Genomic DNA, 72,089 nt, shown 5'->3' with positions numbered 1-72,089 from the left:
ATGGTCAGAAGTAATAAATAAGTGTGGCACTTTCTTATTGAAAGAAACCGTGTATGGTCAGAAGTAATAAATAAGTGTGGCACTTTCTTATTGAAACCGTGTATGGTCAGAAGTAATAAATAAGTGTGGCATTTTCTTATCGAAACCGTGTATGGTCAGAAGTAATAAATAAGTGTGGCATTTTCTTATCGAAACCGTGTATGGTCAGAAGTAATAAATAAGTGTGGCACTTTCTTATTGAAAGAAACCGTGTATGGTCAGAAGTAATAAATAAGTGTGGCACTTTCTTATTGAAAGAAACCGTGTATGGTCAGAAGTAATAAATAAGTGTGGCACTTTCTTATTGAAACCGTGTATGGTCAGAAGTAATAAATAAGTGTGGCATTTTCTTATCGAAACCGTGTATGGTCAGAAGTAATAAATAAGTGTGGCACTTTCTTATTGAAAGAAACCGTGTATGGTCAGAAGTAATAAATAAGTGTGGCACTTTCTTATTGAAAGAAACCGTGTATGGTCAGAAGTAATAAATAAGTGTGGCATTTTCTTATCGAAACCGTGTATGGTCAGAAGTAATAAATAAGTGTGGCACTTTCTTATCGAAACCGTGTATGGTCAGAAGTAATAAATAAGTGTGGCATTTTCTTATTGAAAGAAACCGTGTATGGTCAGAAGTAATAAATAAGTGTGGCACTTTCTTATTGAAAGAAATCGTGTATGGTCAGAAGTAATAAATAAGTGTGGCATTTTCTTATCGAAACCGTGTATGGTCAGAAGTAATAAATAAGTGTGGCACTTTCTTATTGAAAGAAACCGTGTATGGTCAGAAGTAATAAATAAGTGTGGCACTTTCTTATGGAAATCGTGTATGGTCAGAAGTAATAAATAAGTGTGGCATTTTCTTACCGAAACCGTGTATGGTCAGAAGTAATAAATAAGTGTGGCTCTTTCTTATTGAAAGAAACCGTGTATGGTCAGAAGTAATAAATAAGTGTGGCACTTTGTTATGGAAATCGTGTATGGTCAGAAGTAATAAATAAGTGTGGCACTTTCTTATTGAAAGAAACCGTGTATGGTCAGAAGTAATAAATAAGTGTGGCACTTTCTTATGGAAATCGTGTATGGTCAGAAGTAATAAATAAGTGTGGCATTTTCTTATCGAAACCGTGTATGGTCAGAAGTAATAAATAAGTGTGGCATTTTCTTATCGAAACCGTGTATGGTCAGAAGTAATAAATAAGTGTGGCTCTTTCTTATTGAAAGAAACCGTGTATGGTCAGAAGTAATAAATAAGTGTGGCACTTTCTTATGGAAATCGTGTATGGTCAGAAGTAATAAATAAGTGTGGCACTTTCTTATTGAAAGAAACCGTGTATGGTCAGAAGTAATAAATAAGTGTGGCACTTTCTTATGGAAATCGTGTATGGTCAGAAGTAATAAATAAGTGTGGCATTTTCTTATCGAAACCGTGTATGGTCAGAAGTAATAAATAAGTGTGGCTCTTTCTTATTGAAAGAAACCGTGTATGGTCAGAAGTAATAAATAAGTGTGGCACTTTGTTATGGAAATCGTGTATGGTCAGAAGTAATAAATAAGTGTGGCACTTTCTTATTGAAAGAAACCGTGTATGGTCAGAAGTAATAAATAAGTGTGGCACTTTCTTATGGAAATCGTGTAAGGTCAGAAGTAATAAATAAGTGTGGCATTTTCTTATCGAAACCGTGTATGGTCAGAAGTAATAAATAAGTGTGGCACTTTCTTATTGAAAGAAACCGTGTATGGTCAGAAGTAATAAATAAGTGTGGCACTTTCTTATGGAAATCGTGTATGGTCAGAAGTAATAAATAAGTGTGGCACTTTCTTATTGAAAGAAACCGTGTATGGTCAGAAGTAATAAATAAGTGTGGCACTTTCTTATGGAAATCGTGTATGGTCAGAAGTAATAAATAAGTGTGGCATTTTCTTATCGAAACCGTGTATGGTCAGAAGTAATAAATAAGTGTGGCTCTTTCTTATTGAAAGAAACCGTGTATGGTCAGAAGTAATAAATAAGTGTGGCACTTTCTTATGGAAATCGTGTATGGTCAGAAGTAATAAATAAGTGTGGCATTTTCTTAACGAAACCGTGTATGGTCAGAAGTAATAAATAAGTGTGGCACTTTCTTATTGAAAGAAACCGTGTATGGTCAGAAGTAATAAATAAGTGTGGCACTTTCTTATGGAAATCGTGTATGGTCAGAAGTAATAAATAAGTGTGGCACTTTCTTATTGAAAGAAACCGTGTATGGTCAGAAGAAATAAATAAGTGTGGCACTTTCTTATGGAAATCGTGTATGGTCAGAAGTAATAAATAAGTGTGGCATTTTCTTATCGAAACCGTGTATGGTCAGAAGTAATAAATAAGTGTGGCACTTTCTTATTGAAAGAAACCGTGTATGGTCAGAAGTAATAAATAAGTGTGGCACTTTCTTATGGAAATCGTGTATGGTCAGAAGTAATAAATAAGTGTGGCATTTTCTTAACAAAACCGTGTATGGTCAGAAGTAATAAATAAGTGTGGCACTTTCTTATTGAAAGAAACCGTGTATGGTCAGAAGTAATAAATAAGTGTGGCACTTTCTTATGGAAATCGTGTATGGTCAGAAGTAATAAATAAGTGTGGCATTTTCTTATCGAAACCGTGTATGGTCAGAAGTAATAAATAAGTGTGGCTCTTTCTTATTGAAAGAAACCGTGTATGGTCAGAAGTAATAAATAAGTGTGGCACTTTCTTATGGAAATCATGTATGGTCAGAAGTAATAAATAAGTGTGGCTTTTTCTTATTGAAAGAAACCGTGTATGGTCAGAAGTAATAAATAAGTGTGGCACTTTCTTATGGAAATCGTGTATGGTCAGAAGTAATAAATAAGTGTGGCATTTTCTTATCGAAACCGTGTATGGTCAGAAGTAATAAATAAGTGTGGCACTTTCTTATTGAAAGAAACCGTGTATGGTCAGAAGTAATAAATAAGTGTGGCACTTTCTTATGGAAATCGTGTATGGTCAGAAGTAATAAATAAGTGTGGCATTTTCTTATCGAAACCGTGTATGGTCAGAAGTAATAAATAAGTGTGGCTCTTTCTTTTGAATGAAACCGTGTATGGTCAGAAGTAATAAATAAGTGTGGCACTTTCTTATCGAAACCGTGTATGGTCAGAAGTAATAAATAAGTGTGGCATTTTCTTATCGAAACCGTGTATGGTCAGAAGTAATAAATAAGTGTGGCATTTTCTTATCGAAACCGTGTATGGTCAGAAGTAATAAATAAGTGTGGCACTTTCTTATTGAAAGAAACCGTGTATGGTCAGAAGTAATAAATAAGTGTGGCACTTTCTTATTGAAAGAAACCGTGTATGGTCAGAAGTAATAAATAAGTGTGGCATTTTCTTATTGAAAGAAACCGTGTATGGTCAGAAGTAATAAATAAGTGTGGCACTTTCTTATTGAAAGAAACCGTGTATGGTCAGAAGTAATAAATAAGTGTGGCACTTTCTTATCGAAAACGTGTATGGTCAGAAGTAATAAATAAGTGTGGCATTTTCTTATTGAAAGAAACCGTGTATGGTCAGAAGTAATAAATAAGTGTGGCTCTTTCTTATTGAAAGAAACCGTGTATGGTCAGAAGTAATAAATAAGTGTGGCACTTTCTTATTGAAAGAAACCGTGTATGGTCAGAAGTAATAAATAAGTGTGGCACTTTCTTATTGAAAGAAACCGTGTATGGTCAGAAGTAATAAATAAGTGTGGCACTTTCTTATCGAAACCGTGTATGGTCAGAAGTAATAAATAAGTGTGGCATTTTCTTATCGAAACCGTGTATGGTCAGAAGTAATAAATAAGTGTGGCATTTTCTTATCGAAACCGTGTATGGTCAGAAGTAATAAATAAGTGTGGCACTTTCTTATTGAAAGAAACCGTGTATGGTCAGAAGTAATAAATAAGTGTGGCACTTTCTTATTGAAAGAAACCGTGTATGGTCAGAAGTAATAAATAAGTGTGGCATTTTCTTATGGAAATCGTGTATGGTCAGAAGTAATAAATAAGTGTGGCACTTTCTTATTGAAAGAAACCGTGTATGGTCAGAAGTAATAAATAAGTGTGGCACTTTCTTATGGAAATCGTGTATGGTCAGAAGTAATAAATAAGTGTGGCACTTTCTTATGGAAATCGTGTATGGTCAGAAGTAATAAATAAATGTGGCATTTTCTTATCGAAACCGTGTATGGTCAGAAGTAATAAATAAGTGTGGCTCTTTCTTATTGAAAGAAACCGTGTATGGTCAGAAGTAATAAATAAGTGTGGCACTTTCTTATCGAAACCGTGTATGGTCAGAAGTAATAAATAAGTGTGGCACTTTCTTATTGAAAGAAACCGTGTATGGTCAGAAGTAATAAATAAGTGTGGCTCTTTCTTATTGAAAGAAACCGTGTATGGTCAGAAGTAATAAATAAGTGTGGCACTTTCTTATCGAAACCGTGTATGGTCAGAAGTAATAAATAAGTGTGGCACTTTCTTATTGAAAGAAACCGTGTATGGTCAGAAGTAATAAATAAGTGTGGCACTTTCTTATGGAAATCGTGTATGGTCAGAAGTAATAAATAAGTGTGGCATTTTCTTATCGAAACCGTGTATGGTCAGAAGTAATAAATAAGTATGGCACTTTCTTATTGAAAGAAACCGTGTATGGTCAGAAGTAATAAATAAGTGTGGCACTTTCTTATGGAAATCGTGTATGGTCAGAAGTAATAAATAAGTGTGGCATTTTCTTATCGAAACCGTGTATGGTCAGAAGTAATAAATAAGTGTGGCATTTTCTTATCGAAACCGTGTATGGTCAGAAGTAATAAATAAGTGTGGCACTTTCTTATTGAAAGAAACCGTGTATGGTCAGAAGTAATAAATAAGTGTGGCACTTTCTTATGGAAATCGTGTATGGTCAGAAGTAATAAATAAGTGTGGCATTTTCTTATCGAAACCGTGTATGGTCAGAAGTAATAAATAAGTGTGGCTCTTTCTTATTGAATGAAACCGTGTATGGTCAGAAGTAATAAATAAGTGTGGCACTTTCTTATCGAAACCGTGTATGGTCAGAAGTAATAAATAAGTGTGGCATTTTCTTATCGAAACCGTGTATGGTCAGAAGTAATAAATAAGTGTGGCATTTTCTTATCGAAACCGTGTATGGTCAGAAGTAATAAATAAGTGTGGCACTTTCTTATTGAAAGAAACCGTGTATGGTCAGAAGTAATAAATAAGTGTGGCACTTTCTTATTGAAAGAAACCGTGTATGGTCAGAAGTAATAAATAAGTGTGGCATTTTCTTATTGAAAGAAACCGTGTATGGTCAGAAGTAATAAATAAGTGTGGCACTTTCTTATTGAAAGAAACCGTGTATGGTCAGAAGTAATAAATAAGTGTGGCACTTTCTTATCGAAACCGTGTATGGTCAGAAGTAATAAATAAGTGTGGCATTTTCTTATTGAAAGAAACCGTGTATGGTCAGAAGTAATAAATAAGTGTGGCACTTTCTTATTGAAAGCAACCGTGTATGGTCAGAAGTAATAAATAAGTGTGGCTCTTTCTTATTGAAAGAAACCGTGTATGGTCAGAAGTAATAAATAAGTGTGGCACTTTCTTATTGAAAGAAACCGTGTATGGTCAGAAGTAATAAATAAGTGTGGCACTTTCTTATTGAAAGAAACCGTGTATGGTCAGAAGTAATAAATAAGTGTGGCACTTTCTTATCGAAACCGTGTATGGTCAGAAGTAATAAATAAGTGTGGCATTTTCTTATCGAAACCGTGTATGGTCAGAAGTAATAAATAAGTGTGGCATTTTCTTATCGAAACCGTGTATGGTCAGAAGTAATAAATAAGTGTGGCACTTTCTTATTGAAAGAAACCGTGTATGGTCAGAAGTAATAAATAAGTGTGGCACTTTCTTATTGAAAGAAACCGTGTATGGTCAGAAGTAATAAATAAGTGTGGCACTTTCTTATGGAAATCGTGTATGGTCAGAAGTAATAAATAAGTGTGGCATTTTCTTATCGAAACCGTGTATGGTCAGAAGTAATAAATAAGTATGGCACTTTCTTATTGAAAGAAACCGTGTATGGTCAGAAGTAATAAATAAGTGTGGCACTTTCTTATGGAAATCGTGTATGGTCAGAAGTAATAAATAAGTGTGGCATTTTCTTATCGAAACCGTGTATGGTCAGAAGTAATAAATAAGTGTGGCATTTTCTTATCGAAACCGTGTATGGTCAGAAGTAATAAATAAGTGTGGCACTTTCTTATTGAAAGAAACCGTGTATGGTCAGAAGTAATAAATAAGTGTGGCACTTTCTTATGGAAATCGTGTATGGTCAGAAGTAATAAATAAGTGTGGCATTTTCTTATCGAAACCGTGTATGGTCAGAAGTAATAAATAAGTGTGGCTCTTTCTTATTGAATGAAACCGTGTATGGTCAGAAGTAATAAATAAGTGTGGCACTTTCTTATCGAAACCGTGTATGGTCAGAAGTAATAAATAAGTGTGGCATTTTCTTATCGAAACCGTGTATGGTCAGAAGTAATAAATAAGTGTGGCATTTTCTTATCGAAACCGTGTATGGTCAGAAGTAATAAATAAGTGTGGCACTTTCTTATTGAAAGAAACCGTGTATGGTCAGAAGTAATAAATAAGTGTGGCACTTTCTTATTGAAAGAAACCGTGTATGGTCAGAAGTAATAAATAAGTGTGGCATTTTCTTATTGAAAGAAACCGTGTATGGTCAGAAGTAATAAATAAGTGTGGCACTTTCTTATTGAAAGAAACCGTGTATGGTCAGAAGTAATAAATAAGTGTGGCACTTTCTTATCGAAACCGTGTATGGTCAGAAGTAATAAATAAGTGTGGCATTTTCTTATTGAAAGAAACCGTGTATGGTCAGAAGTAATAAATAAGTGTGGCACTTTCTTATTGAAAGCAACCGTGTATGGTCAGAAGTAATAAATAAGTGTGGCTCTTTCTTATTGAAAGAAACCGTGTATGGTCAGAAGTAATAAATAAGTGTGGCACTTTCTTATTGAAAGAAACCGTGTATGGTCAGAAGTAATAAATAAGTGTGGCACTTTCTTATTGAAAGAAACCGTGTATGGTCAGAAGTAATAAATAAGTGTGGCACTTTCTTATCGAAACCGTGTATGGTCAGAAGTAATAAATAAGTGTGGCATTTTCTTATCGAAACCGTGTATGGTCAGAAGTAATAAATAAGTGTGGCATTTTCTTATCGAAACCGTGTATGGTCAGAAGTAATAAATAAGTGTGGCACTTTCTTATTGAAAGAAACCGTGTATGGTCAGAAGTAATAAATAAGTGTGGCACTTTCTTATTGAAAGAAACCGTGTATGGTCAGAAGTAATAAATAAGTGTGGCACTTTCTTATGGAAATCGTGTATGGTCAGAAGTAATAAATAAGTGTGGCATTTTCTTATCGAAACCGTGTATGGTCAGAAGTAATAAATAAGTATGGCACTTTCTTATTGAAAGAAACCGTGTATGGTCAGAAGTAATAAATAAGTGTGGCACTTTCTTATGGAAATCGTGTATGGTCAGAAGTAATAAATAAGTGTGGCATTTTCTTATCGAAACCGTGTATGGTCAGAAGTAATAAATAAGTGTGGCTCTTTCTTATTGAAAGAAACCGTGTATGGTCAGAAGTAATAAATAAGTGTGGCACTTTCTTATGGAAATCGTGTATGGTCAGAAGTAATATATAAGTGTGGCATTTTCTTATCGAAACCGTGTATGGTCAGAAGTAATAAATAATTGTGGCACTTTCTTATTGAAAGAAACCGTGTATGGTCAGAAGTAATAAATAAGTGTGGCACTTTCTTATGGAAATCGTGTATGGTCAGAAGTAATAAATAAGTGTGGCACTTTCTTATTGAAAGAAACCGTGTATGGTCAGAAGTAATAAATAAGTGTGGCACTTTCTTATGGAAATCGTGTATGGTCAGAAGTAATAAATAAGTGTGGCACTTTCTTATGGAAATCGTGTATGGTCAGAAGTAATAAATAAGTGTGGCATTTTCTTATCGAAACCGTGTATGGTCAGAAGTAATAAATAAGTGTGGCTCTTTCTTATTGAAAGAAACCGTGTATGGTCAGAAGTAATAAATAAGTGTGGCACTTTCTTATCGAAACCGTGTATGGTCAGAAGTAATAAATAAGTGTGGCACTTTCTTATTGAAAGAAACCGTGTATGGTCAGAAGTAATAAATAAGTGTGGCTCTTTCTTATTGAAAGAAACCGTGTATGGTCAGAAGTAATAAATAAGTGTGGCACTTTCTTATCGAAACCGTGTATGGTCAGAAGTAATAAATAAGTGTGGCACTTTCTTATTGAAAGAAACCGTGTATGGTCAGAAGTAATAAATAAGTGTGGCACTTTCTTATGGAAACCGTGTATGGTCAGAAGTAATAAATAAGTGTGGCACTTTCTTATTGAAAGAAACCGTGTATGGTCAGAAGTAATAAATAAGTGTGGCACTTTCTTATGGAAATCGAGTATGGTCAGAAGTAATAAATAAGTGTGGCATTTTCATATCGAAACCGTGTATGGTCAGAAGTAATAAATAAGTGTGGCTCTTTCTTATTGAAAGAAACCGTGTATGGTCAGAAGTAATAAATAAGTGTGGCACTTTCTTATGGAAATCGTGTATGGTCAGAAGTAATAAATAAGTGTGGCACTTTCTTATTGAAAGAAACCGTGTATGGTCAGAAGTAATAAATAAGTGTGGCACTTTCTTATTTAAATCGTGTATGGTCAGAAGTAATAAATAAGTGTGGCATTTTCTTATCGAAACCGTGTATGGTCAGAAGTAATAAATAAGTGTGGCACTTTCTTATGGAAATCATGTATGGTCAGAAGTAATAAATAAGTGTGGCACTTTCTTATTGAAAGAAACCGTGTATGGTCAGAAGTAATAAATAAGTGTGGCACTTTCTTATGGAAATCGTGTATGGTCAGAAGTAATAAATAAGTGTGGCATTTTCTTATCGAAACCGTGTATGGTCAGAAGTAATAAATAAGTGTGGCTCTTTCTTATTGAAAGAAACCGTGTATGGTCTGAAGTAATAAATAAGTGTGGCACTTTCTTATCGAAACCGTGTATGGTCAGAAGTAATAAATAAGTGTGGCACTTTCTTATTGAAAGAAACCGTGTATGGTCAGAAGTAATAAATAAGTGTGGCACTTTCTTATGGAAATCGTGTATGGTCAGAAGTAATAAATAAGTGTGGCATTTTCTTATCGAAACCGTGTATGGTCAGAAGTAATAAATAAGTGTGGCTCTTTCTTATTGAAAGAAACCGTGTATGGTCAGAAGTAATAAATAAGTGTGGCACTTTCTTATGGAAATCGTGTATGGTCAGAAGTAATAAATAAGTGTGGCACTTTCTTATTGAAAGAAACCGTGTATGGGTCAGAAGTAATAAATAAGTGTGGCACTTTCTTATGGAAATCGTGTATGGTCAGAAGTAATAAATAAGCGTGGCATTTTCTTATCGAAACCGTGTATGGTCAGAAGTAATAAATAAGTGTGGCTCTTTCTTATTGAAAGAAACCGTGTATGGTCAGAAGTAATAAATAAGTGTGGCACTTTCTTATGGAAATCGTGTATGGTCAGAAGTAATAAATAAGTGTGGCATTTTCTTATCGAAACCGTGTATGGTCAGAAGTAATAAATAAGTGTGGCTCTTTCTTATTGAAAGAAACCGTGTATGGTCAGAAGTAATAAATAAGTGTGGCACTTTCTTATGGAAATCGTGTATGGTCAGAAGTAATAAATAAGTGTGGCACTTTCTTATTGAAAGAAACCGTGTATGGGTCAGAAGTAATAAATAAGTGTGGCACTTTCTTATGGAAATCGTGTATGGTCAGAAGTAATAAATAAGCGTGGCATTTTCTTATCGAAACCGTGTATGGTCAGAAGTAATAAATAAGTGTGGCTCTTTCTTATTGAAAGAAACCGTGTATGGTCAGAAGTAATAAATAAGTGTGGCACTTTCTTATGGAAATCGTGTATGGTCAGAAGTAATAAATAAGTGTGGCACTTTCTTATTGAAAGAAACCGTGTATGGTCAGAAGTAATAAATAAGTGTGGCACTTTCTTATGGAAATCGTGTATGGTCAGAAGTAATAAATAAGTGTGGCATTTTCTTATCGAAACCGTGTATGGTCAGAAGTAATAAATAATTGTGGCACTTTCTTATTGAAAGAAACCGTGTATGGTCAGAAGTAATAAATAAGTGTGGCACTTTCTTATGGAAATCGTGTATGGTCAGAAGTAATAAATAAGTGTGGCACTTTCTTATTGAAAGAAACCGTGTATGGTCAGAAGTAATAAATAAGTGTGGCACTTTCTTATGGAAATCGTGTATGGTCAGAAGTAATAAATAAGTGTGGCACTTTCTTATTGAAAGAAACCGTGTATGGGTCAGAAGTAATAAATAAGTGTGGCACTTTCTTATGGAAATCGTGTATGGTCAGAAGTAATAAATAAGCGTGGCATTTTCTTATCGAAACCGTGTATGGTCAGAAGTAATAAATAAGTGGGGCTCTTTCTTATTGAAAGAAACCGTGTATGGTCAGAAGTAATAAATAAGTGTGGCACTTTCTTATGGAAATCGTGTATGGTCAGAAGTAATAAATAAGTGTGGCACTTTCTTATTGAAAGAAACCGTGTATGGTCAGAAGTAATAAATAAGTGTGGCACTTTCTTATGGAAATCGTGTATGGTCAGAAGTAATAAATAAGTGTGGCATTTTCTTATCGAAACCGTGTATGGTCAGAAGTAATAAATAATTGTGGCACTTTCTTATTGAAAGAAACCGTGTATGGTCAGAAGTAATAAATAAGTGTGGCACTTTCTTATGGAAATCGTGTATGGTCAGAAGTAATAAATAAGTGTGGCACTTTCTTATGGAAATCGTGTATGGTCAGAAGTAATAAATAAGTGTGGCATTTTCTTATCGAAACCGTGTATGGTCAGAAGTAATAAATAAGTGTGGCTCTTTCTTATTGAAAGAAACCGTGTATGGTCAGAAGTAATAAATAAGTGTGGCACTTTCTTATCGAAACCGTGTATGGTCAGAAGTAATAAATAAGTGTGGCACTTTCTTATTGAAAGAAACCGTGTATGGTCAGAAGTAATAAATAAGTGTGGCTCTTTCTTATTGAAAGAAACCGTGTATGGTCAGAAGTAATAAATAAGTGTGGCACTTTCTTATCGAAACCGTGTATGGTCAGAAGTAATAAATAAGTGTGGCACTTTCTTATGGAAATCGTGTATGGTCAGAAGTAATAAATAAGTGTGGCATTTTCTTATCGAAACCGTGTATGGTCAGAAGTAATAAATAAGTATGGCACTTTCTTATTGAAAGAAACCGTGTATGGTCAGAAGTAATAAATAAGTGTGGCACTTTCTTATGGAAATCGTGTATGGTCAGAAGTAATAAATAAGTGTGGCATTTTCTTATCGAAACCGTGTATGGTCAGAAGTAATAAATAAGTGTGGCATTTTCTTATCGAAACCGTGTATGGTCAGAAGTAATAAATAAGTGTGGCACTTTCTTATTGAAAGAAACCGTGTATGGTCAGAAGTAATAAATAAGTGTGGCACTTTCTTATGGAAATCGTGTATGGTCAGAAGTAATAAATAAGTGTGGCATTTTCTTATTGAAAGAAACCGTGTATGGTCAGAAGTAATAAATAAGTGTGGCACTTTCTTATTGAAAGAAACCGTGTATGGTCAGAAGTAATAAATAAGTGTGGCATTTTCTTATCGAAACCGTGTATGGTCAGAAGTAATAAATAAGTGTGGCACTTTCTTATTGAAAGAAACCGTGTATGGTCAGAAGTAATAAATAAGTGTGGCACTTTCTTATTGAAAGAAACCGTGTATGGTCAGAAGTAATAAATAAGTGTGGCATTTTCTTATTGAAAGAAACCGTGTATGGTCAGAAGTAATAAATAAGTGTGGCACTTTCTTATTGAAAGAAACCATGTATGGTTGAAGTAATAAATAAGTGTGGTACTTTCTTATCGAAACCGTGTATGGTCAGAAGTAATAAATAAGTGTGGCACTTTCTTATCGAAACCGTGTATGGTCAGAAGTAATAAATAAGTGTGGCACTTTCTTATTGAAAGAAACCGTGTATGGTCAGAAGTAATAAATAAGTGTGGCATTTTCTTATCGAAACCGTGTATGGTCAGAAGTAATAAATAAGTGTGGCACTTTCTTATTGAAAGAAACCGTGAATGGTCAGAAGTAATAAATAAGTGTGGCACTTTCTTATTGAAAGAAACCGTGTATGGTCAGAAGTAATAAATAAGTGTGGCACTTTCTTATTGAAACCGTGTATGGTCAGAAGTAATAAATAAGTGTGGCATTTTCTTATCGAAACCGTGTATGGTCAGAAGTAATAAATAAGTGTGGCACTTTCTTATTGAAAGAAACCGTGTATGGTCAGAAGTAATAAATAAGTGTGGCACTTTCTTATTGAAAGAAACCGTGTATGGTCAGAAGTAATAAATAAGTGTGGCATTTTCTTATCGAAACCAGGTATGGTCAGAAGTAATAAATAAGTGTGGCACTTTCTTATCGAAACCGTGTATGGTCAGAAGTAATAAATAAGTGTGGCATTTTCTTATTGAAAGAAACCGTGTATGGTCAGAAGTAATAAATAAGTGTGGCACTTTCTTATTGAAAGAAACCGTGTATGGTCAGAAGTAATAAATAAGTGTGGCACTTTCTTATCGAAACCGTGTATGGTCAGAAGTAATAAATAAGTGTGGCACTTTCTTATCGAAACCGTGTATGGTCAGAAGTAATAAATAAGTGTGGCTCTTTCTTATTGAAAGAAACCGTGTATGGTCAGAAGTCAATAAATAAGTGTGGCACTTTCTTATTGAAAGAAACCGTGTATGGTCAGAAGTAATAAATAAGTGTGGCACTTTCTTATGGAAATCGTGTATGGTCAGAAGTAATAAATAAGTGTGGCATTTTCTTATCGAAACCGTGTATGGTCAGAAGTAATAAATAAGTGTGGCACTTTCTTATTGAAAGAAACCGTGTATGATCAGAAGTAATAAATAAGTGTGGCACTTTCTTATGGAAATCGTGTATGGTCAGAAGTAATAAATAAGTGTGGCATTTTCTTATCGAAACCGTGTATGGTCAGAAGTAATAAATAAGTGTGGCTCTTTCTTATTGAAAGAAACCGTGTATGGTCAGAAGTAATAAATAAGTGTGGCACTTTGTTATGGAAATCGTGTATGGTCAGAAGTAATAAATAAGTGTGGCACTTTCTTATTGAAAGAAACCGTGTATGGTCAGAAGTAATAAATAAGTGTGGCACTTTCTTATGGAAATCGTGTATGGTCAGAAGTAATAAATAAGTGTGGCATTTTCTTATCGAAACCGTGTATGGTCAGAAGTAATAAATAAGTGTGGCACTTTCTTATTGAAAGAAACCGTGTATGGTCAGAAGTAATAAATAAGTGTGGCACTTTCTTATGGAAATCGTGTATGGTCAGAAGTAATAAATAAGTGTGGCATTTTCTTATCGAAACCGTGTATGGTCAGAAGTAATAAATAAGTGTGGCTCTTTCTTATTGAAAGAAACCGTGTATGGTCAGAAGTAATAAATAAGTGTGGCACTTTGTTATGGAAATCGTGTATGGTCAGAAGTAATAAATAAGTGTGGCACTTTCTTATTGAAAGAAACCGTGTATGGTCAGAAGTAATAAATAAGTGTGGCACTTTCTTATGGAAATCGTGTATGGTCAGAAGTAATAAATAAGTGTGGCATTTTCTTATCGAAACCGTGTATGGTCAGAAGTAATAAATAAGTGTGGCACTTTCTTATTGAAAGAAACCGTGTATGGTCAGAAGTAATAAATAAGTGTGGCACTTTCTTATGGAAATCGTGTATGGTCAGAAGTAATAAATAAGTGTGGCACTTTCTTATTGAAAGAAACCGTGTATGGTCAGAAGTAAAAAATAAGTGTGGCTCTTTCTTATTGAAAGAAACCGTGTATGGTCAGAAGTAAAAAATAAGTGTGGCACTTTCTTATCGAAACCGTGTATGGTCAGAAGTAATAAATAAGTGTGGCACTTTCTTATTGAAAGAAACCGTGTATGGTCAGAAGTAATAAATAAGTGTGGCACTTTCTTATGGAAATCGTGTATGGTCAGAAGTAATAAATAAGTGTGGCATTTTCTTAACGAAACCGTGTATGGTCAGAAGTAATAAATAAGTGTGGCACTTTCTTATTGAAAGAAACCGTGTATGGTCAGAAGTAATAAATAAGTGTGGCACTTTCTTATGGAAATCGTGTATGGTCAGAAGTAATAAATAAGTGTGGCACTTTCTTATTGAAAGAAACCGTGTATGGTCAGAAGTAATAAATAAGTGTGGCACTTTCTTATGGAAATCGTGTATGGTCAGAAGTAATAAATAAGTGTGGCATTTTCTTATCGAAACCGTGTATGGTCAGAAGTAATAAATAAGTATGGCACTTTCTTATTGAAAGAAACCGTGTATGGTCAGAAGTAATAAATAAGTGTGGCACTTTCTTATGGAAATCGTGTATGGTCAGAAGTAATAAATAAGTGTGGCATTTTCTTATCGAAACCGTGTATGGTCAGAAGTAATAAATAAGTGTGGCATTTTCTTATCGAAACCGTGTATGGTCAGAAGTAATAAATAAGTGTGGCACTTTCTTATTGAAAGAAACCGTGTATGGTCAGAAGTAATAAATAAGTGTGGCACTTTCTTATGGAAATCGTGTATGGTCAGAAGTAATAAATAAGTGTGGCATTTTCTTATCGAAACCGTGTATGGTCAGAAGTAATAAATAAGTGTGGCTCTTTCTTATTGAATGAAACCGTGTATGGTCAGAAGTAATAAATAAGTGTGGCACTTTCTTATCGAAACCGTGTATGGTCAGAAGTAATAAATAAGTGTGGCATTTTCTTATCGAAACCGTGTATGGTCAGAAGTAATAAATAAGTGTGGCATTTTCTTATCGAAACCGTGTATGGTCAGAAGTAATAAATAAGTGTGGCACTTTCTTATTGAAAGAAACCGTGTATGGTCAGAAGTAATAAATAAGTGTGGCACTTTCTTATTGAAAGAAACCGTGTATGGTCAGAAGTAATAAATAAGTGTGGCATTTTCTTATTGAAAGAAACCGTGTATGGTCAGAAGTAATAAATAAGTGTGGCACTTTCTTATTGAAAGAAACCGTGTATGGTCAGAAGTAATAAATAAGTGTGGCACTTTCTTATCGAAACCGTGTATGGTCAGAAGTAATAAATAAGTGTGGCATTTTCTTATTGAAAGAAACCGTGTATGGTCAGAAGTAATAAATAAGTGTGGCACTTTCTTATTGAAAGCAACCGTGTATGGTCAGAAGTAATAAATAAGTGTGGCTCTTTCTTATTGAAAGAAACCGTGTATGGTCAGAAGTAATAAATAAGTGTGGCACTTTCTTATTGAAAGAAACCGTGTATGGTCAGAAGTAATAAATAAGTGTGGCACTTTCTTATTGAAAGAAACCGTGTATGGTCAGAAGTAATAAATAAGTGTGGCACTTTCTTATCGAAACCGTGTATGGTCAGAAGTAATAAATAAGTGTGGCATTTTCTTATCGAAACCGTGTATGGTCAGAAGTAATAAATAAGTGTGGCATTTTCTTATCGAAACCGTGTATGGTCAGAAGTAATAAATAAGTGTGGCACTTTCTTATTGAAAGAAACCGTGTATGGTCAGAAGTAATAAATAAGTGTGGCACTTTCTTATTGAAAGAAACCGTGTATGGTCAGAAGTAATAAATAAGTGTGGCACTTTCTTATGGAAATCGTGTATGGTCAGAAGTAATAAATAAGTGTGGCATTTTCTTATCGAAACCGTGTATGGTCAGAAGTAATAAATAAGTATGGCACTTTCTTATTGAAAGAAACCGTGTATGGTCAGAAGTAATAAATAAGTGTGGCACTTTCTTATGGAAATCGTGTATGGTCAGAAGTAATAAATAAGTGTGGCATTTTCTTATCGAAACCGTGTATGGTCAGAAGTAATAAATAAGTGTGGCTCTTTCTTATTGAAAGAAACCGTGTATGGTCAGAAGTAATAAATAAGTGTGGCACTTTCTTATGGAAATCGTGTATGGTCAGAAGTAATAAATAAGTGTGGCATTTTCTTATCGAAACCGTGTATGGTCAGAAGTAATAAATAATTGTGGCACTTTCTTATTGAAAGAAACCGTGTATGGTCAGAAGTAATAAATAAGTGTGGCACTTTCTTATGGAAATCGTGTATGGTCAGAAGTAATAAATAAGTGTGGCACTTTCTTATTGAAAGAAACCGTGTATGGTCAGAAGTAATAAATAAGTGTGGCACTTTCTTATGGAAATCGTGTATGGTCAGAAGTAATAAATAAGTGTGGCACTTTCTTATGGAAATCGTGTATGGTCAGAAGTAATAAATAAGTGTGGCATTTTCTTATCGAAACCGTGTATGGTCAGAAGTAATAAATAAGTGTGGCTCTTTCTTATTGAAAGAAACCGTGTATGGTCAGAAGTAATAAATAAGTGTGGCACTTTCTTATCGAAACCGTGTATGGTCAGAAGTAATAAATAAGTGTGGCACTTTCTTATTGAAAGAAACCGTGTATGGTCAGAAGTAATAAATAAGTGTGGCTCTTTCTTATTGAAAGAAACCGTGTATGGTCAGAAGTAATAAATAAGTGTGGCACTTTCTTATCGAAACCGTGTATGGTCAGAAGTAATAAATAAGTGTGGCACTTTCTTATTGAAAGAAACCGTGTATGGTCAGAAGTAATAAATAAGTGTGGCACTTTCTTATGGAAACCGTGTATGGTCAGAAGTAATAAATAAGTGTGGCACTTTCTTATTGAAAGAAACCGTGTATGGTCAGAAGTAATAAATAAGTGTGGCACTTTCTTATGGAAATCGAGTATGGTCAGAAGTAATAAATAAGTGTGGCATTTTCATATCGAAACCGTGTATGGTCAGAAGTAATAAATAAGTGTGGCTCTTTCTTATTGAAAGAAACCGTGTATGGTCAGAAGTAATAAATAAGTGTGGCACTTTCTTATGGAAATCGTGTATGGTCAGAAGTAATAAATAAGTGTGGCACTTTCTTATTGAAAGAAACCGTGTATGGTCAGAAGTAATAAATAAGTGTGGCACTTTCTTATTTAAATCGTGTATGGTCAGAAGTAATAAATAAGTGTGGCATTTTCTTATCGAAACCGTGTATGGTCAGAAGTAATAAATAAGTGTGGCACTTTCTTATGGAAATCATGTATGGTCAGAAGTAATAAATAAGTGTGGCACTTTCTTATTGAAAGAAACCGTGTATGGTCAGAAGTAATAAATAAGTGTGGCACTTTCTTATGGAAATCGTGTATGGTCAGAAGTAATAAATAAGTGTGGCATTTTCTTATCGAAACCGTGTATGGTCAGAAGTAATAAATAAGTGTGGCTCTTTCTTATTGAAAGAAACCGTGTATGGTCAGAAGTAATAAATAAGTGTGGCACTTTCTTATCGAAACCGTGTATGGTCAGAAGTAATAAATAAGTGTGGCACTTTCTTATTGAAAGAAACCGTGTATGGTCAGAAGTAATAAATAAGTGTGGCACTTTCTTATGGAAATCGTGTATGGTCAGAAGTAATAAATAAGTGTGGCATTTTCTTATCGAAACCGTGTATGGTCAGAAGTAATAAATAAGTGTGGCTCTTTCTTATTGAAAGAAACCGTGTATGGTCAGAAGTAATAAATAAGTGTGGCACTTTCTTATGGAAATCGTGTATGGTCAGAAGTAATAAATAAGTGTGGCACTTTCTTATTGAAAGAAACCGTGTATGGGTCAGAAGTAATAAATAAGTGTGGCACTTTCTTATGGAAATCGTGTATGGTCAGAAGTAATAAATAAGCGTGGCATTTTCTTATCGAAACCGTGTATGGTCAGAAGTAATAAATAAGTGTGGCTCTTTCTTATTGAAAGAAACCGTGTATGGTCAGAAGTAATAAATAAGTGTGGCACTTTCTTATGGAAATCGTGTATGGTCAGAAGTAATAAATAAGTGTGGCATTTTCTTATCGAAACCGTGTATGGTCAGAAGTAATAAATAAGTGTGGCTCTTTCTTATTGAAAGAAACCGTGTATGGTCAGAAGTAATAAATAAGTGTGGCACTTTCTTATGGAAATCGTGTATGGTCAGAAGTAATAAATAAGTGTGGCACTTTCTTATTGAAAGAAACCGTGTATGGGTCAGAAGTAATAAATAAGTGTGGCACTTTCTTATGGAAATCGTGTATGGTCAGAAGTAATAAATAAGCGTGGCATTTTCTTATCGAAACCGTGTATGGTCAGAAGTAATAAATAAGTGTGGCTCTTTCTTATTGAAAGAAACCGTGTATGGTCAGAAGTAATAAATAAGTGTGGCACTTTCTTATGGAAATCGTGTATGGTCAGAAGTAATAAATAAGTGTGGCACTTTCTTATTGAAAGAAACCGTGTATGGTCAGAAGTAATAAATAAGTGTGGCACTTTCTTATGGAAATCGTGTATGGTCAGAAGTAATAAATAAGTGTGGCATTTTCTTATCGAAACCGTGTATGGTCAGAAGTAATAAATAATTGTGGCACTTTCTTATTGAAAGAAACCGTGTATGGTCAGAAGTAATAAATAAGTGTGGCACTTTCTTATGGAAATCGTGTATGGTCAGAAGTAATAAATAAGTGTGGCACTTTCTTATTGAAAGAAACCGTGTATGGTCAGAAGTAATAAATAAGTGTGGCACTTTCTTATGGAAATCGTGTATGGTCAGAAGTAATAAATAAGTGTGGCACTTTCTTATTGAAAGAAACCGTGTATGGGTCAGAAGTAATAAATAAGTGTGGCACTTTCTTATGGAAATCGTGTATGGTCAGAAGTAATAAATAAGCGTGGCATTTTCTTATCGAAACCGTGTATGGTCAGAAGTAATAAATAAGTGGGGCTCTTTCTTATTGAAAGAAACCGTGTATGGTCAGAAGTAATAAATAAGTGTGGCACTTTCTTATGGAAATCGTGTATGGTCAGAAGTAATAAATAAGTGTGGCACTTTCTTATTGAAAGAAACCGTGTATGGTCAGAAGTAATAAATAAGTGTGGCACTTTCTTATGGAAATCGTGTATGGTCAGAAGTAATAAATAAGTGTGGCATTTTCTTATCGAAACCGTGTATGGTCAGAAGTAATAAATAATTGTGGCACTTTCTTATTGAAAGAAACCGTGTATGGTCAGAAGTAATAAATAAGTGTGGCACTTTCTTATGGAAATCGTGTATGGTCAGAAGTAATAAATAAGTGTGGCACTTTCTTATGGAAATCGTGTATGGTCAGAAGTAATAAATAAGTGTGGCATTTTCTTATCGAAACCGTGTATGGTCAGAAGTAATAAATAAGTGTGGCTCTTTCTTATTGAAAGAAACCGTGTATGGTCAGAAGTAATAAATAAGTGTGGCACTTTCTTATCGAAACCGTGTATGGTCAGAAGTAATAAATAAGTGTGGCACTTTCTTATTGAAAGAAACCGTGTATGGTCAGAAGTAATAAATAAGTGTGGCTCTTTCTTATTGAAAGAAACCGTGTATGGTCAGAAGTAATAAATAAGTGTGGCACTTTCTTATCGAAACCGTGTATGGTCAGAAGTAATAAATAAGTGTGGCACTTTCTTATGGAAATCGTGTATGGTCAGAAGTAATAAATAAGTGTGGCATTTTCTTATCGAAACCGTGTATGGTCAGAAGTAATAAATAAGTATGGCACTTTCTTATTGAAAGAAACCGTGTATGGTCAGAAGTAATAAATAAGTGTGGCACTTTCTTATGGAAATCGTGTATGGTCAGAAGTAATAAATAAGTGTGGCATTTTCTTATCGAAACCGTGTATGGTCAGAAGTAATAAATAAGTGTGGCATTTTCTTATCGAAACCGTGTATGGTCAGAAGTAATAAATAAGTGTGGCACTTTCTTATTGAAAGAAACCGTGTATGGTCAGAAGTAATAAATAAGTGTGGCACTTTCTTATGGAAATCGTGTATGGTCAGAAGTAATAAATAAGTGTGGCATTTTCTTATTGAAAGAAACCGTGTATGGTCAGAAGTAATAAATAAGTGTGGCACTTTCTTATTGAAAGAAACCGTGTATGGTCAGAAGTAATAAATAAGTGTGGCATTTTCTTATCGAAACCGTGTATGGTCAGAAGTAATAAATAAGTGTGGCACTTTCTTATTGAAAGAAACCGTGTATGGTCAGAAGTAATAAATAAGTGTGGCACTTTCTTATTGAAAGAAACCGTGTATGGTCAGAAGTAATAAATAAGTGTGGCATTTTCTTATTGAAAGAAACCGTGTATGGTCAGAAGTAATAAATAAGTGTGGCACTTTCTTATTGAAAGAAACCATGTATGGTTGAAGTAATAAATAAGTGTGGTACTTTCTTATCGAAACCGTGTATGGTCAGAAGTAATAAATAAGTGTGGCACTTTCTTATCGAAACCGTGTATGGTCAGAAGTAATAAATAAGTGTGGCACTTTCTTATTGAAAGAAACCGTGTATGGTCAGAAGTAATAAATAAGTGTGGCATTTTCTTATCGAAACCGTGTATGGTCAGAAGTAATAAATAAGTGTGGCACTTTCTTATTGAAAGAAACCGTGAATGGTCAGAAGTAATAAATAAGTGTGGCACTTTCTTATTGAAAGAAACCGTGTATGGTCAGAAGTAATAAATAAGTGTGGCACTTTCTTATTGAAACCGTGTATGGTCAGAAGTAATAAATAAGTGTGGCATTTTCTTATCGAAACCGTGTATGGTCAGAAGTAATAAATAAGTGTGGCACTTTCTTATTGAAAGAAACCGTGTATGGTCAGAAGTAATAAATAAGTGTGGCACTTTCTTATTGAAAGAAACCGTGTATGGTCAGAAGTAATAAATAAGTGTGGCATTTTCTTATCGAAACCAGGTATGGTCAGAAGTAATAAATAAGTGTGGCACTTTCTTATCGAAACCGTGTATGGTCAGAAGTAATAAATAAGTGTGGCATTTTCTTATTGAAAGAAACCGTGTATGGTCAGAAGTAATAAATAAGTGTGGCACTTTCTTATTGAAAGAAACCGTGTATGGTCAGAAGTAATAAATAAGTGTGGCACTTTCTTATCGAAACCGTGTATGGTCAGAAGTAATAAATAAGTGTGGCACTTTCTTATCGAAACCGTGTATGGTCAGAAGTAATAAATAAGTGTGGCTCTTTCTTATTGAAAGAAACCGTGTATGGTCAGAAGTCAATAAATAAGTGTGGCACTTTCTTATTGAAAGAAACCGTGTATGGTCAGAAGTAATAAATAAGTGTGGCACTTTCTTATGGAAATCGTGTATGGTCAGAAGTAATAAATAAGTGTGGCATTTTCTTATCGAAACCGTGTATGGTCAGAAGTAATAAATAAGTGTGGCACTTTCTTATTGAAAGAAACCGTGTATGATCAGAAGTAATAAATAAGTGTGGCACTTTCTTATGGAAATCGTGTATGGTCAGAAGTAATAAATAAGTGTGGCATTTTCTTATCGAAACCGTGTATGGTCAGAAGTAATAAATAAGTGTGGCTCTTTCTTATTGAAAGAAACCGTGTATGGTCAGAAGTAATAAATAAGTGTGGCACTTTGTTATGGAAATCGTGTATGGTCAGAAGTAATAAATAAGTGTGGCACTTTCTTATTGAAAGAAACCGTGTATGGTCAGAAGTAATAAATAAGTGTGGCACTTTCTTATGGAAATCGTGTATGGTCAGAAGTAATAAATAAGTGTGGCATTTTCTTATCGAAACCGTGTATGGTCAGAAGTAATAAATAAGTGTGGCACTTTCTTATTGAAAGAAACCGTGTATGGTCAGAAGTAATAAATAAGTGTGGCACTTTCTTATGGAAATCGTGTATGGTCAGAAGTAATAAATAAGTGTGGCATTTTCTTATCGAAACCGTGTATGGTCAGAAGTAATAAATAAGTGTGGCTCTTTCTTATTGAAAGAAACCGTGTATGGTCAGAAGTAATAAATAAGTGTGGCACTTTGTTATGGAAATCGTGTATGGTCAGAAGTAATAAATAAGTGTGGCACTTTCTTATTGAAAGAAACCGTGTATGGTCAGAAGTAATAAATAAGTGTGGCACTTTCTTATGGAAATCGTGTATGGTCAGAAGTAATAAATAAGTGTGGCATTTTCTTATCGAAACCGTGTATGGTCAGAAGTAATAAATAAGTGTGGCACTTTCTTATTGAAAGAAACCGTGTATGGTCAGAAGTAATAAATAAGTGTGGCACTTTCTTATGGAAATCGTGTATGGTCAGAAGTAATAAATAAGTGTGGCACTTTCTTATTGAAAGAAACCGTGTATGGTCAGAAGTAATAAATAAGTGTGGCTCTTTCTTATTGAAAGAAACCGTGTATGGTCAGAAGTAAAAAATAAGTGTGGCACTTTCTTATCGAAACCGTGTATGGTCAGAAGTAATAAATAAGTGTGGCACTTTCTTATTGAAAGAAACCGTGTATGGTCAGAAGTAATAAATAAGTGTGGCACTTTCTTATGGAAATCGTGTATGGTCAGAAGTAATAAATAAGTGTGGCATTTTCTTAACGAAACCGTGTATGGTCAGAAGTAATAAATAAGTGTGGCACTTTCTTATTGAAAGAAACCGTGTATGGTCAGAAGTAATAAATAAGTGTGGCACTTTCTTATGGAAATCATGTATGGTCAGAAGTAATAAATAAGTGTGGCATTTTCTTATCGAAACCGTGTATGGTCAGAAGTAATAAATAAGTGTGGCTCTTTCTTATTGAAAGAAACCGTGTATGGTCAGAAGTAATAAATAAGTGTGGCACTTTCTTATGGAAATCGTGTATGGTCAGAAGTTATAAATAAGTGTGGCACTTTCTTATTGAAAGAAACCGTGTATGGTCAGAAGTAATAAATAAGTGTGGCACTTTCTTATGGAAATCGTGTATGGTCAGAAGTAATAAATAAGTGTGGCATTTTCTTATCGAAACCGTGTATGGTCAGAAGTAATAAATAAGTGTGGCACTTTCTTATTGAAAGAAACCGTGTATGGTCAGAAGTAATAAATAAGTGTGGCACTTTCTTATGGAAATCGTGTATGGTCAGAAGTAATAAATAAGTGTGGCATTTTCTTATCGAAACCGTGTATGGTCAGAAGTAATAAATAAGTGTGGCTCTTTCTTATTGAATGAAACCGTGTATGGTCAGAAGTAATAAATAAGTGTGGCACTTTCTTATCGAAACCGTGTATGGTCAGAAGTAATAAATAAGTGTGGCATTTTCTTATCGAAACCGTGTATGGTCAGAAGTAATAAATAAGTGTGGCATTTTCTTATCGAAACCGTGTATGGTCAGAAGTAATAAATAAGTGTGGCACTTTCTTATTGAAAGAAACCGTGTATGGTCAGAAGTAATAAATAAGTTTGGCACTTTCTTATTGAAAGAAACCGTGTATGGTCAGAAGTAATAAATAAGTGTGGCATTTTCTTATTGAAAGAAACCGTGTATGGTCAGAAGTAATAAATAAGTGTGGCACTTTCTTATTGAAAGAAACCGTGTATGGTCAGAAGTAATAAATAAGTGTGGCACTTTCTTATCGAAACCGTGTATGGTCAGAATTAATAAATAAGTGTGGCATTTTCTTATTGAAAGAAACCGTGTATGGTCAGAAGTAATAAATAAGTGTGGCACTTTCTTATTGAAAGAAACCGTGTATGGTCAGAAGTAATAAATAAGTGTGGCTCTTTCTTATTGAAAGAAACCGTGTATGGTCAGAAGTAATAAATAAGTGTGGCACTTTCTTATTGAAAGAAACCGTGTATGGTCAGAAGTAATAAATAAGTGTGGCATTTTCTTATTGAAAGAAACCGTGTATGGTCAGAAGTAATAAATAAGTGTGGCACTTTCTTATTGAAAGAAACCGTGTATGGTCAGAAGTAATAAATAAGTGTGGCACTTTCTTATCGAAACCGTGTATGGTCAGAAGTAATAAATAAGTGTGGCATTTTCTTATTGAAAGAAACCGTGTATGGTCAGAAGTAATAAATAAGTGTGGCACTTTCTTATTGAAAGAAACCGTGTATGGTCAGAAGTAATAAATAAGTGTGGCTCTTTCTTATTGAAAGAAACCGTGTATGGTCAGAAGTAATAAATAAGTGTGGCACTTTCTTATTGAAAGAAACCGTGTATGGTCAGAAGTAATAAATAAGTGTGGCACTTTCTTATTGAAAGAAACCGTGTATGGTCAGAAGTAATAAATAAGTGTGGCACTTTCTTATGGAAACCGTGTATGGTAAGAAGTAATAAATAAGTGTGGCATTTTCTTATTGAAAGAAACCGTGTATGGTCAGAAGTAATAAATAAGTGTGGCACTTTCTTATTGAAAGAAACCGTGTATGGTCAGAAGTAATAAATAAGTGTGGCATTTTCTTATCGAAACCGTGTATGGTCAGAAGTAATAAATAAGTGTGGCACTTTCTTATTGAAAGAAACCGTGTATGGTCAGAAGTAATAAATAAGTGTGGCACTTTCTTATTGAAAGAAACCGTGTATGGTCAGAAGTAATAAATAAGTGTGGCATCTTCTTATTGAAAGAAACCGTGTATGGTCAGAAGTAATAAATAAGTGTGGCACTTTCTTATTGAAAGAAACCGTGTATGGTCAGAAGTAATAAATAAGTGTGGTACTTTCTTATCGAAACCGTGTATGGTCAGAAGTAATAAATAAGTGTGGCACTTTCTTATCGAAACCGTGTATGGTCAGAAGTAATAAATAAGTGTGGCACTTTCTTATTGAAAGAAACCGTGTATGGTCAGAAGTAATAAATAAGTGTGGCATTTTCTTATCGAAACCGTGTATGGTCAGAAGTAATAAATAAGTGTGGCACTTTCTTATTGAAAGAAACCGTGAATGGTCAGAAGTAATAAATAAGTGTGGCACTTTCTTATTGAAAGAAACCGTGTATGGTCAGAAGTAATAAATAAGTGTGGCACTTTCTTATTGAAAGAAACCGTGTATGGTCAGAAGTAATAAATAAGTGTGGCATTTTCTTATCGAAACCAGGTATGGTCAGAAGTAATAAATAAGTGTGGCACTTTCTTATCGAAACCGTGTATGGTCAGAAGTAATAAATAAGTGTGGCATTTTCTTATTGAAAGAAACCGTGTATGGTCAGAAGTAATAAATAAGTGTGGCACTTTCTTATTGAAAGAAACCGTGTATGGTCAGAAGTAATAAATAAGTGTGGCACTTTCTTATCGAAACCGTGTATGGTCAGAAGTAATAAATAAGTGTGGCACTTTCTTATCGAAACCGTGTATGGTCAGAAGTAATAAATAAGTGTGGCTCTTTCTTATTGAAAGAAACCGTGTATGGTCAGAAGTCAATAAATAAGTGTGGCACTTTCTTATTGAAAGAAACCGTGTATGGTCAGAAGTAATAAATAAGTGTGGCACTTTCTTATTAAAAGAAACCGTGTATGGTCAGAAGTAATAAATAAGTGTGGCACTTTCTTATGGAAACCGTGTATGGTCAGAAGTAATAAATAAGTGTGGCATTTTCTGATTGAAAGAAACCGTGTATGGTCAGAAGTAATAAATAAGTGTGGCACTTTCTTATTGAAAGAAACCGTGTATGGTCAGAAGTAATAAATAAGTGTGGCATTTTCTTATCGAAACCGTGTATGGTCAGAAGTAATAAATAAGTGTGGCACTTTCTTATTGAAAGAAACCGTGTATGGTCAGAAGTAATAAATAAGTGTGGCACTTTCTTATTGAAAGAAACCGTGTATGGTCAGAAGTAATAAATAAGTGTGGCATCTTCTTATTGAAAGAAACCGTGTATGGTCAGAAGTAATAAATAAGTGTGGCACTTTCTTATTGAAAGAAACCGTGTATGGTCAGAAGTAATAAATAAGTGTGGTACTTTCTTATCGAAACCGTGTATGGTCAGAAGTAATAAATAAGTGTGGCACTTTCTTATCGAAACCGTGTATGGTCAGAAGTAATAAATAAGTGTGGCACTTTCTTATTGAAAGAAACCGTGTATGGTCAGAAGTAATAAATAAGTGTGGCATTTTCTTATCGAAACCGTGTATGGTCAGAAGTAATAAATAAGTGTGGCACTTTCTTATTGAAAGAAACCGTGAATGGTCAGAAGTAATAAATAAGTGTGGCACTTTCTTATTGAAAGAAACCGTGTATGGTCAGAAGTAATAAATAAGTGTGGCATTTTCTTATCGAAACCGTGTATGGTCAGAAGTAATAAATAAGTGTGGCACTTTCTTATTGAAAGAAACCGTGAATGGTCAGAAGTAATAAATAAGTGTGGCACTTTCTTATTGAAAGAAACCGTGTATGGTCAGAAGTAATAAATAAGTGTGGCACTTTCTTATTGAAAGAAACCGTGTATGGTCAGAAGTAATAAATAAGTGTGGCATTTTCTTATCGAAACCAGGTATGGTCAGAAGTAATAAATAAGTGTGGCACTTTCTTATCGAAACCGTGTATGGTCAGAAGTAATAAATAAGTGTGGCATTTTCTTATTGAAAGAAACCGTGTATGGTCAGAAGTAATAAATAAGTGTGGCACTTTCTTATTGAAAGAAACCGTGTATGGTCAGAAGTAATAAATAAGTGTGGCACTTTCTTATCGAAACCGTGTATGGTCAGAAGTAATAAATAAGTGTGGCACTTTCTTATCGAAACCGTGTATGGTCAGAAGTAATAAATAAGTGTGGCTCTTTCTTATTGAAAGAAACCGTGTATGGTCAGAAGTCAATAAATAAGTGTGGCACTTTCTTATTGAAAGAAACCGTGTATGGTCAGAAGTAATAAATAAGTGTGGCACTTTCTTATTAAAAGAAACCGTGTATGGTCAGAAGTAATAAATAAGTGTGGCACTTTCTTATGGAAACCGTGTATGGTCAGAAGTAATAAATAAGTGTGGCATTTTCTGATTGAAAGAAACCGTGTATGGTCAGAAGTAATAAATAAGTGTGGCACTTTCTTATTGAAAGAAACCGTGTATGGTCAGAAGTAATAAATAAGTGTGGCATTTTCTTATCGAAACCGTGTATGGTCAGAAGTAATAAATAAGTGTGGCACTTTCTTATTGAAAGAAACCGTGTATGGTCAGAAGTAATAAATAAGTGTGGCACTTTCTTATTGAAAGAAACCGTGTATGGTCAGAAGTAATAAATAAGTGTGGCATCTTCTTATTGAAAGAAACCGTGTATGGTCAGAAGTAATAAATAAGTGTGGCACTTTCTTATTGAAAGAAACCGTGTATGGTCAGAAGTAATAAATAAGTGTGGTACTTTCTTATCGAAACCGTGTATGGTCAGAAGTAATAAATAAGTGTGGCACTTTCTTATCGAAACCGTGTATGGTCAGAAGTAATAAATAAGTGTGGCACTTTCTTATTGAAAGAAACCGTGTATGGTCAGAAGTAATAAATAAGTGTGGCATTTTCTTATCGAAACCGTGTATGGTCAGAAGTAATAAATAAGTGTGGCACTTTCTTATTGAAAGAAACCGTGAATGGTCAGAAGTAATAAATAAGTGTGGCACTTTCTTATTGAAAGAAACCGTGTATGGTCAGAAGTAATAAATAAGTGTGGCACTTTCTTATTGAAAGAAACCGTGTATGGTCAGAAGTAATAAATAAGTGTGGCATTTTCTTATCGAAACCAGGTATGGTCAGAAGTAATAAATAAGTGTGGCACTTTCTTATCGAAACCGTGTATGGTCAGAAGTAATAAATAAGTGTGGCATTTTCTTATTGAAAGAAACCGTGTATGGTCAGAAGTAATAAATAAGTGTGGCACTTTCTTATTGAAAGAAACCGTGTATGGTCAGAAGTAATAAATAAGTGTGGCACTTTCTTATCGAAACCGTGTATGGTCAGAAGTAATAAATAAGTGTGGCACTTTCTTATCGAAACCGTGTATGGTCAGAAGTAATAAATAAGTGTGGCTCTTTCTTATTGAAAGAAACCGTGTATGGTCAGAAGTAATAAATAAGTGTGGCATTTTCTTATCGAAACCGTGTATGGTCAGAAGTAATAAATAAGTGTGGCATTTTCTTATCGAAACCGTGTATGGTCAGAAGTAATAAATAAGTGTGGCACTTTCTTATTGAAAGAAACCGTGTATGGTCAGAAGTAATAAATAAGTGTGGCACTTTCTTATTGAAAGAAACCGTGTATGGTCAGAAGTAATAAATAAGTGTGGCATTTTCTTATCGAAACCAGGTATGGTCAGAAGTAATAAATAAGTGTGGCACTTTCTTATCGAAACCGTGTATGGTCAGAAGTAATAAATAAGTGTGGCATTTTCTTATTGAAAGAAACCGTGTATGGTCAGAAGTAATAAATAAGTGTGGCACTTTCTTATCGAAACCGTGTATGGTCAGAAGTAATAAATAAGTGTGGCACTTTCTTATTGAAAGAAACCGTGTATGGTCAGAAGTAATAAATAAGTGTGGCATTTTCTTATCGAAACCGTGTATGGTCAGAAGTAATAAATAAGTGTGGCACTTTCTTATTGAAAGAAACCGTGAATGGTCAGAAGTAATAAATAAGTGTGGCACTTTCTTATTGAAAGAAACCGTGTATGGTCAGAAGTAATAAATAAGTGTGGCACTTTCTTATTGAAAGAAACCGTGTATGGTCAGAAGTAATAAATAAGTGTGGCATTTTCTTATCGAAACCAGGTATGGTCAGAAGTAATAAATAAGTGTGGCACTTTCTTATCGAAACCGTGTATGGTCAGAAGTAATAAATAAGTGTGGCATTTTCTTATTGAAAGAAACCGTGTATGGTCAGAAGTAATAAATAAGTGTGGCACTTTCTTATTGAAAGAAACCGTGTATGGTCAGAAGTAATAAATAAGTGTGGCACTTTCTTATCGAAACCGTGTATGGTCAGAAGTAATAAATAAGTGTGGCACTTTCTTATCGAAACCGTGTATGGTCAGAAGTAATAAATAAGTGTGGCTCTTTCTTATTGAAAGAAACCGTGTATGGTCAGAAGTCAATAAATAAGTGTGGCACTTTCTTATTGAAAGAAACCGTGTATGGTCAGAAGTAATAAATAAGTGTGGCACTTTCTTATTGAAAGAAACCGTGTATGGTCAGAAGTAATAAATAAGTGTGGCACTTTCTTATGGAAACCGTGTATGGTCAGAAGTAATAAATAAGTGTGGCATTTTCTTATTGAAAGAAACCGTGTATGGTCAGAAGTAATAAATAAGTGTGGCACTTTCTTATTGAAAGAAACCGTGTATGGTCAGAAGTAATAAATAAGTGTGGCATTTTCTTATCGAAACCGTGTATGGTCAGAAGTAATAAATAAGTGTGGCACTTTCTTATTGAAAGAAACCGTGTATGGTCAGAAGTAATAAATAAGTGTGGCACTTTCTTATTGAAAGAAACCGTGTATGGTCAGAAGTAATAAATAAGTGTGGCATCTTCTTATTGAAAGAAACCGTGTATGGTCAGAAGTAATAAATAAGTGTGGCACTTTCTTATTGAAAGAAACCGTGTATGGTCAGAAGTAATAAATAAGTGTGGTACTTTCTTATCGAAACCGTGTATGGTCAGAAGTAATAAATAAGTGTGGCACTTTCTTATCGAAACCGTGTATGGTCAGAAGTAATAAATAAGTGTGGCACTTTCTTATTGAAAGAAACCGTGTATGGTCAGAAGTAATAAATAAGTGTGGCATTTTCTTATCGAAACCGTGTATGGTCAGAAGTAATAAATAAGTGTGGCACTTTCTTATCGAAACCGTGTATGGTCAGAAGTAATAAATAAGTGTGGCACTTTCTTATCGAAACCGTGTATGGTCAGAAGTAATAAATAAGTGTGGCACTTTCTTATCGAAACCGTGTATGGTCAGAAGTAATAAATAAGTGTGGCACTTTCTTATTGAAAGAAACCGTGTATGGTCAGAAGTAATAAATAAGTGTGGCATTTTCTTATCGAAACCGTGTATGGTCAGAAGTAATAAATAAGTGTGGCACTTTCTTATCGAAACCGTGTATGGTCAGAAGTAATAAATAAGTGTGGCACTTTCTTATCGAAACCGTGTATGGTCAGAAGTAATAAATAAGTGTGGCTCTTTCTTATTGAAAGAAACCGTGTATGGTCAGAAGTAATAAATAAGTGTGGCATTTTCTTATCGAAACCGTGTATGGTCAGAAGTAATAAATAAGTGTGGCATTTTCTTATCGAAACCGTGTATGGTCAGAAGTAATAAATAAGTGTGGCACTTTCTTATTGAAAGAAACCGTGTATGGTCAGAAGTAATAAATAAGTGTGGCACTTTCTTATTGAAAGAAACCGTGTATGGTCAGAAGTAATAAATAAGTGTGGCATTTTCTTATCGAAACCAGGTATGGTCAGAAGTAATAAATAAGTGTGGCACTTTCTTATCGAAACCGTGTATGGTCAGAAGTAATAAATAAGTGTGGCATTTTCTTATTGAAAGAAACCGTGTATGGTCAGAAGTAATAAATAAGTGTGGCACTTTCTTATTGAAAGAAACCGTGTATGGTCAGAAGTAATAAATAAGTGTGGCACTTTCTTATCGAAACCGTGTATGGTCAGAAGTAATAAATAAGTGTGGCACTTTCTTATCGAAACCGTGTATGGTCAGAAGTAATAAATAAGTGTGGCTCTTTCTTATTGAAAGAAACCGTGTATGGTCAGAAGTAATAAATAAGTGTGGCATTTTCTTATCGAAACCGTGTATGGTCAGAAGTAATAAATAAGTGTGGCATTTTCTTATCGAAACCGTGTATGGTCAGAAGTAATAAATAAGTGTGGCACTTTCTTATTGAAAGAAACCGTGTATGGTCAGAAGTAATAAATAAGTGTGGCACTTTCTTATGGAAATCGTGTATGGTCAGAAGTAATAAATAAGTGTGGCATTTTCTTATCGAAACCGTGTATGGTCAGAAGTAATAAATAAGTGTGGCTCTTTCTTATTGAAAGAAACCGTGTATGGTCAGAAGTAATAAATAAGTGTGGCACTTTGTTATGGAAATCTTGTATGGTCAGAAGTAATAAATAAGTGTGGCACTTTCTTATTGAAAGAAACCGTGTATGGTCAGAAGTAATAAATAAGTGTGGCACTTTCTTATGGAAATCGTGTATGGTCAGAAGTAATAAATAAGTGTGGCATTTTCTTATCGAAACCGTGTATGGTCAGAAGTAATAAATAAGTGTGGCATTTTCTTATCGAAACCGTGTATGGTCAGAAGTAATAAATAAGTGTGGCTCTTTCTTATTGAAAGAAACCGTGTATGGTCAGAAGTAATAAATAAGTGTGGCACTTTCTTATGGAAATCGTGTATGGTCAGAAGTAATAAATAAGTGTGGCATTTTCTTATCGAAACCGTGTATGGTCAGAAGTAATAAATAATTGTGGCACTTTCTTATTGAAAGAAACCGTGTATGGTCAGAAGTAATAAATAAGTGTGGCACTTTCTTATGGAAATCGTGTATGGTCAGAAGTAATAAATAAGTGTGGCACTTTCTTATTGAAAGAAACCGTGTATGGTCAGAAGTAATAAATAAGTGTGGCACTTTCTTATGGAAATCGTGTATGGTCAGAAGTAATAAATAAGTGTGGCACTTTCTTATGGAAATCGTGTATGGTCAGAAGTAATAAATAAGTGTGGCATTTTCTTATCGAAACCGTGTATGGTCAGAAGTAATAAATAAGTGTGGCTCTTTCTTATTGAAAGAAACCGTGTATGGTCAGAAGTAATAAATAAGTGTGGCACTTTCTTATCGAAACCGTGTATGGTCAGAAGTAATAAATAAGTGTGGCACTTTCTTATTGAAAGAAACCGTGTATGGTCAGAAGTAATAAATAAGTGTGGCTCTTTCTTATTGAAAGAAACCGTGTATGGTCAGAAGTAATAAATAAGTGTGGCACTTTCTTATCGAAACCGTGTATGGTCAGAAGTAATAAATAAGTGTGGCACTTTCTTATTGAAAGAAACCGTGTATGGTCAGAAGTAATAAATAAGTGTGGCACTTTCTTATGGAAACCGTGTATGGTCAGAAGTAATAAATAAGTGTGGCACTTTCTTATTGAAAGAAACCGTGTATGGTCAGAAGTAATAAATAAGTGTGGCACTTTCTTATGGAAATCGAGTATGGTCAGAAGTAATAAATAAGTGTGGCATTTTCATATCGAAACCGTGTATGGTCAGAAGTAATAAATAAGTGTGGCTCTTTCTTATTGAAAGAAACCGTGTATGGTCAGAAGTAATAAATAAGTGTGGCACTTTCTTATGGAAATCGTGTATGGTCAGAAGTAATAAATAAGTGTGGCACTTTCTTATTGAAAGAAACCGTGTATGGTCAGAAGTAATAAATAAGTGTGGCACTTTCTTATTTAAATCGTGTATGGTCAGAAGTAATAAATAAGTGTGGCATTTTCTTATCGAAACCGTGTATGGTCAGAAGTAATAAATAAGTGTGGCACTTTCTTATGGAAATCATGTATGGTCAGAAGTAATAAATAAGTGTGGCACTTTCTTATTGAAAGAAACCGTGTATGGTCAGAAGTAATAAATAAGTGTGGCACTTTCTTATGGAAATCGTGTATGGTCAGAAGTAATAAATAAGTGTGGCATTTTCTTATCGAAACCGTGTATGGTCAGAAGTAATAAATAAGTGTGGCTCTTTCTTATTGAAAGAAACCGTGTATGGTCAGAAGTAATAAATAAGTGTGGCACTTTCTTATCGAAACCGTGTATGGTCAGAAGTAATAAATAAGTGTGGCACTTTCTTATTGAAAGAAACCGTGTATGGTCAGAAGTAATAAATAAGTGTGGCACTTTCTTATGGAAATCGTGTATGGTCAGAAGTAATAAATAAGTGTGGCATTTTCTTATCGAAACCGTGTATGGTCAGAAGTAATAAATAAGTGTGGCTCTTTCTTATTGAAAGAAACCGTGTATGGTCAGAAGTAATAAATAAGTGTGGCACTTTGTTATGGAAATCTTGTATGGTCAGAAGTAATAAATAAGTGTGGCACTTTCTTATTGAAAGAAACCGTGTATGGTCAGAAGTAATAAATAAGTGTGGCACTTTCTTATGGAAATCGTGTATGGTCAGAAGTAATAAATAAGTGTGGCATTTTCTTATCGAAACCGTGTATGGTCAGAAGTAATAAATAAGTGTGGCATTTTCTTATCGAAACCGTGTATGGTCAGAAGTAATAAATAAGTGTGGCTCTTTCTTATTGAAAGAAACCGTGTATGGTCAGAAGTAATAAATAAGTGTGGCACTTTCTTATGGAAATCGTGTATGGTCAGAAGTAATAAATAAGTGTGGCATTTTCTTATCGAAACCGTGTATGGTCAGAAGTAATAAATAATTGTGGCACTTTCTTATTGAAAGAAACCGTGTATGGTCAGAAGTAATAAATAAGTGTGGCACTTTCTTATGGAAATCGTGTATGGTCAGAAGTAATAAATAAGTGTGGCACTTTCTTATTGAAAGAAACCGTGTATGGTCAGAAGTAATAAATAAGTGTGGCACTTTCTTATGGAAATCGTGTATGGTCAGAAGTAATAAATAAGTGTGGCACTTTCTTATGGAAATCGTGTATGGTCAGAAGTAATAAATAAGTGTGGCATTTTCTTATCGAAACCGTGTATGGTCAGAAGTAATAAATAAGTGTGGCTCTTTCTTATTGAAAGAAACCGTGTATGGTCAGAAGTAATAAATAAGTGTGGCACTTTCTTATCGAAACCGTGTATGGTCAGAAGTAATAAATAAGTGTGGCACTTTCTTATTGAAAGAAACCGTGTATGGTCAGAAGTAATAAATAAGTGTGGCTCTTTCTTATTGAAAGAAACCGTGTATGGTCAGAAGTAATAAATAAGTGTGGCACTTTCTTATCGAAACCGTGTATGGTCAGAAGTAATAAATAAGTGTGGCACTTTCTTATTGAAAGAAACCGTGTATGGTCAGAAGTAATAAATAAGTGTGGCACTTTCTTATGGAAACCGTGTATGGTCAGAAGTAATAAATAAGTGTGGCACTTTCTTATTGAAAGAAACCGTGTATGGTCAGAAGTAATAAATAAGTGTGGCACTTTCTTATGGAAATCGAGTATGGTCAGAAGTAATAAATAAGTGTGGCATTTTCATATCGAAACCGTGTATGGTCAGAAGTAATAAATAAGTGTGGCTCTTTCTTATTGAAAGAAACCGTGTATGGTCAGAAGTAATAAATAAGTGTGGCACTTTCTTATGGAAATCGTGTATGGTCAGAAGTAATAAATAAGTGTGGCACTTTCTTATTGAAAGAAACCGTGTATGGTCAGAAGTAATAAATAAGTGTGGCACTTTCTTATTTAAATCGTGTATGGTCAGAAGTAATAAATAAGTGTGGCATTTTCTTATCGAAACCGTGTATGGTCAGAAGTAATAAATAAGTGTGGCACTTTCTTATGGAAATCATGTATGGTCAGAAGTAATAAATAAGTGTGGCACTTTCTTATTGAAAGAAACCGTGTATGGTCAGAAGTAATAAATAAGTGTGGCACTTTCTTATGGAAATCGTGTATGGTCAGAAGTAATAAATAAGTGTGGCATTTTCTTATCGAAACCGTGTATGGTCAGAAGTAATAAATAAGTGTGGCTCTTTCTTATTGAAAGAAACCGTGTATGGTCAGAAGTAATAAATAAGTGTGGCACTTTCTTATCGAAACCGTGTATGGTCAGAAGTAATAAATAAGTGTGGCACTTTCTTATTGAAAGAAACCGTGTATGGTCAGAAGTAATAAATAAGTGTGGCACTTTCTTATGGAAATCGTGTATGGTCAGAAGTAATAAATAAGTGTGGCATTTTCTTATCGAAACCGTGTATGGTCAGAAGTAATAAATAAGTGTGGCTCTTTCTTATTGAAAGAAACCGTGTATGGTCAGAAGTAATAAATAAGTGTGGCACTTTCTTATGGAAATCGTGTATGGTCAGAAGTAATAAATAAGTGTGGCACTTTCTTATTGAAAGAAACCGTGTATGGGTCAGAAGTAATAAATAAGTGTGGCACTTTCTTATGGAAATCGTGTATGGTCAGAAGTAATAAATAAGCGTGGCATTTTCTTATCGAAACCGTGTATGGTCAGAAGTAATAAATAAGTGTGGCTCTTTCTTATTGAAAGAAACCGTGTATGGTCAGAAGTAATAAATAAGTGTGGCACTTTCTTATGGAAATCGTGTATGGTCAGAAGTAATAAATAAGTGTGGCATTTTCTTATCGAAACCGTGTATGGTCAGAAGTAATAAATAAGTGTGGCTCTTTCTTATTGAAAGAAACCGTGTATGGTCAGAAGTAATAAATAAGTGTGGCACTTTCTTATGGAAATCGTGTATGGTCAGAAGTAATAAATAAGTGTGGCACTTTCTTATTGAAAGAAACCGTGTATGGGTCAGAAGTAATAAATAAGTGTGGCACTTTCTTATGGAAATCGTGTATGGTCAGAAGTAATAAATAAGCGTGGCATTTTCTTATCGAAACCGTGTATGGTCAGAAGTAATAAATAAGTGTGGCTCTTTCTTATTGAAAGAAACCGTGTATGGTCAGAAGTAATAAATAAGTGTGGCACTTTCTTATGGAAATCGTGTATGGTCAGAAGTAATAAATAAGTGTGGCACTTTCTTATTGAAAGAAACCGTGTATGGTAAGAAGTAATAAATAAGTGTGGCACTTTCTTATGGAAATCGTGTATGGTCAGAAGTAATAAATAAGTGTGGCATTTTCTTATCGAAACCGTGTATGGTCAGAAGTAATAAATAATTGTGGCACTTTCTTATTGAAAGAAACCGTGTATGGTCAGAAGTAATAAATAAGTGTGGCACTTTCTTATGGAAATCGTGTATGGTCAGAAGTAATAAATAAGTGTGGCACTTTCTTATTGAAAGAAACCGTGTATGGTCAGAAGTAATAAATAAGTGTGGCACTTTCTTATGGAAATCGTGTATGGTCAGAAGTAATAAATAAGTGTGGCACTTTCTTATTGAAAGAAACCGTGTATGGGTCAGAAGTAATAAATAAGTGTGGCACTTTCTTATGGAAATCGTGTATGGTCAGAAGTAATAAATAAGCGTGGCATTTTCTTATCGAAACCGTGTATGGTCAGAAGTAATAAATAAGTGGGGCTCTTTCTTATTGAAAGAAACCGTGTATGGTCAGAAGTAATAAATAAGTGTGGCACTTTCTTATGGAAATCGTGTATGGTCAGAAGTAATAAATAAGTGTGGCACTTTCTTATTGAAAGAAACCGTGTATGGTCAGAAGTAATAAATAAGTGTGGCACTTTCTTATGGAAATCGTGTATGGTCAGAAGTAATAAATAAGTGTGGCATTTTCTTATCGAAACCGTGTATGGTCAGAAGTAATAAATAATTGTGGCACTTTCTTATTGAAAGAAACCGTGTATGGTCAGAAGTAATAAATAAGTGTGGCACTTTCTTATGGAAATCGTGTATGGTCAGAAGTAATAAATAAGTGTGGCACTTTCTTATGGAAATCGTGTATGGTCAGAAGTAATAAATAAGTGTGGCATTTTCTTATCGAAACCGTGTATGGTCAGAAGTAATAAATAAGTGTGGCTCTTTCTTATTGAAAGAAACCGTGTATGGTCAGAAGTAATAAATAAGTGTGGCACTTTCTTATCGAAACCGTGTATGGTCAGAATTATAAATAAGTGTGGCACTTTCTTATTGAAAGAAACCGTGTATGGTCAGAAGTAATAAATAAGTGTGGCTCTTTCTTATTGAAAGAAACCGTGTATGGTCAGAAGTAATAAATAAGTGTGGCACTTTCTTATCGAAACCGTGTATGGTCAGAAGTAATAAATAAGTGTGGCACTTTCTTATGGAAATCGTGTATGGTCAGAAGTAATAAATAAGTGTGGCATTTTCTTATCGAAACCGTGTATGGTCAGAAGTAATAAATAAGTATGGCACTTTCTTATTGAAAGAAACCGTGTATGGTCAGAAGTAATAAATAAGTGTGGCACTTTCTTATGGAAATCGTGTATGGTCAGAAGTAATAAATAAGTGTGGCATTTTCTTATCGAAACCGTGTATGGTCAGAAGTAATAAATAAGTGTGGCATTTTCTTATCGAAACCGTGTATGGTCAGAAGTAATAAATAAGTGTGGCACTTTCTTATTGAAAGAAACCGTGTATGGTCAGAAGTAATAAATAAGTGTGGCTCTTTCTTATTGAAAGAAACCGTGTATGGTCAGAAGTAATAAATAAGTGTGGCACTTTCTTATCGAAACCGTGTATGGTCAGAAGTAATAAATAAGTGTGGCACTTTCTTATTGAAAGAAACCGTGTATGGTCAGAAGTAATAAATAAGTGTGGCTCTTTCTTATTGAAAGAAACCGTGTATGGTCAGAAGTAATAAATAAGTGTGGCACTTTCTTATCGAAACCGTGTATGGTCAGAAGTAATAAATAAGTGTGGCACTTTCTTATTGAAAGAAACCGTGTATGGTCAGAAGTAATAAATAAGTGTGGCACTTTCTTATGGAAACCGTGTATGGTCAGAAGTAATAAATAAGTGTGGCACTTTCTTATTGAAAGAAACCGTGTATGGTCAGAAGTAATAAATAAGTGTGGCACTTTCTTATGGAAATCGAGTATGGTCAGAAGTAATAAATAAGTGTGGCATTTTCATATCGAAACCGTGTATGGTCAGAAGTAATAAATAAGTGTGGCTCTTTCTTATTGAAAGAAACCGTGTATGGTCAGAAGTAATAAATAAGTGTGGCACTTTCTTATGGAAATCGTGTATGGTCAGAAGTAATAAATAAGTGTGGCACTTTCTTATTGAAAGAAACCGTGTATGGTCAGAAGTAATAAATAAGTGTGGCACTTTCTTATTTAAATCGTGTATGGTCAGAAGTAATAAATAAGTGTGGCATTTTCTTATCGAAACCGTGTATGGTCAGAAGTAATAAATAAGTGTGGCACTTTCTTATGGAAATCATGTATGGTCAGAAGTAATAAATAAGTGTGGCACTTTCTTATTGAAAGAAACCGTGTATGGTCAGAAGTAATAAATAAGTGTGGCACTTTCTTATGGAAATCGTGTATGGTCAGAAGTAATAAATAAGTGTGGCATTTTCTTATCGAAACCGTGTATGGTCAGAAGTAATAAATAAGTGTGGCTCTTTCTTATTGAAAGAAACCGTGTATGGTCAGAAGTAATAAATAAGTGTGGCACTTTCTTATCGAAACCGTGTATGGTCAGAAGTAATAAATAAGTGTGGCACTTTCTTATTGAAAGAAACCGTGTATGGTCAGAAGTAATAAATAAGTGTGGCACTTTCTTATGGAAATCGTGTATGGTCAGAAGTAATAAATAAGTGTGGCATTTTCTTATCGAAACCGTGTATGGTCAGAAGTAATAAATAAGTGTGGCTCTTTCTTATTGAAAGAAACCGTGTATGGTCAGAAGTAATAAATAAGTGTGGCACTTTCTTATGGAAATCGTGTATGGTCAGAAGTAATAAATAAGTGTGGCACTTTCTTATTGAAAGAAACCGTGTATGGGTCAGAAGTAATAAATAAGTGTGGCACTTTCTTATGGAAATCGTGTATGGTCAGAAGTAATAAATAAGCGTGGCATTTTCTTATCGAAACCGTGTATGGTCAGAAGTAATAAATAAGTGTGGCTCTTTCTTATTGAAAGAAACCGTGTATGGTCAGAAGTAATAAATAAGTGTGGCACTTTCTTATGGAAATCGTGTATGGTCAGAAGTAATAAATAAGTGTGGCATTTTCTTATCGAAACCGTGTATGGTCAGAAGTAATAAATAAGTGTGGCTCTTTCTTATTGAAAGAAACCGTGTATGGTCAGAAGTAATAAATAAGTGTGGCACTTTCTTATGGAAATCGTGTATGGTCAGAAGTAATAAATAAGTGTGGCACTTTCTTATTGAAAGAAACCGTGTATGGGTCAGAAGTAATAAATAAGTGTGGCACTTTCTTATGGAAATCGTGTATGGTCAGAAGTAATAAATAAGCGTGGCATTTTCTTATCGAAACCGTGTATGGTCAGAAGTAATAAATAAGTGTGGCTCTTTCTTATTGAAAGAAACCGTGTATGGTCAGAAGTAATAAATAAGTGTGGCACTTTCTTATGGAAATCGTGTATGGTCAGAAGTAATAAATAAGTGTGGCACTTTCTTATTGAAAGAAACCGTGTATGGTAAGAAGTAATAAATAAGTGTGGCACTTTCTTATGGAAATCGTGTATGGTCAGAAGTAATAAATAAGTGTGGCATTTTCTTATCGAAACCGTGTATGGTCAGAAGTAATAAATAATTGTGGCACTTTCTTATTGAAAGAAACCGTGTATGGTCAGAAGTAATAAATAAGTGTGGCACTTTCTTATGGAAATCGTGTATGGTCAGAAGTAATAAATAAGTGTGGCACTTTCTTATTGAAAGAAACCGTGTATGGTCAGAAGTAATAAATAAGTGTGGCACTTTCTTATGGAAATCGTGTATGGTCAGAAGTAATAAATAAGTGTGGCACTTTCTTATTGAAAGAAACCGTGTATGGGTCAGAAGTAATAAATAAGTGTGGCACTTTCTTATGGAAATCGTGTATGGTCAGAAGTAATAAATAAGCGTGGCATTTTCTTATCGAAACCGTGTATGGTCAGAAGTAATAAATAAGTGGGGCTCTTTCTTATTGAAAGAAACCGTGTATGGTCAGAAGTAATAAATAAGTGTGGCACTTTCTTATGGAAATCGTGTATGGTCAGAAGTAATAAATAAGTGTGGCACTTTCTTATTGAAAGAAACCGTGTATGGTCAGAAGTAATAAATAAGTGTGGCACTTTCTTATGGAAATCGTGTATGGTCAGAAGTAATAAATAAGTGTGGCATTTTCTTATCGAAACCGTGTATGGTCAGAAGTAATAAATAATTGTGGCACTTTCTTATTGAAAGAAACCGTGTATGGTCAGAAGTAATAAATAAGTGTGGCACTTTCTTATGGAAATCGTGTATGGTCAGAAGTAATAAATAAGTGTGGCACTTTCTTATGGAAATCGTGTATGGTCAGAAGTAATAAATAAGTGTGGCATTTTCTTATCGAAACCGTGTATGGTCAGAAGTAATAAATAAGTGTGGCTCTTTCTTATTGAAAGAAACCGTGTATGGTCAGAAGTAATAAATAAGTGTGGCACTTTCTTATCGAAACCGTGTATGGTCAGAATTATAAATAAGTGTGGCACTTTCTTATTGAAAGAAACCGTGTATGGTCAGAAGTAATAAATAAGTGTGGCTCTTTCTTATTGAAAGAAACCGTGTATGGTCAGAAGTAATAAATAAGTGTGGCACTTTCTTATCGAAACCGTGTATGGTCAGAAGTAATAAATAAGTGTGGCACTTTCTTATGGAAATCGTGTATGGTCAGAAGTAATAAATAAGTGTGGCATTTTCTTATCGAAACCGTGTATGGTCAGAAGTAATAAATAAGTATGGCACTTTCTTATTGAAAGAAACCGTGTATGGTCAGAAGTAATAAATAAGTGTGGCACTTTCTTATGGAAATCGTGTATGGTCAGAAGTAATAAATAAGTGTGGCATTTTCTTATCGAAACCGTGTATGGTCAGAAGTAATAAATAAGTGTGGCATTTTCTTATCGAAACCGTGTATGGTCAGAAGTAATAAATAAGTGTGGCACTTTCTTATTGAAAGAAACCGTGTATGGTCAGAAGTAATAAATAAGTGTGGCACTTTCTTATGGAAATCGTGTATGGTCAGAAGTAATAAATAAGTGTGGCATTTTCTTATTGAAAGAAACCGTGTATGGTCAGAAGTAATAAATAAGTGTGGCACTTTCTTATTGAAAGAAACCGTGTATGGTCAGAAGTAATAAATAAGTGTGGCATTTTCTTATCGAAACCGTGTATGGTCAGAAGTAATAAATAAGTGTGGCACTTTCTTATTGAAAGAAACCGTGTATGGTCAGAAGTAATAAATAAGTGTGGCACTTTCTTATTGAAAGAAACCGTGTATGGTCAGAAGTAATAAATAAGTGTGGCATTTTCTTATTGAAAGAAACCGTGTATGGTCAGAAGTAATAAATAAGTGTGGCACTTTCTTATTGAAAGAAACCATGTATGGTTGAAGTAATAAATAAGTGTGGTACTTTCTTATCGAAACCGTATATGGTCAGAAGTAATAAATAAGTGTGGCACTTTCTTATCGAAACCGTGTATGGTCAGAAGTAATAAATAAGTGTGGCACTTTCTTATTGAAAGAAACCGTGTATGGTCAGAAGTAATAAATAAGTGTGGCATTTTCTTATCGAAACCGTGTATGGTCAGAAGTAATAAATAAGTGTGGCACTTTCTTATTGAAAGAAACCGTGTATGGTCAGAAGTAATAAATAAGTGTGGCACTTTCTTATTGAAACCGTGTATGGTCAGAAGTAATAAATAAGTGTGGCATTTTCTTATCGAAACCGTGTATGGTCAGAAGTAATAAATAAGTGTGGCACTTTCTTATTGAAAGAAACCGTGTATGGTCAGAAGTAATAAATAAGTGTGGCACTTTCTTATTGAAAGAAACCGTGTATGGTCAGAAGTAATAAATAAGTGTGGCATTTTCTTATCGAAACCAGGTATGGTCAGAAGTAATAAATAAGTGTGGCACTTTCTTATCGAAACCGTGTATGGTCAGAAGTAATAAATAAGTGTGGCATTTTCTTATTGAAAGAAACCGTGTATGGTCAGAAGTAATAAATAAGTGTGGCACTTTCTTATTGAAAGAAACCGTGTATGGTCAGAAGTAATAAATAAGTGTGGCACTTTCTTATCGAAACCGTGTATGGTCAGAAGTAATAAATAAGTGTGGCACTTTCTTATCGAAACCGTGTATGGTCAGAAGTAATAAATAAGTGTGGCTCTTTCTTATTGAAAGAAACCGTGTATGGTCAGAAGTCAATAAATAAGTGTGGCACTTTCTTATTGAAAGAAACCGTGTATGGTCAGAAGTAATAAATAAGTGTGGCACTTTCTTATGGAAATCGTGTATGGTCAGAAGTAATAAATAAGTGTGGCATTTTCTTATCGAAACCGTGTATGGTCAGAAGTAATAAATAAGTGTGGCACTTTCTTATTGAAAGAAACCGTGTATGATCAGAAGTAATAAATAAGTGTGGCACTTTCTTATGGAAATCGTGTATGGTCAGAAGTAATAAATAAGTGTGGCATTTTCTTATCGAAACCGTGTATGGTCAGAAGTAATAAATAAGTGTGGCTCTTTCTTATTGAAAGAAACCGTGTATGGTCAGAAGTAATAAATAAGTGTGGCACTTTGTTATGGAAATCGTGTATGGTCAGAAGTAATAAATAAGTGTGGCACTTTCTTATTGAAAGAAACCGTGTATGGTCAGAAGTAATAAATAAGTGTGGCACTTTCTTATGGAAATCGTGTATGGTCAGAAGTAATAAATAAGTGTGGCATTTTCTTATCGAAACCGTGTATGGTCAGAAGTAATAAATAAGTGTGGCACTTTCTTATTGAAAGAAACCGTGTATGGTCAGAAGTAATAAATAAGTGTGGCACTTTCTTATGGAAATCGTGTATGGTCAGAAGTAATAAATAAGTGTGGCATTTTCTTATCGAAACCGTGTATGGTCAGAAGTAATAAATAAGTGTGGCTCTTTCTTATTGAAAGAAACCGTGTATGGTCAGAAGTAATAAATAAGTGTGGCACTTTGTTATGGAAATCGTGTATGGTCAGAAGTAATAAATAAGTGTGGCACTTTCTTATTGAAAGAAACCGTGTATGGTCAGAAGTAATAAATAAGTGTGGCACTTTCTTATGGAAATCGTGTATGGTCAGAAGTAATAAATAAGTGTGGCATTTTCTTATCGAAACCGTGTATGGTCAGAAGTAATAAATAAGTGTGGCACTTTCTTATTGAAAGAAACCGTGTATGGTCAGAAGTAATAAATAAGTGTGGCACTTTCTTATGGAAATCGTGTATGGTCAGAAGTAATAAATAAGTGTGGCACTTTCTTATTGAAAGAAACCGTGTATGGTCAGAAGTAATAAATAAGTGTGGCTCTTTCTTATTGAAAGAAACCGTGTATGGTCAGAAGTAAAAAATAAGTGTGGCACTTTCTTATCGAAACCGTGTATGGTCAGAAGTAATAAATAAGTGTGGCACTTTCTTATTGAAAGAAACCGTGTATGGTCAGAAGTAATAAATAAGTGTGGCACTTTCTTATGGAAATCGTGTATGGTCAGAAGTAATAAATAAGTGTGGCATTTTCTTAACGAAACCGTGTATGGTCAGAAGTAATAAATAAGTGTGGCACTTTCTTATTGAAAGAAACCGTGTATGGTCAGAAGTAATAAATAAGTGTGGCACTTTCTTATGGAAATCATGTATGGTCAGAAGTAATAAATAAGTGTGGCATTTTCTTATCGAAACCGTGTATGGTCAGAAGTAATAAATAAGTGTGGCTCTTTCTTATTGAAAGAAACCGTGTATGGTCAGAAGTAATAAATAAGTGTGGCACTTTCTTATGGAAATCGTGTATGGTCAGAAGTTATAAATAAGTGTGGCACTTTCTTATTGAAAGAAACCGTGTATGGTCAGAAGTAATAAATAAGTGTGGCACTTTCTTATGGAAATCGTGTATGGTCAGAAGTAATAAATAAGTGTGGCATTTTCTTATCGAAACCGTGTATGGTCAGAAGTAATAAATAAGTGTGGCACTTTCTTATTGAAAGAAACCGTGTATGGTCAGAAGTAATAAATAAGTGTGGCACTTTCTTATGGAAATCGTGTATGGTCAGAAGTAATAAATAAGTGTGGCATTTTCTTATCGAAACCGTGTATGGTCAGAAGTAATAAATAAGTGTGGCTCTTTCTTATTGAATGAAACCGTGTATGGTCAGAAGTAATAAATAAGTGTGGCACTTTCTTATCGAAACCGTGTATGGTCAGAAGTAATAAATAAGTGTGGCATTTTCTTATCGAAACCGTGTATGGTCAGAAGTAATAAATAAGTGTGGCATTTTCTTATCGAAACCGTGTATGGTCAGAAGTAATAAATAAGTGTGGCACTTTCTTATTGAAAGAAACCGTGTATGGTCAGAAGTAATAAATAAGTTTGGCACTTTCTTATTGAAAGAAACCGTGTATGGTCAGAAGTAATAAATAAGTGTGGCATTTTCTTATTGAAAGAAACCGTGTATGGTCAGAAGTAATAAATAAGTGTGGCACTTTCTTATTGAAAGAAACCGTGTATGGTCAGAAGTAATAAATAAGTGTGGCACTTTCTTATCGAAACCGTGTATGGTCAGAATTAATAAATAAGTGTGGCATTTTCTTATTGAAAGAAACCGTGTATGGTCAGAAGTAATAAATAAGTGTGGCACTTTCTTATTGAAAGAAACCGTGTATGGTCAGAAGTAATAAATAAGTGTGGCTCTTTCTTATTGAAAGAAACCGTGTATGGTCAGAAGTAATAAATAAGTGTGGCACTTTCTTATTGAAAGAAACCGTGTATGGTCAGAAGTAATAAATAAGTGTGGCATTTTCTTATTGAAAGAAACCGTGTATGGTCAGAAGTAATAAATAAGTGTGGCACTTTCTTATTGAAAGAAACCGTGTATGGTCAGAAGTAATAAATAAGTGTGGCACTTTCTTATCGAAACCGTGTATGGTCAGAAGTAATAAATAAGTGTGGCATTTTCTTATTGAAAGAAACCGTGTATGGTCAGAAGTAATAAATAAGTGTGGCACTTTCTTATTGAAAGAAACCGTGTATGGTCAGAAGTAATAAATAAGTGTGGCTCTTTCTTATTGAAAGAAACCGTGTATGGTCAGAAGTAATAAATAAGTGTGGCACTTTCTTATTGAAAGAAACCGTGTATGGTCAGAAGTAATAAATAAGTGTGGCACTTTCTTATTGAAAGAAACCGTGTATGGTCAGAAGTAATAAATAAGTGTGGCATTTTCTTATCGAAACCGTGTATGGTCAGAAGTAATAAATAAGTGTGGCACTTTCTTATTGAAAGAAACCGTGTATGGTCAGAAGTAATAAATAAGTGTGGCACTTTCTTATTGAAAGAAACCGTGTATGGTCAGAAGTAATAAATAAGTGTGGCATCTTCTTATTGAAAGAAACCGTGTATGGTCAGAAGTAATAAATAAGTGTGGCACTTTCTTATTGAAAGAAACCGTGTATGGTCAGAAGTAATAAATAAGTGTGGTACTTTCTTATCGAAACCGTGTATGGTCAGAAGTAATAAATAAGTGTGGCACTTTCTTATCGAAACCGTGTATGGTCAGAAGTAATAAATAAGTGTGGCACTTTCTTATTGAAAGAAACCGTGTATGGTCAGAAGTAATAAATAAGTGTGGCATTTTCTTATCGAAACCGTGTATGGTCAGAAGTAATAAATAAGTGTGGCACTTTCTTATTGAAAGAAACCGTGTATGGTCAGAAGTAATAAATAAGTGTGGCTCTTTCTTATTGAAAGAAACCGTGTATGGTCAGAAGTAATAAATAAGTGTGGCACTTTCTTATTGAAAGAAACCGTGTATGGTCAGAAGTAATAAATAAGTGTGGCATTTTCTTATTGAAAGAAACCGTGTATGGTCAGAAGTAATAAATAAGTGTGGCACTTTCTTATTGAAAGAAACCGTGTATGGTCAGAAGTAATAAATAAGTGTGGCACTTTCTTATCGAAACCGTGTATGGTCAGAAGTAATAAATAAGTGTGGCATTTTCTTATTGAAAGAAACCGTGTATGGTCAGAAGTAATAAATAAGTGTGGCACTTTCTTATTGAAAGAAACCGTGTATGGTCAGAAGTAATAAATAAGTGTGGCTCTTTCTTATTGAAAGAAACCGTGTATGGTCAGAAGTAATAAATAAGTGTGGCTCTTTCTTATTGAAAGAAACCGTGTATGGTCAGAAGTAATAAATAAGTGTGGCACTTTCTTATTGAAAGAAACCGTGTATGGTCAGAAGTAATAAATAAGTGTGGCATTTTCTTATTGAAAGAAACCGTGTATGGTCAGAAGTAATAAATAAGTGTGGCACTTTCTTATTGAAAGAAACCGTGTATGGTCAGAAGTAATAAATAAGTGTGGCACTTTCTTATCGAAACCGTGTATGGTCAGAATTAATAAATAAGTGTGGCATTTTCTTATTGAAAGAAACCGTGTATGGTCAGAAGTAATAAATAAGTGTGGCACTTTCTTATTGAAAGAAACCGTGTATGGTCAGAAGTAATAAATAAGTGTGGCTCTTTCTTATTGAAAGAAACCGTGTATGGTCAGAAGTAATAAATAAGTGTGGCACTTTCTTATTGAAAGAAACCGTGTATGGTCAGAAGTAATAAATAAGTGTGGCATTTTCTTATTGAAAGAAACCGTGTATGGTCAGAAGTAATAAATAAGTGTGGCACTTTCTTATTGAAAGAAACCGTGTATGGTCAGAAGTAATAAATAAGTGTGGCACTTTCTTATCGAAACCGTGTATGGTCAGAAGTAATAAATAAGTGTGGCATTTTCTTATTGAAAGAAACCGTGTATGGTCAGAAGTAATAAATAAGTGTGGCACTTTCTTATTGAAAGAAACCGTGTATGGTCAGAAGTAATAAATAAGTGTGGCTCTTTCTTATTGAAAGAAACCGTGTATGGTCAGAAGTAATAAATAAGTGTGGCACTTTCTTATTGAAAGAAACCGTGTATGGTCAGAAGTAATAAATAAGTGTGGCACTTTCTTATTGAAAGAAACCGTGTATGGTCAGAAGTAATAAATAAGTGTGGCATTTTCTTATCGAAACCGTGTATGGTCAGAAGTAATAAATAAGTGTGGCACTTTCTTATTGAAAGAAACCGTGTATGGTCAGAAGTAATAAATAAGTGTGGCACTTTCTTATTGAAAGAAACCGTGTATGGTCAGAAGTAATAAATAAGTGTGGCATCTTCTTATTGAAAGAAACCGTGTATGGTCAGAAGTAATAAATAAGTGTGGCACTTTCTTATTGAAAGAAACCGTGTATGGTCAGAAGTAATAAATAAGTGTGGTACTTTCTTATCGAAACCGTGTATGGTCAGAAGTAATAAATAAGTGTGGCACTTTCTTATCGAAACCGTGTATGGTCAGAAGTAATAAATAAGTGTGGCACTTTCTTATTGAAAGAAACCGTGTATGGTCAGAAGTAATAAATAAGTGTGGCATTTTCTTATCGAAACCGTGTATGGTCAGAAGTAATAAATAAGTGTGGCACTTTCTTATTGAAAGAAACCGTGAATGGTCAGAAGTAATAAATAAGTGTGGCACTTTCTTATTGAAAGAAACCGTGTATGGTCAGAAGTAATAAATAAGTGTGGCACTTTCTTATTGAAACCGTGTATGGTCAGAAGTAATAAATAAGTGTGGCATTTTCTTATCGAAACCGTGTATGGTCAGAAGTAATAAATAAGTGTGGCATTTTCTTATCGAAACCGTGTATGGTCAGAAGTAATAAATAAGTGTGGCACTTTCTTATTGAAAGAAACCGTGTATGGTCAGAAGTAATAAATAAGTGTGGCACTTTCTTATTGAAAGAAACCGTGTATGGTCAGAAGTAATAAATAAGTGTGGCATTTTCTTATCGAAACCAGGTATGGTCAGAAGTAATAAATAAGTGTGGCACTTTCTTATCGAAACCGTGTATGGTCAGAAGTAATAAATAAGTGTGGCATTTTCTTATTGAAAGAAACCGTGTATGGTCAGAAGTAATAAATAAGTGTGGCACTTTCTTATTGAAAGAAACCGTGTATGGTCAGAAGTAATAAATAAGTGTGGCACTTTCTTATCGAAACCGTGTATGGTCAGAAGTAATAAATAAGTGTGGCACTTTCTTATCGAAACCGTGTATGGTCAGAAGTAATAAATAAGTGTGGCTCTTTCTTATTGAAAGAAACCGTGTATGGTCAGAAGTCAATAAATAAGTGTGGCACTTTCTTATTGAAAGAAACCGTGTATGGTCAGAAGTAATAAATAAGTGTGGCACTTTCTTATGGAAATCGTGTATGGTCAGAAGTAATAAATAAGTGTGGCATTTTCTTATCGAAACCGTGTATGGTCAGAAGTAATAAATAAGTGTGGCACTTTCTTATTGAAAGAAACCGTGTATGGTCAGAAGTAATAAATAAGTGTGGCACTTTCTTATGGAAATCGTGTATGGTCAGAAGTAATAAATAAGTGTGGCATTTTCTTATCGAAACCGTGTATGGTCAGAAGTAATAAATAAGTGTGGCTCTTTCTTATTGAAAGAAACCGTGTATGGTCAGAAGTAATAAATAAGTGTGGCACTTTGTTATGGAAATCTTGTATGGTCAGAAGTAATAAATAAGTGTGGCACTTTCTTATTGAAAGAAACCGTGTATGGTCAGAAGTAATAAATAAGTGTGGCACTTTCTTATGGAAATCGTGTATGGTCAGAAGTAATAAATAAGTGTGGCATTTTCTTATCGAAACCGTGTATGGTCAGAAGTAATAAATAAGTGTGGCACTTTCTTATTGAAAGAAACCGTGTATGGTCAGAAGTAATAAATAAGTGTGGCACTTTCTTATGGAAATCGTGTATGGTCAGAAGTAATAAATAAGTGTGGCATTTTCTTATCGAAACCGTGTATGGTCAGAAGTAATAAATAAGTGTGGCTCTTTCTTATTGAAAGAAACCGTGTATGGTCAGAAGTAATAAATAAGTGTGGCACTTTCTTATTGAAAGAAACCGTGTATGGTCAGAAGTAATAAATAAGTGTGGCACTTTCTTATTGAAAGAAACCGTGTATGGTCAGAAGTAATAAATAAGTGTGGCACTTTCTTATGGAAATCGTGTATGGTCAGAAGTAATAAATAAGTGTGGCATTTTCTTATCGAAACCGTGTATGGTCAGAAGTAATAAATAAGTGTGGCTCTTTCTTATTGAAAGAAACCGTGTATGGTCAGAAGTAATAAATAAGTGTGGCACTTTCTTATGGAAATCGTGTATGGTCAGAAGTTATAAATAAGTGTGGCACTTTCTTATTGAAAGAAACCGTGTATGGTCAGAAGTAATAAATAAGTGTGGCACTTTCTTATGGAAATCGTGTATGGTCAGAAGTAATAAATAAGTGTGGCATTTTCTTATCGAAACCGTGTATGGTCAGAAGTAATAAATAAGTGTGGCACTTTCTTATTGAAAGAAACCGTGTATGGTCAGAAGTAATAAATAAGTGTGGCACTTTCTTATGGAAATCGTGTATGGTCAGAAGTAATAAATAAGAGTGGCATTTTCTTATCGAAACCGTGTATGGTCAGAAGTAATAAATAAGTGTGGCTCTTTCTTATTGAATGAAACCGTGTATGGTCAGAAGTAATAAATAAGTGTGGCACTTTCTTATCGAAACCGTGTATGGTCAGAAGTAATAAATAAGTGTGGCATTTTCTTATCGAAACCGTGTATGGTCAGAAGTAATAAATAAGTGTGGCATTTTCTTATCGAAACCGTGTATGGTCAGAAGTAATAAATAAGTGTGGCAGTTTCTTATTGAAAGAAACCGTGTATGGTCAGAAGTAATAAATAAGTGTGGCACTTTCTTATTGAAAGAAACCGTGTATGGTCAGAAGTAATAAATAAGTGTGGCATTTTCTTATTGAAAGAAACCGTGTATGGTCAGAAGTAATAAATAAGTGTGGCACTTTCTTATTGAAAGAAACCGTGTATGGTCAGAAGTAATAAATAAGTGTGGCACTTTCTTATCGAAACCGTGTATGGTCAGAAGTAATAAATAAGTGTGGCATTTTCTTATTGAAAGAAACCGTGTATGGTCAGAAGTAATAAATAAGTGTGGCACTTTCTTATTGAAAGAAACCGTGTATGGTCAGAAGTAATAAATAAGTGTGGCTCTTTCTTATTGAAAGAAACCGTGTATGGTCAGAAGTAATAAATAAGTGTGGCACTTTCTTATTGAAAGAAACCGTGTATGGTCAGAAGTAATAAATAAGTGTGGCATTTTCTTATTGAAAGAAACCGTGTATGGTCAGAAGTAATAAATAAGTGTGGCACTTTCTTATTGAAAGAAACCGTGTATGGTCAGAAGTAATAAATAAGTGTGGCACTTTCTTATCGAAACCGTGTATGGTCAGAAGTAATAAATAAGTGTGGCATTTTCTTATTGAAAGAAACCGTGTATGGTCAGAAGTAATAAATAAGTGTGGCACTTTCTTATTGAAAGAAACCGTGTATGGTCAGAAGTAATAAATAAGTGTGGCTCTTTCTTATTGAAAGAAACCGTGTATGGTCAGAAGTAATAAATAAGTGTGGCACTTTCTTATTGAAAGAAACCGTGTATGGTCAGAAGTAATAAATAAGTGTGGCACTTTCTTATTGAAAGAAACCGTGTATGGTCAGAAGTAATAAATAAGTGTGGCACTTTCTTATGGAAATCGTGTATGGTCAGAAGTAATAAATAAGTGTGGCATTTTCTTATCGAAACCGTGTATGGTCAGAAGTAATAAATAAGTGTGGCTCTTTCTTATTGAAAGAAACCGTGTATGGTCAGAAGTAATAAATAAGTGTGGCACTTTCTTATGGAAATCGTGTATGGTCAGAAGTAATAAATAAGTGTGGCACTTTCTTATTGAAAGAAACCGTGTATGGTCAGAAGTAATAAATAAGTGTGGCATTTTCTTATCGAAACCGTGTATGGTCAGAAGTAATAAATAAGTGTGGCACTTTCTTATTGAAAGAAACCGTGTATGGTCAGAAGTAATAAATAAGTGTGGCACTTTCTTATTGAAAGAAACCGTGTATGGTCAGAAGTAATAAATAAGTGTGGCACTTTCTTATTGAAACCGTGTATGGTCAGAAGTAATAAATAAGTGTGGTATTTTCTTATCGAAACCGTGTATGGTCAGAAGTAATAAATAAGTGTGGCATTTTCTTATCGAAACCGTGTATGGTCAGAAGTAATAAATAAGTGTGGCACTTTCTTATTGAAAGAAACCGTGTATGGTCAGAAGTAATAAATAAGTGTGGCACTTTCTTATTGAAAGAAACCGTGTATGGTCAGAAGTAATAAATAAGTGTGGCACTTTCTTATTGAAACCGTGTATGGTCAGAAGTAATAAATAAGTGTGGCATTTTCTTATCGAAACCGTGTATGGTCAGAAGTAATAAATAAGTGTGGCATTTTCTTATCGAAACCGTGTATGGTCAGAAGTAATAAATAAGTGTGGCACTTTCTTATTGAAAGAAACCGTGTATGGTCAGAAGTAATAAATAAGTGTGGCACTTTCTTATTGAAAGAAACCGTGTATGGTCAGAAGTAATAAATAAGTGTGGCATTTTCTTATCGAAACCGTGTATGGTCAGAAGTAATAAATAAGTGTGGCACTTTCTTATCGAAACCGTGTATGGTCAGAAGTAATAAATAAGTGTGGCATTTTCTTATTGAAAGAAACCGTGTATGGTCAGAAGTAATAAATAAGTGTGGCACTTTCTTATTGAAAGAAATCGTGTATGGTCAGAAGTAATAAATAAGTGTGGCATTTTCTTATCGAAACCGTGTATGGTCAGAAGTAATAAATAAGTGTGGCACTTTCTTATTGAAAGAAACCGTGTATGGTCAGAAGTAATAAATAAGTGTGGCACTTTCTTATGGAAATCGTGTATGGTCAGAAGTAATAAATAAGTGTGGCATTTTCTTACCGAAACCGTGTATGGTCAGAAGTAATAAATAAGTGTGGCTCTTTCTTATTGAAAGAAACCGTGTATGGTCAGAAGTAATAAATAAGTGTGGCACTTTGTTATGGAAATCGTGTATGGTCAGAAGTAATAAATAAGTGTGGCACTTTCTTATTGAAAGAAACCGTGTATGGTCAGAAGTAATAAATAAGTGTGGCACTTTCTTATGGAAATCGTGTATGGTCAGAAGTAATAAATAAGTGTGGCATTTTCTTATCGAAACCGTGTATGGTCAGAAGTAATAAAAAAGTGTGGCACTTTCTTATTGAAAGAAACCGTGTATGGTCAGAAGTAATAAATAAGTGTGGCACTTTCTTATGGAAATCGTGTATGGTCAGAAGTAATAAATAAGTGTGGCATTTTCTTATCGAAACCGTGTATGGTCAGAAGTAATAAATAAGTGTGGCTCTTTCTTATTGAAAGAAACCGTGTATGGTCAGAAGTAATAAATAAGTGTGGCACTTTGTTATGGAAATCGTGTATGGTCAGAAGTCATAAATAAGTGTGGCACTTTCTTATTGAAAGAAACCGTGTATGGTCAGAAGTAATAAATAAGTGTGGCACTTTCTTATGGAAATCGTGTAAGGTCAGAAGTAATAAATAAGTGTGGCATTTTCTTATCGAAACCGTGTATGGTCAGAAGTAATAAATAAGTGTGGCACTTTCTTATTGAAAGAAACCGTGTATGGTCAGAAGTAATAAATAAGTGTGGCACTTTCTTATGGAAATCGTGTATGGTCAGAAGTAATAAATAAGTGTGGCATTTTCTTATCGAAACCGTGTTTGGTCAGAAGTAATAAATAAGTGTGGCACTTTCTTATTGAAAGAAACCGTGTATGGTCAGAAGTAATAAATAAGTGTGGCACTTTCTTATGGAAATCGTGTATGGTCAGAAGTAATAAATAAGTGTGGCACTTTCTTATTGAAAGAAACCGTGTATGGTCAGAAGTAATAAATAAGTGTGGCACTTTCTTATGGAAATCGTGTATGGTCAGAAGTAATAAATAAGTGTGGCATTTTCTTATCGAAACCGTGTATGGTCAGAAGTAATAAATAAGTGTGGCTCTTTCTTATTGAAAGAAACCGTGTATGGTCAGAAGTAAAAAATAAGTGTGGCACTTTCTTATCGAAACCGTGTATGGTCAGAAGTAATAAATAAGTGTGGCACTTTCTTATTGAAAGAAACCGTGTATGGTCAGAAGTAATAAATAAGTGTGGCACTTTCTTATGGAAATCGTGTATGGTCAGAAGTAATAAATAAGTGTGGCATTTTCTTAACGAAACCGTGTATGGTCAGAAGTAATAAATAAGTGTGGCACTTTCTTATTGAAAGAAACCGTGTATGGTCAGAAGTAATAAATAAGTGTGGCACTTTCTTATGGAAATCGTGTATGGTCAGAAGTAATAAATAAGTGTGGCATTTTCTTATCGAAACCGTGTATGGTCAGAAGTAATAAATAAGTGTGGCTCTTTCTTATTGAAAGAAACCGTGTATGGTCAGAAGTAATAAATAAGTGTGGCACTTTCTTATGGAAATCATGTATGGTCAGAAGTAATAAATAAGTGTGGCACTTTCTTATTGAAAGAAACCGTGTATGGTCAGAAGTAATAAATAAGTGTGGCACTTTCTTATGGAAATCGTGTATGGTCAGAAGTAATAAATAAGTGTGGCATTTTCTTATCGAAACCGTGTATGGTCAGAAGTAATAAATAAGTGTGGCACTTTCTTATTGAAAGAAACCGTGTATGGTCAGAAGTAATAAATAAGTGTGGCACTTTCTTATGGAAATCGTGTATGGTCAGAAGTAATAAATAAGTGTGGCATTTTCTTATCGAAACCGTGTATGGTCAGAAGTAATAAATAAGTGTGGCTCTTTCTTTTGAATGAAACCGTGTATGGTCAGAAGTAATAAATAAGTGTGGCACTTTCTTATCGAAACCGTGTATGGTCAGAAGTAATAAATAAGTGTGGCATTTTCTTATCGAAACCGTGTATGGTCAGAAGTAATAAATAAGTGTGGCATTTTCTTATCGAAACCGTGTATGGTCAGAAGTAATAAATAAGTGTGGCACTTTCTTATTGAAAGAAACCGTGTATGGTCAGAAGAAATAAATAAGTGTGGCACTTTCTTATTGAAAGAAACCGTGTATGGTCAGAAGTAATAAATAAGTGTGGCATTTTCTTATTGAAAGAAACCGTGTATGGTCAGAAGTAATAAATAAGTGTGGCACTTTCTTATTGAAAGAAACCGTGTATGGTCAGAAGTAATAAATAAGTGTGGCACTTTCTTATCGAAAACGTGTATGGTCAGAAGTAATAAATAAGTGTGGCATTTTCTTATTGAAAGAAACCGTGTATGGTCAGAAGTAATAAATAAGTGTGGCTCTTTCTTATTGAAAGAAACCGTGTATGGTCAGAAGTAATAAATAAGTGTGGCACTTTCTTATTGAAAGAAACCGTGTATGGTCAGAAGTAATAAATAAGTGTGGCACTTTCTTATTGAAAGAAACCGTGTATGGTCAGAAGTAATAAATAAGTGTGGCACTTTCTTATCGAAACCGTGTATGGTCAGAAGTAATAAATAAGTGTGGCATTTTCTTATCGAAACCGTGTATGGTCAGAAGTAATAAATAAGTGTGGCATTTTCTTATCGAAACCGTGTATGGTCAGAAGTAATAAATAAGTGTGGCACTTTCTTATTGAAAGAAACCGTGTATGGTCAGAAGTAATAAATAAGTGTGGCACTTTCTTATTGAAAGAAACCGTGTATGGTCAGAAGTAATAAATAAGTGTGGCATTTTCTTATCGAAACCGTGTATGGTCAGAAGTAATAAATAAGTGTGGCACTTTCTTATCGAAACCGTGTATGGTCAGAAGTAATAAATAAGTGTGGCATTTTCTTATTGAAAGAAACCGTGTATGGTCAGAAGTAATAAATAAGTGTGGCACTTTCTTATTGAAAGAAACCGTGTATGGTCAGAAGTAATAAATAAGTGTGGCACTTTCTTATGGAAATCGTGTATGGTCAGAAGTAATAAATAAGTGTGGCATTTTCTTATCGAAACCGTGTATGGTCAGAAGTAATAAATAAATGTGGCACTTTCTTATTGAAAGAAACCGTGTATGGTCAGAAGTAATAAATAAGTGTGGCACTTTCTTATCGAAACCGTGTATGGTCAGAAGTAATAAATAAGTGTGGCACTTTCTTATTGAAAGAAACCGTGTATGGTCAGAAGTAATAAATAAGTGTGGCTCTTTCTTATTGAAAGAAACCGTGTATGGTCAGAAGTAATAAATAAGTGTGGCACTTTCTTATCGAAACCGTGTATGGTCAGAAGTAATAAATAAGTGTGGCACTTTCTTATTGAAAGAAACCGTGTATGGTCAGAAGTAATAAATAAGTGTGGCTCTTTCTCATTGAAAGAAACCGTGTATGGTCAGAAGTAATAAATAAGTGTGGCACTTTCTTATCGAAACCGTGTATGGTCAGAAGTAATAAATAAGTGTGGCACTTTCTTATTGAAAGAAACCGTGTATGGTCAGAAGTAATAAATAAGTGTGGCACTTTCTTATGGAAATCGTGTATGGTCAGAAGTAATAAATAAGTGTGGCATTTTCTTATCGAAACCGTGTATGGTCAGAAGTAATAAATAAGTATGGCACTTTCTTATTGAAAGAAACCGTGTATGGTCAGAAGTAATAAATAAGTGTGGCACTTTCTTATGGAAATCGTGTATGGTCAGAAGTAATAAATAAGTGTGGCATTTTCTTATCGAAACCGTGTATGGTCAGAAGTAATAAATAAGTGTGGCATTTTCTTATCGAAACCGTGTATGGTCAGAAGTAATAAATAAGTGTGGCACTTTCTTATTGAAAGAAACCGTGTATGGTCAGAAGTAATAAATAAGTGTGGCACTTTCTTATGGAAATCGTGTATGGTCAGAAGTAATAAATAAGTGTGGCATTTTCTTATCGAAACCGTGTATGGTCAGAAGTAATAAATAAGTGTGGCTCTTTCTTATTGAATGAAACCGTGTATGGTCAGAAGTAATAAATAAGTGTGGCACTTTCTTATCGAAACCGTGTATGGTCAGAAGTAATAAATAAGTGTGGCATTTTCTTATCGAAACCGTGTATGGTCAGAAGTAATAAATAAACGTGGCACTTTCTTATCGAAACCGTGTATGGTCAGAAGTAATAAATAAGTGTGGCATTTTCTTATTGAAAGAAACCGTGTATGGTCAGAAGTAATAAATAAGTGTGGCACTTTCTTATTGAAAGAAACCGTGTATGGTCAGAAGTAATAAATAAGTGTGGCTCTTTCTTATTGAAAGAAACCGTGTATGGTCAGAAGTAATAAATAAGTGTGGCACTTTCTTATTGAAAGAAACCGTGTATGGTCAGAAGTAATAAATAAGTGTGGCACTTTCTTATTGAAAGAAACCGTGTATGGTCAGAAGTAATAAATAAGTGTGGCACTTTCTTATCGAAACCGTGTATGGTCAGAAGTAATAAATAAGTGTGGCATTTTCTTATCGAAACCGTGTATGGTCAGAAGTAATAAATAAGTGTGGCATTTTCTTATCGAAACCGTGTATGGTCAGAAGTAATAAATAAGTGTGGCACTTTCTTATTGAAAGAAACCGTGTATGGTCAGAAGTAATAAATAAGTGTGGCACTTTCTTATTGAAAGAAACCGTGTATGGTCAGAAGTAATAAATAAGTGTGGCACTTTCTTATGGAAATCGTGTATGGTCAGAAGTAATAAATAAGTGTGGCATTTTCTTATCGAAACCGTGTATGGTCAGAAGTAATAAATAAGTATGGCACTTTCTTATTGAAAGAAACCGTGTATGGTCAGAAGTAATAAATAAGTGTGGCACTTTCTTATGGAAATCGTGTATGGTCAGAAGTAATAAATAAGTGTGGCATTTTCTTATCGAAACCGTGTATGGTCAGAAGTAATAAATAAGTGTGGCTCTTTCTTATTGAAAGAAACCGTGTATGGTCAGAAGTAATAAATAAGTGTGGCACTTTCTTATGGAAATCGTGTATGGTCAGAAGTAATAAATAAGTGTGGCATTTTCTTATCGAAACCGTGTATGGTCAGAAGTAATAAATAATTGTGGCACTTTCTTATTGAAAGAAACCGTGTATGGTCAGAAGTAATAAATAAGTGTGGCACTTTCTTATGGAAATCGTGTATGGTCAGAAGTAATAAATAAGTGTGGCACTTTCTTATTGAAAGAAACCGTGTATGGTCAGAAGTAATAAATAAGTGTGGCACTTTCTTATGGAAATCGTGTATGGTCAGAAGTAATAAATAAGTGTGGCACTTTCTTATGGAAATCGTGTATGGTCAGAAGTAATAAATAAGTGTGGCATTTTCTTATCGAAACCGTGTATGGTCAGAAGTAATAAATAAGTGTGGCTCTTTCTTATTGAAAGAAACCGTGTATGGTCAGAAGTAATAAATAAGTGTGGCACTTTCTTATCGAAACCGTGTATGGTCAGAAGTAATAAATAAGTGTGGCACTTTCTTATTGAAAGAAACCGTGTATGGTCAGAAGTAATAAATAAGTGTGGCTCTTTCTTATTGAAAGAAACCGTGTATGGTCAGAAGTAATAAATAAGTGTGGCACTTTCTTATCGAAACCGTGTATGGTCAGAAGTAATAAATAAGTGTGGCACTTTCTTATTGAAAGAAACCGTGTATGGTCAGAAGTAATAAATAAGTGTGGCACTTTCTTATGAAAACCGTGTATGGTCAGAAGTAATAAATAAGTGTGGCACTTTCTTATTGAAAGAAACCGTGTATGGTCAGAAGTAATAAATAAGTGTGGCACTTTCTTATGGAAATCGAGTATGGTCAGAAGTAATAAATAAGTGTGGCATTTTCATATCGAAACCGTGTATGGTCAGAAGTAATAAATAAGTGTGGCTCTTTCTTATTGAAAGAAACCGTGTATGGTCAGAAGTAATAAATAAGTGTGGCACTTTCTTATGGAAATCGTGTATGGTCAGAAGTAATAAATAAGTGTGGCACTTTCTTATTGAAAGAAACCGTGTATGGTCAGAAGTAATAAATAAGTGTGGCAATTTCTTATGGAAATCGTGTATGGTCAGAAGTAATAAATAAGTGTGGCATTTTCTTATCGAAACCGTGTATGGTCAGAAGTAATAAATAAGTGTGGCACTTTCTTATGGAAATCATGTATGGTCAGAAGTAATAAATAAGTGTGGCACTTTCTTATTGAAAGAAACCGTGTATGGTCAGAAGTAATAAATAAGTGTGGCACTTTCTTATGGAAATCGTGTATGGTCAGAAGTAATAAATAAGTGTGGCATTTTCTTATCGAAACCGTGTATGGTCAGAAGTAATAAATAAGTGTGGCTCTTTCTTATTGAAAGAAACCGTGTATGGTCAGAAGTAATAAATAAGTGTGGCACTTTCTTATCGAAACCGTGTATGGTCAGAAGTAATAAATAAGTGTGGCACTTTCTTATTGAAAGAAACCGTGTATGGTCAGAAGTAATAAATAAGTGTGGCACTTTCTTATGGAAATCGTGTATGGTCAGAAGTAATAAATAAGTGTGGCATTTTCTTATCGAAACCGTGTATGGTCAGAAGTAATAAATAAGTGTGGCTCTTTCTTATTGAAAGAAACCGTGTATGGTCAGAAGTAATAAATAAGTGTGGCACTTTCTTATGGAAATCGTGTATGGTCAGAAGTAATAAATAAGTGTGGCACTTTCTTATTGAAAGAAACCGTGTATGGGTCAGAAGTAATAAATAAGTGTGGCACTTTCTTATGGAAATCGTGTATGGTCAGAAGTAATAAATAAGCGTGGCATTTTCTTATCGAAACCGTGTATGGTCAGAAGTAATAAATAAGTGTGGCTCTTTCTTATTGAAAGAAACCGTGTATGGTCAGAAGTAATAAATAAGTGTGGCACTTTCTTATGGAAATCGTGTATGGTCAGAAGTAATAAATAAGTGTGGCACTTTCTTATTGAAAGAAACCGTGTATGGTCAGAAGTAATAAATAAGTGTGGCACTTTCTTATGGAAATCGTGTATGGTCAGAAGTAATAAATAAGTGTGGCATTTTCTTATCGAAACCGTGTATGGTCAGAAGTAATAAATAATTGTGGCACTTTCTTATTGAAAGAAACCGTGTATGGTCAGAAGTAATAAATAAGTGTGGCACTTTCTTATGGAAATCGTGTATGGTCAGAAGTAATAAATAAGTGTGGCACTTTCTTATTGAAAGAAACCGTGTATGGTCAGAAGTAATAAATAAGTGTGGCACTTTCTTATGGAAATCGTGTATGGTCAGAAGTAATAAATAAGTGTGGCACTTTCTTATGGAAATCGTGTATGGTCAGAAGTAATAAATAAGTGTGGCATTTTCTTATCGAAACCGTGTATGGTCAGAAGTAATAAATAAGTGTGGCTCTTTCTTATTGAAAGAAACCGTGTATGGTCAGAAGTAATAAATAAGTGTGGCACTTTCTTATCGAAACCGTGTATGGTCAGAAGTAATAAATAAGTGTGGCACTTTCTTATTGAAAGAAACCGTGTATGGTCAGAAGTAATAAATAAGTGTGGCACTTTCTTATTGAAAGAAACCGTGTATGGTCAGAAGTAATAAATAAGTGTGGCACTTTCTTATGGAAATCGTGTATGGTCAGAAGTAATAAATAAGTGTGGCATTTTCTTATCGAAACCGTGTATGGTCAGAAGTAATAAATAAGTATGGCACTTTCTTATTGAAAGAAACCGTGTATGGTCAGAAGTAATAAATAAGTGTGGCACTTTCTTATGGAAATCGTGTATGGTCAGAAGTAATAAATAAGTGTGGCATTTTCTTATCGAAACCGTGTATGGTCAGAAGTAATAAATAAGTGTGGCATTTTCTTATCGAAACCGTGTATGGTCAGAAGTAATAAATAAGTGTGGCACTTTCTTATTGAAAGAAACCGTGTATGGTCAGAAGTAATAAATAAGTGTGGCACTTTCTTATGGAAATCGTGTATGGTCAGAAGTAATAAATAAGTGTGGCATTTTCTTATCGAAACCGTGTATGGTCAGAAGTAATAAATAAGTGTGGCTCTTTCTTATTGAATGAAACCGTGTATGGTCAGAAGTAATAAATAAGTGTGGCACTTTCTTATCGAAACCGTGTATGGTCAGAAGTAATAAATAAGTGTGGCACTTTCTTATTGAAAGAAACCGTGTATGGTCAGAAGTAATAAATAAGTGTGGCTCTTTCTTATTGAAAGAAACCGTGTATGGTCAGAAGTAATAAATAAGTGTGGCACTTTCTTATCGAAACCGTGTATGGTCAGAAGTAATAAATAAGTGTGGCACTTTCTTATTGAAAGAAACCGTGTATGGTCAGAAGTAATAAATAAGTGTGGCTCTTTCTCATTGAAAGAAACCGTGTATGGTCAGAAGTAATAAATAAGTGTGGCACTTTCTTATCGAAACCGTGTATGGTCAGAAGTAATAAATAAGTGTGGCACTTTCTTATTGAAAGAAACCGTGTATGGTCAGAAGTAATAAATAAGTGTGGCACTTTCTTATGGAAATCGTGTATGGTCAGAAGTAATAAATAAGTGTGGCATTTTCTTATCGAAACCGTGTATGGTCAGAAGTAATAAATAAGTATGGCACTTTCTTATTGAAAGAAACCGTGTATGGTCAGAAGTAATAAATAAGTGTGGCACTTTCTTATGGAAATCGTGTATGGTCAGAAGTAATAAATAAGTGTGGCATTTTCTTATCGAAACCGTGTATGGTCAGAAGTAATAAATAAGTGTGGCATTTTCTTATCGAAACCGTGTATGGTCAGAAGTAATAAATAAGTGTGGCACTTTCTTATTGAAAGAAACCGTGTATGGTCAGAAGTAATAAATAAGTGTGGCACTTTCTTATGGAAATCGTGTATGGTCAGAAGTAATAAATAAGTGTGGCATTTTCTTATCGAAACCGTGTATGGTCAGAAGTAATAAATAAGTGTGGCTCTTTCTTATTGAATGAAACCGTGTATGGTCAGAAGTAATAAATAAGTGTGGCACTTTCTTATCGAAACCGTGTATGGTCAGAAGTAATAAATAAGTGTGGCATTTTCTTATCGAAACCGTGTATGGTCAGAAGTAATAAATAAACGTGGCACTTTCTTATCGAAACCGTGTATGGTCAGAAGTAATAAATAAGTGTGGCATTTTCTTATTGAAAGAAACCGTGTATGGTCAGAAGTAATAAATAAGTGTGGCACTTTCTTATTGAAAGAAACCGTGTATGGTCAGAAGTAATAAATAAGTGTGGCTCTTTCTTATTGAAAGAAACCGTGTATGGTCAGAAGTAATAAATAAGTGTGGCACTTTCTTATTGAAAGAAACCGTGTATGGTCAGAAGTAATAAATAAGTGTGGCACTTTCTTATTGAAAGAAACCGTGTATGGTCAGAAGTAATAAATAAGTGTGGCACTTTCTTATCGAAACCGTGTATGGTCAGAAGTAATAAATAAGTGTGGCATTTTCTTATCGAAACCGTGTATGGTCAGAAGTAATAAATAAGTGTGGCATTTTCTTATCGAAACCGTGTATGGTCAGAAGTAATAAATAAGTGTGGCACTTTCTTATTGAAAGAAACCGTGTATGGTCAGAAGTAATAAATAAGTGTGGCACTTTCTTATTGAAAGAAACCGTGTATGGTCAGAAGTAATAAATAAGTGTGGCACTTTCTTATGGAAATCGTGTATGGTCAGAAGTAATAAATAAGTGTGGCATTTTCTTATCGAAACCGTGTATGGTCAGAAGTAATAAATAAGTATGGCACTTTCTTATTGAAAGAAACCGTGTATGGTCAGAAGTAATAAATAAGTGTGGCACTTTCTTATGGAAATCGTGTATGGTCAGAAGTAATAAATAAGTGTGGCATTTTCTTATCGAAACCGTGTATGGTCAGAAGTAATAAATAAGTGTGGCTCTTTCTTATTGAAAGAAACCGTGTATGGTCAGAAGTAATAAATAAGTGTGGCACTTTCTTATGGAAATCGTGTATGGTCAGAAGTAATAAATAAGTGTGGCATTTTCTTATCGAAACCGTGTATGGTCAGAAGTAATAAATAATTGTGGCACTTTCTTATTGAAAGAAACCGTGTATGGTCAGAAGTAATAAATAAGTGTGGCACTTTCTTATGGAAATCGTGTATGGTCAGAAGTAATAAATAAGTGTGGCACTTTCTTATTGAAAGAAACCGTGTATGGTCAGAAGTAATAAATAAGTGTGGCACTTTCTTATGGAAATCGTGTATGGTCAGAAGTAATAAATAAGTGTGGCACTTTCTTATGGAAATCGTGTATGGTCAGAAGTAATAAATAAGTGTGGCATTTTCTTATCGAAACCGTGTATGGTCAGAAGTAATAAATAAGTGTGGCTCTTTCTTATTGAAAGAAACCGTGTATGGTCAGAAGTAATAAATAAGTGTGGCACTTTCTTATCGAAACCGTGTATGGTCAGAAGTAATAAATAAGTGTGGCACTTTCTTATTGAAAGAAACCGTGTATGGTCAGAAGTAATAAATAAGTGTGGCTCTTTCTTATTGAAAGAAACCGTGTATGGTCAGAAGTAATAAATAAGTGTGGCACTTTCTTATCGAAACCGTGTATGGTCAGAAGTAATAAATAAGTGTGGCACTTTCTTATTGAAAGAAACCGTGTATGGTCAGAAGTAATAAATAAGTGTGGCACTTTCTTATGGAAACCGTGTATGGTCAGAAGTAATAAATAAGTGTGGCACTTTCTTATTGAAAGAAACCGTGTATGGTCAGAAGTAATAAATAAGTGTGGCACTTTCTTATGGAAATCGAGTATGGTCAGAAGTAATAAATAAGTGTGGCATTTTCATATCGAAACCGTGTATGGTCAGAAGTAATAAATAAGTGTGGCTCTTTCTTATTGAAAGAAACCGTGTATGGTCAGAAGTAATAAATAAGTGTGGCACTTTCTTATGGAAATCGTGTATGGTCAGAAGTAATAAATAAGTGTGGCACTTTCTTATTGAAAGAAACCGTGTATGGTCAGAAGTAATAAATAAGTGTGGCAATTTCTTATGGAAATCGTGTATGGTCAGAAGTAATAAATAAGTGTGGCATTTTCTTATCGAAACCGTGTATGGTCAGAAGTAATAAATAAGTGTGGCACTTTCTTATGGAAATCATGTATGGTCAGAAGTAATAAATAAGTGTGGCACTTTCTTATTGAAAGAAACCGTGTATGGTCAGAAGTAATAAATAAGTGTGGCACTTTCTTATGGAAATCGTGTATGGTCAGAAGTAATAAATAAGTGTGGCATTTTCTTATCGAAACCGTGTATGGTCAGAAGTAATAAATAAGTGTGGCTCTTTCTTATTGAAAGAAACCGTGTATGGTCAGAAGTAATAAATAAGTGTGGCACTTTCTTATCGAAACCGTGTATGGTCAGAAGTAATAAATAAGTGTGGCACTTTCTTATTGAAAGAAACCGTGTATGGTCAGAAGTAATAAATAAGTGTGGCACTTTCTTATGGAAATCGTGTATGGTCAGAAGTAATAAATAAGTGTGGCATTTTCTTATCGAAACCGTGTATGGTCAGAAGTAATAAATAAGTGTGGCTCTTTCTTATTGAAAGAAACCGTGTATGGTCAGAAGTAATAAATAAGTGTGGCACTTTCTTATGGAAATCGTGTATGGTCAGAAGTAATAAATAAGTGTGGCACTTTCTTATTGAAAGAAACCGTGTATGGGTCAGAAGTAATAAATAAGTGTGGCACTTTCTTATGGAAATCGTGTATGGTCAGAAGTAATAAATAAGCGTGGCATTTTCTTATCGAAACCGTGTATGGTCAGAAGTAATAAATAAGTGTGGCTCTTTCTTATTGAAAGAAACCGTGTATGGTCAGAAGTAATAAATAAGTGTGGCACTTTCTTATGGAAATCGTGTATGGTCAGAAGTAATAAATAAGTGTGGCACTTTCTTATTGAAAGAAACCGTGTATGGTCAGAAGTAATAAATAAGTGTGGCACTTTCTTATGGAAATCGTGTATGGTCAGAAGTAATAAATAAGTGTGGCATTTTCTTATCGAAACCGTGTATGGTCAGAAGTAATAAATAATTGTGGCACTTTCTTATTGAAAGAAACCGTGTATGGTCAGAAGTAATAAATAAGTGTGGCACTTTCTTATGGAAATCGTGTATGGTCAGAAGTAATAAATAAGTGTGGCACTTTCTTATTGAAAGAAACCGTGTATGGTCAGAAGTAATAAATAAGTGTGGCACTTTCTTATGGAAATCGTGTATGGTCAGAAGTAATAAATAAGTGTGGCACTTTCTTATGGAAATCGTGTATGGTCAGAAGTAATAAATAAGTGTGGCATTTTCTTATCGAAACCGTGTATGGTCAGAAGTAATAAATAAGTGTGGCTCTTTCTTATTGAAAGAAACCGTGTATGGTCAGAAGTAATAAATAAGTGTGGCACTTTCTTATCGAAACCGTGTATGGTCAGAAGTAATAAATAAGTGTGGCACTTTCTTATTGAAAGAAACCGTGTATGGTCAGAAGTAATAAATAAGTGTGGCACTTTCTTATTGAAAGAAACCGTGTATGGTCAGAAGTAATAAATAAGTGTGGCACTTTCTTATGGAAATCGTGTATGGTCAGAAGTAATAAATAAGTGTGGCATTTTCTTATCGAAACCGTGTATGGTCAGAAGTAATAAATAAGTATGGCACTTTCTTATTGAAAGAAACCGTGTATGGTCAGAAGTAATAAATAAGTGTGGCACTTTCTTATGGAAATCGTGTATGGTCAGAAGTAATAAATAAGTGTGGCATTTTCTTATCGAAACCGTGTATGGTCAGAAGTAATAAATAAGTGTGGCATTTTCTTATCGAAACCGTGTATGGTCAGAAGTAATAAATAAGTGTGGCACTTTCTTATTGAAAGAAACCGTGTATGGTCAGAAGTAATAAATAAGTGTGGCACTTTCTTATGGAAATCGTGTATGGTCAGAAGTAATAAATAAGTGTGGCATTTTCTTATCGAAACCGTGTATGGTCAGAAGTAATAAATAAGTGTGGCTCTTTCTTATTGAATGAAACCGTGTATGGTCAGAAGTAATAAATAAGTGTGGCACTTTCTTATCGAAACCGTGTATGGTCAGAAGTAATAAATAAGTGTGGCATTTTCTTATCGAAACCGTGTATGGTCAGAAGTAATAAATAAGTGTGGCATTTTCTTATCGAAACCGTGTATGGTCAGAAGTAATAAATAAGTGTGGCACTTTCTTATGGAAATCGTGTATGGTCAGAAGTAATAAATAAGTGTGGCACTTTCTTATTGAAAGAAACCGTGTATGGTCAGAAGTAATAAATAAGTGTGGCACTTTCTTATGGAAATCGTGTATGGTCAGAAGTAATAAATAAGTGTGGCATTTTCTTATCGAAACCGTGTATGGTCAGAAGTAATAAATAAGTGTGGCACTTTCTTATGGAAATCGTGTATGGTCAGAAGTAATAAATAAGTGTGGCATTTTCTTATCGAAACCGTGTATGGTCAGAAGTAATAAATAAGTGTGGCACTTTCTTATTGAAAGAAACCGTGTATGGTCAGAAGTAATAAATAAGTGTGGCACTTTCTTATCGAAACCGTGTATGGTCAGAAGTAATAAATAAGTGTGGCACTTTCTTATTGAAAGAAACCGTGTATGGTCAGAAGTAATAAATAAGTGTGGCACTTTCTTATGGAAATCGTGTATGGTCAGAAGTAATAAATAAGTGTGGCACTTTCTTATGGAAATCGTGTATGGTCAGAAGTAATAAATAAGTGTGGCATTTTCTTATCGAAACCGTGTATGGTCAGAAGTAATAAATAAGTGTGGCTCTTTCTTATTGAAAGAAACCGTGTATGGTCAGAAGTAATAAATAAGTGTGGCACTTTCTTATCGAAACCGTGTATGGTCAGAAGTAATAAATAAGTGTGGCACTTTCTTATTGAAAGAAACCGTGTATGGTCAGAAGTAATAAATAAGTGTGGCTCTTTCTTATTGAAAGAAACCGTGTATGGGTCAGAAGTAATAAATAAGTGTGGCACTTTCTTAAGGAAATCGTGTATGGTCAGAAGTAATAAATAAGCGTGGCATTTTCTTATCGAAACCGTGTATGGTCAGAAGTAATAAATAAGTGTGGCTCTTTCTTATTGAAAGAAACCGTCTATGGTCAGAAGTTATAAATAAGTGTGGCACTTTCTTATGGAAATCGTGTATGGTCAGAAGTAATAAATAAGTGTGGCACTTTCTTATTGAAAGAAACCGTGTATGGTCAGAAGTAATAAATAAGTGTGGCATTTTCTTATTGAAAGAAACCGTGTATGGTCAGAAGTAATAAATAAGTGTGGCACTTTCTTATTGAAAGAAACCGTGTATGGTCAGAAGTAATAAATAAGTGTGGCACTTTCTTATCGAAACCGTGTATGGTCAGAAGTAATAAATAAGTGTGGCATTTTCTTATTGAAAGAAACCGTGTATGGTCAGAAGTAATAAATAAGTGTGGCTCTTTCTTATTGAAAGAAACCGTGTATGGTCAGAAGTAATAAATAAGTGTGGCACTTTCTTATTGAAAGAAACCGTGTATGGTCAGAAGTAATAAATAAGTGTGGTACTTTCTTATTGAAAGAAACCGTGTATGGTCAGAAGTAATAAATAAGTGTGGCACTTTCTTATCGAAACCGTGTATGGTCAGAAGTAATAAATAAGTGTGGCATTTTCTTATCGAAACCGTGTATGGTCAGAAGTAATAAATAAGTGTGGCATTTTCTTATCGAAACCGTGTATGGTCAGAAGTAATAAATAAGTGTGGCACTTTCTTATTGAAAGAAACCGTGTATGGTCAGAAGTAATAAATAAGTGTGGCACTTTCTTATTGAAAGAAACCGTGTATGGTCAGAAGTAATAAATAAGTGTGGCATTTTCTTATTGAAAGAAACCGTGTATGGTCAGAAGTAATAAATAAGTGTGGCACTTTCTTATTGAAAGAAACCGTGTATGGTCAGAAGTAATAAATAAGTGTGGCACTTTCTTATGGAAATCGTGTATGGTCAGAAGTAATAAATAAGTGTGGCATTTTCTTATCGAAACCGTGTATGGTCAGAAGTAATAAATAATTGTGGCACTTTCTTATTGAAAGAAACCGTGTATGGTCAGAAGTAATAAATAAGTGTGGCACTTTCTTATGGAAATCGTGTATGGTCAGAAGTAATAAATAAGTGTGGCACTTTCTTATTGAAAGAAACCGTGTATGGTCAGAAGTAATAAATAAGTGTGGCACTTTCTTATGGAAATCGTGTATGGTCAGAAGTAATAAATAAGTGTGGCACTTTCTTATGGAAATCGTGTATGGTCAGAAGTAATAAATAAGTGTGGCATTTTCTTATCGAAACCGTGTATGGTCAGAAGTAATAAATAAGTGTGGCTCTTTCTTATTGAAAGAAACCGTGTATGGTCAGAAGTAATAAATAAGTGTGGCACTTTCTTATCGAAACCGTGTATGGTCAGAAGTAATAAATAAGTGTGGCACTTTCTTATTGAAAGAAACCGTGTATGGTCAGAAGTAATAAATAAGTGTGGCTCTTTCTTATTGAAAGAAACCGTGTATGGTCAGAAGTAATAAATAAGTGTGGCACTTTCTTATTGAAAGAAACCGTGTATGGTCAGAAGTAATAAATAAGTGTGGCACTTTCTTATGGAAATCGTGTATGGTCAGAAGCAATAAATAAGTGTGGCATTTTCTTATCGAAACCGTGTATGGTCAGAAGTAATAAATAAGTATGGCACTTTCTTATTGAAAGAAACCGTGTATGGTCAGAAGTAATAAATAAGTGTGGCACTTTCTTATGGAAATCGTGTATGGTCAGAAGTAATAAATAAGTGTGGCATTTTCTTATCGAAACCGTGTATGGTCAGAAGTAATAAATAAGTGTGGCTCTTTCTTATTGAAAGAAACCGTGTATGGTCAGAAGTAATAAATAAGTGTGGCACTTTCTTATGGAAATCGTGTATGGTCAGAAGTAATAAATAAGTGTGGCACTTTCTTATGGAAATCGTGTATGGTCAGAAGTAATAAATAAGTGTGGCATTTTCTTATCGAAACCGTGTATGGTCAGAAGTAATAAATAAGTGTGGCTCTTTCTTATTGAAAGAAACCGTGTATGGTCAGAAGTAATAAATAAGTGTGGCACTTTCTTATCGAAACCGTGTATGGTCAGAAGTAATAAATAAGTGTGGCACTTTCTTATTGAAAGAAACCGTGTATGGTCAGAAGTAATAAATAAGTGTGGCACTTTCTTATTGAAAGAAACCGTGTATGGTCAGAAGTAATAAATAAGTGTGGCACTTTCTTATGGAAATCGTGTATGGTCAGAAGTAATAAATAAGTGTGGCATTTTCTTATCGAAACCGTGTATGGTCAGAAGTAATAAATAAGTATGGCACTTTCTTATTGAAAGAAACCGTGTATGGTCAGAAGTAATAAATAAGTGTGGCACTTTCTTATGGAAATCGTGTATGGTCAGAAGTAATAAATAAGTGTGGCATTTTCTTATCGAAACCGTGTATGGTCAGAAGTAATAAATAAGTGTGGCATTTTCTTATCGAAACCGTGTATGGTCAGAAGTAATAAATAAGTGTGGCACTTTCTTATTGAAAGAAACCGTGTATGGTCAGAAGTAATAAATAAGTGTGGCACTTTCTTATGGAAATCGTGTATGGTCAGAAGTAATAAATAAGTGTGGCATTTTCTTATCGAAACCGTGTATGGTCAGAAGTAATAAATAAGTGTGGCTCTTTCTTATTGAATGAAACCGTGTATGGTCAGAAGTAATAAATAAGTGTGGCACTTTCTTATCGAAACCGTGTATGGTCAGAAGTAATAAATAAGTGTGGCACTTTCTTATTGAAAGAAACCGTGTATGGTCAGAAGTAATAAATAAGTGTGGCTCTTTCTTATTGAAAGAAACCGTGTATGGTCAGAAGTAATAAATAAGTGTGGCACTTTCTTATCGAAACCGTGTATGGTCAGAAGTAATAAATAAGTGTGGCACTTTCTTATTGAAAGAAACCGTGTATGGTCAGAAGTAATAAATAAGTGTGGCTCTTTCTCATTGAAAGAAACCGTGTATGGTCAGAAGTAATAAATAAGTGTGGCACTTTCTTATCGAAACCGTGTATGGTCAGAAGTAATAAATAAGTGTGGCACTTTCTTATTGAAAGAAACCGTGTATGGTCAGAAGTAATAAATAAGTGTGGCACTTTCTTATGGAAATCGTGTATGGTCAGAAGTAATAAATAAGTGTGGCATTTTCTTATCGAAACCGTGTATGGTCAGAAGTAATAAATAAGTATGGCACTTTCTTATTGAAAGAAACCGTGTATGGTCAGAAGTAATAAATAAGTGTGGCACTTTCTTATGGAAATCGTGTATGGTCAGAAGTAATAAATAAGTGTGGCATTTTCTTATCGAAACCGTGTATGGTCAGAAGTAATAAATAAGTGTGGCATTTTCTTATCGAAACCGTGTATGGTCAGAAGTAATAAATAAGTGTGGCACTTTCTTATTGAAAGAAACCGTGTATGGTCAGAAGTAATAAATAAGTGTGGCACTTTCTTATGGAAATCGTGTATGGTCAGAAGTAATAAATAAGTGTGGCATTTTCTTATCGAAACCGTGTATGGTCAGAAGTAATAAATAAGTGTGGCTCTTTCTTATTGAATGAAACCGTGTATGGTCAGAAGTAATAAATAAGTGTGGCACTTTCTTATCGAAACCGTGTATGGTCAGAAGTAATAAATAAGTGTGGCATTTTCTTATCGAAACCGTGTATGGTCAGAAGTAATAAATAAACGTGGCACTTTCTTATCGAAACCGTGTATGGTCAGAAGTAATAAATAAGTGTGGCATTTTCTTATTGAAAGAAACCGTGTATGGTCAGAAGTAATAAATAAGTGTGGCACTTTCTTATTGAAAGAAACCGTGTATGGTCAGAAGTAATAAATAAGTGTGGCTCTTTCTTATTGAAAGAAACCGTGTATGGTCAGAAGTAATAAATAAGTGTGGCACTTTCTTATTGAAAGAAACCGTGTATGGTCAGAAGTAATAAATAAGTGTGGCACTTTCTTATTGAAAGAAACCGTGTATGGTCAGAAGTAATAAATAAGTGTGGCACTTTCTTATCGAAACCGTGTATGGTCAGAAGTAATAAATAAGTGTGGCATTTTCTTATCGAAACCGTGTATGGTCAGAAGTAATAAATAAGTGTGGCATTTTCTTATCGAAACCGTGTATGGTCAGAAGTAATAAATAAGTGTGGCACTTTCTTATTGAAAGAAACCGTGTATGGTCAGAAGTAATAAATAAGTGTGGCACTTTCTTATTGAAAGAAACCGTGTATGGTCAGAAGTAATAAATAAGTGTGGCACTTTCTTATGGAAATCGTGTATGGTCAGAAGTAATAAATAAGTGTGGCATTTTCTTATCGAAACCGTGTATGGTCAGAAGTAATAAATAAGTATGGCACTTTCTTATTGAAAGAAACCGTGTATGGTCAGAAGTAATAAATAAGTGTGGCACTTTCTTATGGAAATCGTGTATGGTCAGAAGTAATAAATAAGTGTGGCATTTTCTTATCGAAACCGTGTATGGTCAGAAGTAATAAATAAGTGTGGCTCTTTCTTATTGAAAGAAACCGTGTATGGTCAGAAGTAATAAATAAGTGTGGCACTTTCTTATGGAAATCGTGTATGGTCAGAAGTAATAAATAAGTGTGGCATTTTCTTATCGAAACCGTGTATGGTCAGAAGTAATAAATAATTGTGGCACTTTCTTATTGAAAGAAACCGTGTATGGTCAGAAGTAATAAATAAGTGTGGCACTTTCTTATGGAAATCGTGTATGGTCAGAAGTAATAAATAAGTGTGGCACTTTCTTATTGAAAGAAACCGTGTATGGTCAGAAGTAATAAATAAGTGTGGCACTTTCTTATGGAAATCGTGTATGGTCAGAAGTAATAAATAAGTGTGGCACTTTCTTATGGAAATCGTGTATGGTCAGAAGTAATAAATAAGTGTGGCATTTTCTTATCGAAACCGTGTATGGTCAGAAGTAATAAATAAGTGTGGCTCTTTCTTATTGAAAGAAACCGTGTATGGTCAGAAGTAATAAATAAGTGTGGCACTTTCTTATCGAAACCGTGTATGGTCAGAAGTAATAAATAAGTGTGGCACTTTCTTATTGAAAGAAACCGTGTATGGTCAGAAGTAATAAATAAGTGTGGCTCTTTCTTATTGAAAGAAACCGTGTATGGTCAGAAGTAATAAATAAGTGTGGCACTTTCTTATCGAAACCGTGTATGGTCAGAAGTAATAAATAAGTGTGGCACTTTCTTATTGAAAGAAACCGTGTATGGTCAGAAGTAATAAATAAGTGTGGCACTTTCTTATGAAAACCGTGTATGGTCAGAAGTAATAAATAAGTGTGGCACTTTCTTATTGAAAGAAACCGTGTATGGTCAGAAGTAATAAATAAGTGTGGCACTTTCTTATGGAAATCGAGTATGGTCAGAAGTAATAAATAAGTGTGGCATTTTCATATCGAAACCGTGTATGGTCAGAAGTAATAAATAAGTGTGGCTCTTTCTTATTGAAAGAAACCGTGTATGGTCAGAAGTAATAAATAAGTGTGGCACTTTCTTATGGAAATCGTGTATGGTCAGAAGTAATAAATAAGTGTGGCACTTTCTTATTGAAAGAAACCGTGTATGGTCAGAAGTAATAAATAAGTGTGGCAATTTCTTATGGAAATCGTGTATGGTCAGAAGTAATAAATAAGTGTGGCATTTTCTTATCGAAACCGTGTATGGTCAGAAGTAATAAATAAGTGTGGCACTTTCTTATGGAAATCATGTATGGTCAGAAGTAATAAATAAGTGTGGCACTTTCTTATTGAAAGAAACCGTGTATGGTCAGAAGTA

The sequence above is a fragment of the Leiobunum rupestre genome, chromosome 2, assembly GCF_980474605.1.
Source record: "Leiobunum rupestre chromosome 2, qqLeiRupe1.1.hap1, whole genome shotgun sequence".
Taxonomy (NCBI): Eukaryota; Metazoa; Arthropoda; class Arachnida; order Opiliones; family Sclerosomatidae; genus Leiobunum; species Leiobunum rupestre.
The sequence above is the reverse complement of the archived record's forward strand: the minus strand, read 5'-3'. Positions refer to the sequence as shown.